The sequence below is a fragment of the Gossypium raimondii genome, chromosome 12, assembly GCF_025698545.1.
Source record: "Gossypium raimondii isolate GPD5lz chromosome 12, ASM2569854v1, whole genome shotgun sequence".
NCBI lineage: Eukaryota > Viridiplantae > Streptophyta > Magnoliopsida > Malvales > Malvaceae > Gossypium > Gossypium raimondii.
This window is the reverse complement of record NC_068576.1, coordinates 21,794,910-21,866,998: the sequence shown is the minus strand read 5'-3', so window position 1 is coordinate 21,866,998 and position 72,089 is coordinate 21,794,910. Positions and strand designations below refer to the sequence as shown.

At 34.6% G+C, this 72,089-nt stretch overlaps 1 long non-coding RNA gene across 4 annotated transcripts; it reads right to left on the bottom strand.

The window, feature by feature from the left end:
• Window positions 1-40,738: 40,738 nt before the first annotated feature.
• Window positions 40,739-47,942, bottom strand: LOC105763535 (uncharacterized). Of its 4 annotated transcripts, none has more exons than XR_008191959.1 (6): window positions 47,688-47,942; window positions 47,240-47,376; window positions 47,060-47,119; window positions 46,615-46,976; window positions 46,402-46,521; window positions 40,739-41,035 (listed from the first exon to the last, which is right to left on the bottom strand). It is a non-coding gene; the product is annotated as an uncharacterized LOC105763535 (long non-coding RNA). The 4 variants fall into 4 exon arrangements; XR_008191957.1 differs by having other exon boundaries at window positions 47,240-47,385; window positions 47,688-47,941; XR_008191958.1 differs by lacking the exon at window positions 47,688-47,942 and having other exon boundaries at window positions 46,392-46,521; window positions 47,240-47,681.
• Window positions 47,943-72,089: the final 24,147 nt, after the last annotated feature.

The following is a 72,089-nucleotide window of genomic DNA, read 5'->3' as shown; positions in this document are numbered from 1 at the left end:
TTGTAAGCATACTTGCACTTGCATAAAGTAATTTTTGCGTTGGTTTTGAAGAGAATGAAGACTCATTCTAATCTGATCTGGTAGTTTAACTGCAACTTATCAGTACAGCGATTTACTACACTGTACCGCATGTATGTCAGCTTTGCTACGTACTACTATCTAATGTGGCAGTTTAAACTACAACACGTCTGTACAGCGGTTAACCACAATGCACTATACTGTATGTATGCCACCTTTGTTGCGTATTATTATTTGAGTGGCTTAGTCCACATACATGGTGTGTAGGGTTGGATGAGCCTTTTGAGGTCCTATGTGGTGTGTTTGGTTGGATGACCTTAAACAGCTCTTTTGAGGTGTGATTGGGTGATGGAGAGGTGTTTTGGTTGGATGGGTGGGTTTCTAATACCTGACTGCATTCATATGCATCTAGATGTGAGCTACTAGTTTGTAATCTATCTGTTTGTCATAATATTTATGACCGATTCTGCATGGATTGAGGTGTTAGCGTAGTGACATTATGAATTGTAATGATAGGTATTATTGTATCAACCTGTTGACAGGTTTATCTGTTGAGTACTCTCTGTGTGATTTGGTGTGCTTTGATTGTTACGTTTGTTTGGGATGTTGGTTTCGAGTTTGCTTTTTGTTTCTGCGTATCTCTCTAAGTAGTTTTCATTATCGAACTACTGTTTGATTTTTTTTATCTATAATTCCGTTGTTAGAAAAGTTTTGAACTCACACTGAGCTCATGTAGCTCACCATAGTGTTTCCCTTTGCAGGTACGTTTCTAAATTCTGATGCTGGACTCGGTATGCGGAGGTCCTAGACAGTCACGGTTAAAAATGGGATTTAATAATATTTTAATAATTTCTAAGTTTATAATTAAACACCCTGAATTGCAAGTACTATTTTAAAAACTGTGGTACGAAAATTTTATGTTTTACGTACGTAAGTGTCATTGGGACTGTATTTTCTTTTGAAGTATCAAGATTTTATAACTGAGAATTTTACGTAACTTAAAAACTGCAATGTTTTTTGGTTTGTTAATCTAATTTTTTTCTACGATCACTTCGGTGATCAATGTGACCTCTGAAATTCGGTCCAAAATTTTGGGCCGATTTTAGAGTTTTACATTTAGTGGTATCAGAGCCAGGTTTGTAAAAACTCGACCTATGTTTTTATGTAACCGTATGTGCATGTGTTCATTTTAAAGAAATTTTTCGAGAAACTATATTACAATATTTTGAAATGACTTGTGTTTGGAAAATAAAACTTCTTGCAAAAATGGGATGCCCGAGACTCTGATGTCGGTCCGTGCAAAACTTAGGAAACTGTAAAATTAGTTCTGTAAGCTTATTAAACATTTATGCTTATGTATGATTTTGGAAATTGTATATTCTTTAAGCTTAGGTATAAGATCGATCTGGATTCTGAAGGTAAGCGAGACCACAAGGAATCAGTTTAGGAGTTGGAGGTCAATGCGATTCTGGCAACTTCGGGTAGTGATAACCCAGAGCTTGGTATTGAGGCATTGACTTGGGTAGTGAGGGAAGTGCTAGAGGAAGTGTTTGAGGCTAGGTTAGAGAGGACTAGAGAAATGCTTCAAGCTAGGTGCCTAGATTGTGGGAAGAAAAGAGATCGCAGTCCTTCGAGGTTGGATCCTCAGTCTGCGAAGCGTGTTAGAACGCATTTGGGTGGCAATAAAGGTTTTGTGGAGAATGCTAGTCATCCAGGTAATTGTTGGAAAAAGGCAGGAGCATGTTTTTGAAGTGTGCAACGGGAGTGTAGTGGAAAGATTAGTATAAGACGACTGCTCTGTTAGTTGGAAATTTCGGGGACAATTTCTTTAAGGAGAGGTGAGTTGTAACACCCTGATTTATAGGGTTAAAATTTTGAGATTCTAAGTAAGGGTCAGTGAGTAGGTCATGCATTTGGGATAGTGTCTACGCTTTAGTGTCAGAATGGGCCTACTGGTCTGATGGTTAGTTGAGTGTCAGTATACCTTTAGGTTCTGGGTTCGATTCCTCATGTTTGCATTTTGGAGAGGTATTTTTATTTGTAACTATTAGATTTGTTTAAGTAAAAAAAAAAGAAATAATTATTTATTTCTTTTAATGTTTATTTTATTTTGATTTTGATTTTTTTCTTTTCTTTTCTTTTCTTTTCTTTTGGCACGTTCTCCATCATTTTTTTCTCTATTTTCTTTCTTCTTTTGGAAAAGAAAAAAAAGAGAACTGTTTTGTTTTTAGTTTTGATAAGCTTCGGGTTCGTATCGAGGTCATCAACGTGTGTCGATTGGTTTCTAAAGGCCTTGATTGCGAATCAGGTGTGGAATTCAAAAACTTTCATTTTCTTTTATGTTTTTTTAGTTCAATTCAGTGTAAGTTGGTACGAGTTTGCTGTGAAAACTTGTCGATCTCTTTGTGTGTGTCCGGTTAATTGAGCATTTGAGATTTTTGTTGTTTGCAATTATATGAAACTGGGTGGGTTATGGATGGGTTCTGAAATACTTTGATTAGGGGTCATTTTAGTGATAAAAAAATGAGACTTTCAGTCAATTTCTGTGTGGTTTCGTGACCACACGGATGGGCACACCAACGTGTGCCCCTACACGGGCGGTTCACACGGCCATATGCAATTGGGATTTAAGGTTTTTAGGCTAATTTGGGTGTCACACGGTCGTTTGGCTAACTTAGGGAAATTAGTCGATTTTCACACGACCGTGTCCCCTTGGCATACAGACGTGTGTGTTTGGGAATTACAATTTTAGTGATTTCGTGCCACACGACCTGGCTACACAGCCGTGTGGCTAATTTGGGGATTTAGGGATCCCACACGAGCGTGTGTTTTGGACACATGGTCATCTCTGCTGGGCACACAGGCGTGTGAGACCTTCACACGGCCATGTCTGCCTTGTACTCTATTTTAGCACAAATTGACAAAAAGTTACACAGCCTGTTCACACGGCCATGTCCCTGGCTCACACTGGCGTGTTGACCCCCACACTGCTTAGGTTTTTCCACACGGCCGTGTGGCCCTAAGCCACCAATTTTAGTTTTGTGTATGTTTTTATCTGAAAATGTGTCTATGTGTTTTGACCTTTGACTAGGCTTTAGTGAGGGTAGTTAAAACTCTGATCTGGGCTTTGGCTTACGTGTTATTTGTGACTGTTGTGCAAGATATCTGATTCTGAACCCGATTTTTTTTGACTGTCTGTCGATGTGTTTATTATTTCTGTGAGGTTGTAAGCATACATGCACTTGGATAAAGTAATTTTTAGGTTGGTTGTGAAGAGAAGGAAGACTGACTCTGATATGATCTGGTAGTTTAACTGCAACTTATCGGTACAGTGATTTACTGCACTGTATCGCATGTACGTCAGCTTTGCTACGTACTATTATCTTATCTGGCAGTTTAAACTACAACATGTCTGTACAGTAGTTTATCACAATGCACTGTACTGCATATACGCTAGCTTTGCTACGTATTATTATCTAAGTGGCTTAGTCCACATACATGGTGTGTAGGGTTGCATAGGCCTTTCGAGGTCCTATGTGGTGTGTTTTGTTGGATAAGCTTAAACAGCTCTTTTGGGGTGTGATTGGGGGACGGAGAGGTGTTTTGGCTGGATGGGTGGGTTTCTAATACTTGATTGCATTCATATGCATCTGGATGTGAGCTACTTGTCTGTAATCTGTCTATTTGTCATAATATTTATGACCGATTCTGCGGGCATTGAGGTGTTAGCGTAGTGACATTTTGGATTGTGATGATAAGTATTATTGTATTGACCCATTGACGGGTTTATCTATTGAGTATTCTATATGTGATTTGGTGTGCTTTGACTATTACGTTTGTTTGGGATGTTGGTTCCGAGTTTGCTTTCTGTTTCTGCTTATCTCTGTAAGTACTTTTCGTTATCGAACTACTGTTTGATTTCTAATCTGTAATTTTGTTGTTAGATACATTTTGAACTCATGTAGCTCACCCCATAGTGTTTCCCCTTGCAGGTACATTTTCGAATTCTAATGTTGGACTTGGTATGCAGGGGTCTCGGACAGTCACGGTTAAAAACAAGCTTTAATAGTATTTTAATAATTTGAGTTTATAATTAAACACCTTGAATTGTAAGTACTTTTTTGAAAACTGTGGTACGGAAATTTTATGTTTTACGCACGTAAGTGTCATTGGGACTGTATTTTCTTTTGAAATATCAAGATTTTATCACTGAGAATTTTACGTAACTTAAATACTACAATGTTTTTCAATTTGTGAAACTAAAATTTTTCTACATCACTTCGGTGATCAATGTGACCTCCGAAATTCGGTCAAACTTATGGCCGATTTTGGGGTGTTACATGTAAACAAGATGACATAGCTTGATTTTGGGAATAAAAGATAAAAAATAAGAAGACAGATGATTGATATAGCAATTAATTTGCTTTTAATTTATAAATTGAAGGTTTTAATAAACCAAATGGTTACGGTTGTAAATAGGCACGAGAGTGAGGGTGGTGCTGCAAAAAATGAGGTATTTTTTGTAAATTTAAAAAGGAAGGGGGTGAGAATAAATTACCTATTTTTGGCACGTATAAATGAAAAAAAAATATTCATTCTTTCATTTTAACCTCACTTTTTTTCATAAAAAAAATCTCTCTCTTTCTCTTCCTCCTTCTATGTAAGCCATGGCTCTACAACCAGAGAGCCTAACAACTCTTCGGCCTCCGGTGGTGGAGCCACCGCATATGGTGGCCAAAAATATATTTGTATTATCTTTTTCTTGCAAAATCAAAGTTTTATTTTAAAAAAATCAATATTTTTCTTAAAAATCAAATCTTTATTTCGAAATAGTTGAAAAAGATCAAAACTTTGTTTTAGAAAATGTAAACTTTCCTTAAAAATGACAAAAAAACAAACTTTTATTTTAAAAATCGAACTTTCTCTTTTTAAAAAACCACTATTTTTTTTCTTAAAAATCATAACTTTTATTTCAAAATAATTAAAAAATCAAAAGTTTATTTTAAAAATTAAACTTTCCTTTGAAATGACTAAAAAAATTTTATTTTTAAAATCTAAACTTTCACTTTTAAAAAAAAATCAAAACTTTTCCCAAGATCAAACCTTTTTTTTTAAAAAAGAAATCTTTATTTAGGAAAGGGGAAGAGAAAAAACATGATTTTTGGGGCTCCTAAGGCGGAGGACCGATGGTCTGATGATGTCCCCTTCATCGTAACCCAAAACCCGATCCCTCATGACATTCCAATGGCCAAAGAAGAAGAAGATAGAAGTAAAGGAAAAAAAAGAAACTAGAATGCTTCTTGTTGTTATTTTTCTTTAAGAACAAAATATGAAAAGACTCTCTCTTTTTTCATTTCATTTCATCTATATATATTGTTTTTTAATCTTGCTTATTGGTAAAAAAAATATAATAATAACATTTAATAGTAATACTAGTAGTAATGATAATAATAATTTGGGCCCAAAAAGGAAAGAAAAAGAAAATAAAAACAAAGGCCTCCATTTGACCAAAATCGGGTGGGCTTCGAACAGACCCAAGAGAGAACAAATATACAAATAGGCCTCCAATTAGGCTAAAAAAAATGGGTGTCTTCAGTTGCCTCTCTTTGTCCGTGGCTTGCATAAAAAGGAACGTACAAAGACGTAAACACCTAACCACTATCAAATCCCACTCAACATCGCAGTAAAAGGAATAATAGATTTTTGCAATTACCAAAATCGAAACAGATCAAAACATATTACGTTATCCAAAACTAGAAAAGTAGGTACCAAACCATCAAAACATGAAGAGTGAAACAAGATAAATTTAGACCTCACAACCAAATATTTGAAATGAGAATGCAGAAGAAATGTAAATAGACCTGACACCTGTGCCTTCATATACAATGCAATGCAAAGTAAATGGACCTCCACACCTGGGCTTCTAAATGCAATGAAAAGTAAATGGGCCTGCACACCTAGGCCTCTAAATACAATAAAAAGTAAATGAATCTCCACACCTGGGCCTTTAAATGCAATGAAAAGTGAATGGACCTCCACACCTGAGCCTTTAAATGCAATGAAAAGTGAATGGACCTCCACACCTAGGACTTTAAATGCAATGAAAAGTAAATGGATCTCCACACCTAGGCCTCTAAATGCAATAAAAAGTAAATAGACCTCTACGCCCGGGCCTCTAAATGTAATGAAAAGTAAATGGCCCTCCACACCTGGGCCTCTAAATGCAATGAATGCTTTCCTTTCTTCCTTTCTTGATTTTTTTCATAAAATTTAATCATTTTGAGAATGACATTTTTATGTTGAAAAAGATCAAATCCACTTGGTACTATGGATTTCAAATTCCATGGGATATCACTTTAACAAATTTCAAAATGATTTTATGACTCGTAAATTAAATTTTCAGATGATAATTCACTTAACACACTTGGTACTATGGATTTCATAAATCCACCCTTGAAACATAAATTTCTTGCATCGGGAATCAACTCGTTGATTCTCGTGAAGCCGAATTTCCTTTTCTTGACTTTGGACTGTTCCGACTGTGAACCTTGCACCATGCTTTTTTGCAAAATTGTGTCTTAAAATAAACATTCTTCAATATATAGCTCATTCTTTTGCTCTCTTTTTATTTTTTTGGTTTCTTTTTTTTTTCTTTTTTTCTTGATTTAAGCAAAATCTTCTTTCTATAGGTTACATTCTCCAAGTAAATTAATTTCCTAATTTAAATTTGCCATGAGTAATCAGAGATGGACTTGTTCCAAGGTTATAGTGTCGACTCGAGTTTGGGTGCCAAAGAAAGGGCTAAAATAGGCTCAAATAGATGACTTCATGGCTCGTAACGATGGATCAATTTTTTTTGGAAATCTTCATTATCCTCCAGGATATCTCATATCTTTTTTTTCTTTTTTCTTTGTTTTTTTAGAAATCTCTCTAGATTGCTTATTTCTGAGTTTTCACCCTAGAGTTCATCTCCCTCTTTTATGCTTTTGAAGACATCATAATTTACCAAGGATTAACTTTTTGATTTGAACAAATATATTCAACCAAAATGGTCTTTTATGGGTTGTAACATGGTCTAAGGTTTAAGGGTCAATCAGAGAAAGGTTTTCCAAGCTAAAATATATATTATGTGAAAGAGTATAAAAACCATGATGAGTTATTTTGAATTTTTGATTGCTCCTTCCATCTCCCAATCACTTTTATTCATTCTTACTCATTCCTATTTCCTTTCTTTTTTTTGTTTCTTATTTGCTTTCCCTATTTCTTTTTTTTCTTTTTTCGGAATGAGATCAAGAATTTAGAATTTTTCTTTCATTTTTCATGATCTTTCTTGTCAATCCATGATGTTCGATGGATGACTTTAATTAGGGTTTAGAAAGAAGATACATTAGGCTTAAATTGGGGTAGCAAGGGATATAATTTTCTCCAAGTGACAGGGAGAACAAAAGAATGCCATTTATCATTTCAAAATATGGTTCATCTTATCACAAAGGTCATTCTTGAGAATGCACCCATGTTTTCAATTTGAATTGTCCATAATCTCATGTTTGCCTCACAATGTTGTAAAATCATCAATCCATTCCCAAAACCTCAAAAATTGTCCTCCAACGTGGAGGGTGATTGTAAAGCCCATATTTTGCCCGGGCCCAAACCAGGATAACAAGCCAAAAAAATAAAAATTATAGTCCATTACAAATGGCCCAACTGACCCAAAAAAATTAAGCCCGATAAGCCCAAAAATTAAACATAATCAGAGAAAACCTAAGGTTTCATTAACCCTCTCGCGCCGTAGCCCCTACTGCCCATGTGCTACTCCCTCGGGCGTACCATCCGCGCCTCGTCCCGAGGCTTACCTGGCACCCCAGCCAAGCCTTGCACCAAAACGGCAAGCCACTCTTCCGCCTTCACCAAAGACCTGCAAACAAACACGAAAGAGGAAACAAGCAGCAAGAACAGAGGAAGAAACAGTAATAGAAATAGAAAAAAGTGTAAAATCGGCTATAAAGGCCGCAAAAAATGAAAAGAGGGGGGACTTTTGTTTCTTTAAAATCGGTATACAAACCGATTGAAACCTTGGATCGGGGGGTTTTTTTCATTTTTCTTTTCCTTTACTATTTGTAACGTTTTTTAGAAATAAGAAACACAAAAATCAAAGGTGATTTCTGGCTCTTTTTGTTTTCATTTTTACATATTCTAACCCCTTTTTTATTTTTTAATTTTTTGTTCATTTATTTATATCGTATAATATATATAAAAAGGAAAAAGAAAAATTACCTTTTTGAAGTTTAGGCCCCGAACACGGTGGCCATGCCTTGGCCGACAGCGATCCCCACGCGGAATCAGGCAATGCCAGTGAAGCTAGAGAGAAAACAAAGTTTTAACCCTCTTTTTTGAAACAAAGCTGCTGAAATGAAAAAAAATAATATTTTTGGGCTTTTATCTTTGTTAGCAAAAGCAGCGTTTTGGGATGGGCTCTCCAAAGCAAAGCGCGCCGCTTAGGAGCTGACCGATTCGCCCTGACCCGCTCGAGCCGGGATCCGCGTGTTTTAAGCGGAAGGGCTAATTGCGCTTTCACCCTTCCGCTTTTAAATAAATTTTGCAATCAAGTTCTTTTCTTTTAAATTACCTGTAATTTATTTGATTTACCATCCGGTCTTTTTAAAACACAGTGTTTTGGAGGAGGAATATTTCCCATTTGGTCCCTCCATATTTACGCATCACATTTAGGCCCGATTTCTTTTTCCTCTTCTTTTCTTTTTAGATTTGGATCGTTAATTTTATTTTTCTTTTATTTTAGTCCCTTTCTATTTTAATACTATTACCATTAAACTAATTAAGTTATTATTCTTGTCATTATTATAATCATAGCTATACGTTAATATACTTTATATTTGGTGCTTTATTATCTACATATGTTCATGTATTTTTACCTATATATTTTAAGACAATTACATATATGTACATATATACATACCTATATTTTATAATCTATATATATATGCATTTTTTATTTATAATTAAAGTGGGAACATGCCCATGTTATCCTAAATACATATTTTATAATATATATATAAATATACATTTATCCATTTACTGTTATTTTAAAACCTATGTACATGTTTACGTATTTATATACTTTCTAATATATATATATAAATATTATATTCTATACCTTATATTATTTATATATTCTTATATATGCATTTTAATTTTCATAAATATATATTTTATATTTTTTATATATCTTTTATATATTTCTAATCTTCATATATACATACATCTTTTTGCAATTTTATAATTACTCTTACTTGTTTACCTATTCACTCTTATCTGCTTGTGTGCTATTAATTCATTTTTTGTTGTTATTGTTTTTCATTTAAACGTTAGTATAATGTTACAATATCGTAATTATTATATCATATGCATATTCACGCGTAGTTTGTCTTTGCATTTTACGACATCATATTTTATTTTATTTCACCCAATATATCAAAATTTGTTTTTGTCATATTTGATTATTCGAAAAATTGTACCCTAACTTACTAAGTATCTATTTTCACAATAAAATCTAAATACGTGAATATTTTCAAATTCAAGTTTTAAATAATCTCGGGAATAAAAAGATCGTGTCCTAACTTACTGGTCGTGATCCTTTTAAATCCGAGATAGCTAAATACCTTTTAAATTTTCGGCATTCCTTCGCGCATCGGGAATTCAAGACATTGTGTCCTAACTTACTGGATATGATTCTCTTTCTCGATTAACGTGAAATATGCCTCATTTTCTCGAAAATTTTCAACTTTTTAATACAAGGATCGTATTTTTAAATTCTTCAAAGTTTTCACTCTTCGACACTAAGACATTAAGTAATCAACTAGGTACCAATTTTGGGCGTATCGAGGGTGCTAATCCTTCCTCGTACGTAACCGACTCCCGAACCCGTTTTTCTAAATTTTGTGGACCAAACTTGTTGTTTTAATAAAATCAAACCGTTTATTAAAAACAACCACTTTTCGAGGTGATCCAATCACACCTCATAAAAAAGGGATTGGTGGCGACTCCCGTTTCTTTTTTTAAAACCCAAGTCGACCCCATTTTCCATCCAAAGAATGGTGTCAACAGCTTGGCGACTCCACTGGGGACTAATACAAGAGTCAAGCCATGTGTTGATTACTTTTTGTCTTTTATCAAAAATTGAAAACTTGACACGATCCTTGTGTTGCATTTCATTCATCTTTATTTCAGTCATTATCATTTTGTTTATAATTACTGCGTTTAGATTTATATTTCTGCACATTGCATTGCATGATCGTTGGTCACACCCTTTTAAGTGGGAGTGAGAAACTACGCCTTCGTGAGGTTTTCACCTCCGCATGGGATAGTGAATCGCTTCCGGGATACATCCGTACCTATGTCTTCGTGAGATTTTCATCTCCGCATGGCCATAGGGAAATGTATTCCCCTGAACCGAACTCAGTCCATATGAGCCTATAATGAGTGAGGATCGAGGAATCTGTTGGTTCAGGTACCCTTACTTTAGAACTGAGCCGCATATAATGAGCCTTAAGAGCCTACCTAGGTAGAACCACAAGAATGCCTAGAGGTCACCCAAAGCTTGGTTCAAATCTCGGTCATTTTGTTGTATGTTTGTCCGTTTTTGTTACGATTATCCTTACTTCAGTTTGTATTTGCTCTATTGGTTTGAATTTTGATATATTTCTGCATATTGCATTACATAATCACTCGATTATTCCCTTTTAAGTGGGAGTGAGAAACTAGTCCTTCGTGAGGTTTTCACCTTCGTGCAGGATAGTGGATCGCTTTTGGGATACATCCGTACCTATGTTTTCGTGAGATTTTCATCTCCGTGCAGCCATAGGGAAATGTATTCCCCTGAACTGAACTCGGTCCGTATGAGCCTATAATGGGTGAGGATCGAGGAATCAGCTGGTTCGGGTACCTTTCTTTTAGAGCCAACCCTCATATAGTAGACTTAGGAACTTAACCTAGGTAGAGCCACTCCAAACCCCTGGTATCTACCTGATTAGGTACTTTTTATTTTCTGTGCTTGCTTATGTTTTGCACTAACCCCTCTTGTTGTGTTTTGATTATGATTACATTGCATTGCATTTGTATCTTAGGAAAGAGATATGGATTCAAGTTCGATTACTAAATTAGAAAGCTTGTCATGGAATACGAATTCCTTGATAAAGTGGAAAATAATACGACTTCTCGAATATATTTTGAGGAACGCAAAAAGGGTGATGGAAGAGTTCATGATCCTGCTTCGTGGCCTGAGGATTCAAGGAGATTGTCTAAGAGCCTTCGACGTTCCAAGAAGCTGACGAGCCTTATGAAGAGGGGCAGATGATGGGATCGTGACCAAGATCAAAAGAAGGAGCTAGCAATGGTATCTATTGGCGAGATTACTTCAAACATGCGGATGAAGAAAAAGACCGATGTTGTTTCTTAGAATATGAAGATGAGGTCGTACATGTATCCATTTTATGTAAGGGAATTTGCTTTCTAGAAAAGTTTCCTAAATGTAATTGAATCAGAATCAACGTCTCTTTAGGCATTCATGCATTTGCATCACATTACATTACATACATTAAAATCCATTGAAAGAGTCTGAACGAGTAAATTTATTTCAGCTAACCTGGAAAACCAACCAACCAAGCACTCTTACGATATCCAAGCAAAGGCTAGAGAAATGGAACGAAGGTTGGAAAAATTAGAGCGAATGCAGATTCAGATGCAGGGACAATTGACTGAATTTCAACAGGAGATGAAAGATCAGATGCTAGAATTACGAAGAACTATGATAAACCAGTTCAACCTATTGCTACCTGGAAAGTCAAAAGAAGTGAAAGACCCAGTGGTTTACTTTGGGGTTGATAATGAGGATATTGTCTATTCCTCAGATTCTACTCCAACAAGTGTCCAGGTCCAGCCAGATGGGCGCCCACAAAGAGCACTTTTTACTATCGGATCCTGATATTATCAGACTGGTACATCGACACCAGTGAATTGCCTGACAGGTTTAGGACCCAATTTGAGGAACAATTTAGCTAATCCTGTTGCTAATCTAGCCGAAATAAAGCAGATGAGGGTAGAGTACCCAGATACTACAAAGTTCCCAAGGAAGAAGCGGAATAAAAGGGATAATGTAGACGGATATAACAAGGGCCACTCAAAACCAATCACTGTGGGCAGGCCAAAGACGAAGACCACCAGCCATCAGAGCCCTTTAAAGCAAGAACCTGGAATGAAACCAGGTACTGAGAAGCTCCAGTTCACACAAATTCCGATGTCATATAAGGAGTTGTATCAAAGCTTGTTCGATGCACATGTTGTTGCTCCTCGTTACTTGACCCCTTTACAACCTCCTTATCCCAAATGGTACGATATGAATGCACAATGCGACTACCATGAGGGAATTACGGGGCATTCAATAGAGAATTGCACTGCCTTTAAAAAGTTGGTCGAAAGGTTTATCAATATGGGCATTGTCAAATTTGATGATTCAATCAGTACAGAAAACCCGCTGCTCAATCATACGGATAATGAAGGGAATGCAATGAATGAAGAAATGTTGGGAAATGTTCACATCAGTGCCGAATATGAAGAAACAACTGGAGAAGAGATCTTATTAGATGTTCGCCCTCCTAAAATTGAGAGTGTTCTGAATAATTAGACTGCAGAAGAGACCCCTATAGTATTTAGAGCTTACTCAGAGTAATATTCAGAATACACTTGTTGCTTTTAGCCTAGAGGCAATAAGAACTCTTTTGTGAAATAGGCTCATGTCTGAAAGTTATTATTCTAATAAAATACATCTTTGCATTCCTTTTTGAGCCAATATTCTTTCATTCTTTTTGAACAATTATTTCTGATTATCTCATTCTTTTGGATTTTCTTCCACATCATTCATTCATTCATAATCATATTGTATAAATAATTATTCATAAATATATGCATTCATTTTGTATATTCTTTGGTGCTTATTATGAGTCCTCAGATATCAATGACATGAATGAAACTGCTGCAAACTCAGATTTTCTTTTTGAGTGGGGCATGTGTTCAGAGGGATCTCAGGGCTTTGAAAATGACAAAGATTGTAGTTTATCTCCTGGCTTGTTAAGGATGGTTGAACAAGAGGATAGACAGATCCTACCTCACAAGGAATCATCAGAAATTGTGAGCTTGGCGAAGATTAGAATTGACCTGACCGCAGAGACGAAGCAACACCTTATTGAGGCACCTCTAGATTTCGAAGATATATTTGTAGGATCATACCAGGATATGCTTAGGTTAAACGCCGATAATGAAATCTGCACAACAGCACGATGTCAGAAATTTGCAGTATGAACGATGTAATTCTTTACCGGGGTAATGCCTTTCTCATGGAGTCAGCATAGTTTTGCCCAATTGAAGTCGAATTTCCATCTCTTCAAGTTGTTGTTGGGTCCATCCTGATTAAAGAGGAAGATCCAAAGTTTTTGTCAAAGTTGCATCCCAAAAGGCTCAGATCAAAAAAGTGAAGAAAAAGAAAAATCAAAATCAAAGTCAAAATAAAAATGAAAATGAAAATGAAAAAAATAAAAAAAAACAAAAAGAAGAAAGAAGAAAAAAATCAAAATCAAGAATAAAATGAAAATGAAAATGAAACTGAGAAAAAGAAAGAAGAATGAAAAAAGAGAAATCTAGATGAAAAAATCAGAATGAAAAAGAAAAAGAAAAATAAAAGGAGAGGCCAAAGCGAAACCCACAAAGGACGCTTTGTGACTATATGAGGTTTTGATTTGAAAACCTGAAAAGGACGACTCAAATTTTGAGCACAATGAGGCATGGACATCACCATTATCGAAGACTTCTAACGGGCATTGCTTCATTTTGAGAGGCTACTTCATGAGCCAAAGTCATCGTATACCGATACAGAATTTCAGAGAAGAGGGTATTGGAGGATGCATTGAGCTTAAACAATAGCACGATCGCTGAGGTCTAAAATTAACTCAGAAGTGGACACCACGATTAAATCACCGAATTGCCTAGAGTTGAACATCGAAAATTGAAGGAAAATGGTGAGACTTACAAGGATTGGCATGAGAAATTACTATTTGCCTTCCTTGCTTGACGAACATCTGTACCGGGGCAATACCTTTCTCTTTGGTTTGCGGGGTTTAGGTAGTTTTACCTATTGAAATCCTTTCTCTCCGGGTATTAGTTGAGCTAGAATTGGATGAAGCAGAATGGGTCCAATCGCGATGTAATCGGTTGAACCTAGGAAAAAGGTTAAAAGCTATTCTTCAGGGTCGGATGTACCGGAAACAAATGATACGAGCCCATAATGAACAGTGTCATCTCAGAGAATTCCACGAGAGGGTTGGATGTCGAAAAAGATCATTCCTCTCCAAAAGGATTCCAGAGGGAAATAAATGCCAAACCACAATGTCCCTACGTTGTAAAGAAGACATTCTTGAGAAGAACACTGACCCTAAGTGAGATTGCTAGTCCTATAAACTCGGATCCAGTCAAGAAATACTTCGTTTAAAGAAGGAGATAGGACCAAGGTGAAAACCCGCAAAGGGCACTTTGAGTCAAAAAGAAAAAAATGAAAAATGAGGATGAAAAATGAAAATGAAAAATGGAGAGGCTAAGGGGAAAACCCGGAAAGGGCGCCTTAGGCCAAAGGGGATTTTAGTTGAAAACCTGAAAAGGGCAGCTCAAATATTGATCAGAATGGGGCATGAAGTGATCAGAGCAATTCAAATCTTGACCAAATTAGGCATGTGGCGATCTTGCTATGCCTGAATCAACAGGAAAGGATAGGCGACATCTTGGGGCATCGACAGAGCACTGTAAATCTCCTAAGCACATGTCCAACTCAAAATGGTCTTCAGAAAATTTGTACAGAGAAGTTCAAGCTGCGATATCTGGAGCACCCAAATCTCATATTATTTGTTGTTCTTGGAATTTTTCTTTCTTTCTTTTCTTTTCATTCCAAGATATACATTCCCAATTAATTTTTTTTTGTCATCCTTCTTTACTATTTTCGATAATTTGTTCTTTCGAGCTATGCTCAGAACCAACTTTATTCTTATCCATTGTTATGACCTTTTTGCAAACAATGTTGCATTGGAATAATGATTAATGGACTAATAAAACTTTCACAAAGGAAGTTTTACATATTACTCTAAAAAGTTTCTAAATAATAAAGGAGCCTGAAACAGGACTATTGTTTAGAACACACCAATTTTAAAGGTCGGAAATTTGAGAAGGAATAGTCTAAATTTGGACTTTCTCTTTGGATTTCGTTGTCAAATACGTTGGTTGAACAAAATGATAAGATGACAGATTAATGACAAAGGTTAAATGAACAAGCAAGCAATGATCATCAAGCAATGGGAAGAGGTTAGCTCGGAGAAGAGAGCCCTCATTTGCGCATAAGTCTTTGGTACGAACAACACCCTGAGAATGGTGTAGGAAACTAGAACGGTTTAGATCCTATATACCCGAATTGTGATAAAAGAGGACTGAGGAAAAGCCACGTATTTCTACCCTTAAATTACTGTGAGAGAATGATGGTACAAATTTTAGCGTCCCAGTGGATATAACTTTGAGGTTTACAGTGGGGACAGCCTAGCTAAATGTTTTTTCAGAAAGCGCCAGTCGAAAAGAAAGGTGTTGTAACATTTTAGTGACAAAACCTTAATAAACTTCAAGTAGTGATAACCTAAGTGGGATCACTCTCGGAAAAATAAAATTCTGCATTCATGCAAACACCATTCACACATGGCTAGTTAGGAGCATTTTATTCATTTTGATCGTGCCATCCTAATCATTAGGTATAGTTAGGTTCATTATACAGGTAATGTCCCCTAGAGAAGAGGTCGGAGAATTTCAGATCTTATCTCCCTGAGATTACAGCAGAGCAGATTGAAGACACAATCCTATCTCCCTGAAGTTACAATGGAGCGGATTAAAATAAAGGATCTTATCTCTCTGAAGTTACAGTAGAGTAGATCGCATCAGGTCTTATCTCCCTGAGATTACAGTGGAGTAGACCGAAGAATTTCAAATCTTATCTCTCTGAAGTTACAGCAGAGCAGGTCGCATAAAGCCTTATCTCCCTGAAGTTACAGTGGGGCAGGTTGAATATGCAAGTCTTATCTCCCTGAGGTTACAGTGGAGTAGATCGAAGAATTTCAGATCTTATCTCCCTGAGATTACAGAGGAGCAGATCGAAGCCACAAACCTTATCTCCCTAAAGTTACAGTGGGACAGGTTGAATATACAAGTCTTATCTCCCTGAGGTTACAGTGGAGTAGACCGAAGAATTTCAGATCTTATCTCCCTGAGGTTACAGTGGAGCAGATTGGAGCTAGTAATCCTATCTCCTTGAAGTTACAGTTGAGCGGATTAAAATAAAGGATCTCATCTCTCTGAAGTTACAGTAGAGTAGATCGCATCAGATCTTATCTCCCTGAGGTTACAGTGGAGCAGATTGAAGCCAGAGATCTTATCTCCCTGAGATTACAGCGGAGTAGATTGAAGCTAGTAATCCTATCTCTCTAAAGTTACAGTGGAGTGGATTAAAATAAAGGTCTTATCTCTCTGAAGTTACAGCAGAGTAGATCGCATCAGGTTTTATCTCCCTGGGGTTACGGTGGAGTAGACCGAAGAATGTAAGATCTTATCTCCCTGAGGTTACAGTGGAGCAGATTGAAGCCAGAGATCTTATCTCCCTGAGATTACAGCGGAGCAGATTGAAGACACTATCCTATCTCCCTGAAGTTATAGTGGAGCGGATTAAAACCGATCTTATCTCCCTGAGGTTACAGTGGAGCAGATTGGAGCTAGTAATCCTATCTCCCTGAAGTTACAGTGGAGCGGATTAAAATAAAGGATCTCATCTCTCTAAAGTTACAGTAGAGTAGATCGCATCAGGTCTTATCTCCCTGAGGTTATAGTGGAGTAGACCGAAGAATTTCAAATCTTATCTCCCTAAGATTACAGCGGAGCAGATCGAAGACACTATCCTATCTCCCTGAAGTTATAGTGGAGCGGATTAAAATCGGTCTTATCTCCCTGAGGTTACAGTGGAGCAGATTGGAGCTAGTAATCATATCTCCACAGAGTTACTGATGGAGCGGATTAAAATAAAGGATCTCATCTCTCTGAAATTACTGAGAGTAGATCGCATCGGTCTTATCTCCACGAGGTTACAGTGGAGTAAACCGAAGAATTTCAGATCTTATCTCCCGAGGTTACAGATGGAGCGGTCGAAGATGGTAGATCTTACCTCCTAGCGATAGTGGAGCAGATTGAAAATGGCGAATCTTATTTTCCTAAGCAGTGGTGAAACAGATTTAAGCCACCAGTCCTATCTCCGTAAGCAGTAGTGGAGCAGGTCAAAGATGTTAGATCCTATCTCTCTAAGCAGTAGTGGAGCAGATCGAAAATGGCGAATCTTTCTAAACAGTAGTGAAGCAGATTTAAGCCACCAGTCCTTTCTCCCTAAGCAGTAGTGGAGCAGATCGCATCAAGTCTTATCTCCCTAAGCAGTAGCGGAGTAGACAGAAAAAACACAAACATCGTCCCCCTGATGTTGCTACAAAGAAGATTGAAGCTACAAGTTAGAACTCTCTGAAGTGCAGTGGAGTGGATCGAAGTAACAAGACACAGTGGACTGGAACGAAGTTATTTGAAGAAGAGAAGCACCAAGAAGTCAAGACTCGGTGAGACCGGGCAAAATTGGTCTTTCTTAGTCTTTGCTCTGTTCTCGTTACACGACAACGAGCAAAGAGGGGCAGCTGTAAAGCCCATATTTTGCCCGGGCCCAAACTAGGATAACAAGCCAAAAAAATAAAAATTATAGTCCATTACAAATGGCCCAACTGACCCAAAAAAATAAAGCCCGATAAGCCCAAAAATTAAACATAATCAGAGAAAACCTAGGGTTTCATTAACCCTCTCGCGCCGTAGCCCCTACTGCCCATGTGCTACTCCCTCGGGCGTACCATCCGCGCCTCGTCCCGAGGCTTACCTGGCACCCCAGCCAAGCCTTGCACCAAAACGGCAAGCCACTCTTCCGCCTTCACCAAAGACCTGCAAACAAACACGAAAGAAGAAACAAGTAGCAAGAACAGAGGAAGAAACAATAATAGAAATAGAAAAAACTGTAAAATCGGCTATAAAGGCCGCAAAAAATGAAAAGAGGGGGGACTTTTGTTTCTTTAAAATCGGCATACAAACCGATTGAAACCTTGGATCGGGGAGTTTTTTCATTTTCTTTTCCTTTACTATTTGTAACGTTTTTAGAAATAAAAACACAAAAATCAAAGGTGATTTCGCTCTTTTGTTTTCATTTTACATATTCTAACCCCTTTTTATTTTTTATTTTTTGTTCATTTATTTATATCGTATAATATATATAAAAAGGAAAAAGAAAAATTACCTTTTTGAAGTTTCCGCCACCCAAGATGATGGCGTGGCGGCCGACGGTGATCCCCACGCCGGAATCTGGGCAATGCCCAGTGAAGCTAGAGAGAAAACAAAGTTTTTAACCTTCTTTTTTTTGAAACAAAACTGCTGAAATGAAAAAAAAATAATATTTTTTGGGCTTTTATACTGTTAGCAAAACGGCAGCGTTTTGGGATGGGCTCTCCAGGCGCAAAACGACGCCGTTTAGGAGCTGACCCGATTCGCCCGACCCGCTCCAGGCCAGGATCCGCGTGTTTTAAACGGAAGGGCTAATTGCGCTTTCAGCCCTTCCGCTTTTAAATAAATTTTGCAATCAAGTTCTTTTTCTTTTTAAATTCGCCCTGTAATTTATTTCGATTTACCATCTGGTCTTTTTCTGAAACACAGTGTTTTGGAGGGAGGGAATATTTCCCATTTTGGTCCCTCCATATTTACGCGCATCACATTTAGGCCCCGATTTCTTTTTTCCTCTTCTTTTCTTTTTAGATTTGGATCGTTAATTTTATTTTTCTTTTATTTTAGTCCCTTTCTATTTTAATACTATTACCATTAAACTAATTAAGTTATTATTACTGTCATTATTATAATCATAGCTATACGTTAATATACTTTATATTTGGTGCTTTATTATCTACATATGTTCATGTATTTTTACCTATATATTTTAAGACAATTACATATATGTACATATATACATACCTATATTTTATAATCTATATATATATGCATTTTTTTATTTATAATTAAAGTAGGAACATGCCCATGTTATCCTAAATACATATTTTATAATATATATATAAATATACATTTATCCATTTACTGTTATTTTAAAACCTATGTACATGTTTACGTATTTATATACTTTCTAATATATATATATAAATATTATATTCTATACCTTATATTATTTATATATTCTTATATATGTATTTTAATTTTCATAAATATATATTTTATATTTTTTATATATCTTTTATATATTTCTAATCTTCATATATACATACATCTTTTGCAATTTTATAATTACTCTTACTTGTTTACCTATTCACTCTTATCTGCTTGTGTGCTATTAATTCATTTTTTGTTGTTATTGTTTTTCATTTAAACGTTCGTATAATGTTACAATATCGTAATTATTATATCATATGCATATTCACCGCGTAGTTTGTCTTTGCATTTTTACGACATCATATTTTATTTTATTTCACCCAATATATCAAAATTTGTTTTTTGTATTTCGATTATTCGAAAAATTGTACCCTAACTTACTGGGTATCTATTTTCACAATAAAATCTAAATACGTGAATATTTTCAAATTCAAGTTTTAAATAATCTCGGGAATAAAAAGATCGTGTCCTAACTTACTGGTCGTGATCCTTTTTAAATCCGAGATAGCTAAATACCTTTTAAATTTTCGGCATTCATTCGCGCATCGGGAATTCAAGACATTGTGTCCTAACTTACTGGATATGATTCTCTTTCTCGATTAACGTGAAATATGCCTCATTTTCTCAAAAATTTTCAACTTTTTAATACAAGGATCGTATTTTTAAATTCTTCAAAGTTTTCACTCTTCGACACTAAGACATTAAGTAATCAACTAGGTACCAATTTTGGGCGTATCGAGGGTGCTAATCCTTCCTCGTACGTAACCGACTCCCGAACCCGTTTTTCTGAATTTTGTGGACCAAACTTGTTGTTTTAATAAAATCAAACCGTTTATTAAAAACAACCACTTTTCGAGGTGATCCAATCACACCTCATAAAAAAGTGATTGGTGGCGACTCCCGTTTCTTTTTTTAAAACCCAAGTCGACCCCATTTTCCATCCAAAAAATGGTGTCAACAGTGATCATTCGGCAAGGGTCAATTTTCTTCAAGTGAAGGATATTTCAAAAAAAATGTCATTCGTCACTTTGAACATGGCCAACCTATTAAGTAATCAACCTTAAGGAGAATGCAAGATTCCAAAGTAAAACGTAACCTCAAACGTGATGCACAAAGAAAAGCAAAACAGAAAAAGCCAATATTACATAATGTGATAACTTTTTAAGAACAATCAAGCTTAGATTTTAAGCAAAGTATTTTTTTACTGCATTAGAATTTACAGGGTTTGACATCTTGTCTTCGTCCATTTCAGTAATAATCAATGCTTCACCAGATAAAGCTTTCTTCACCACATACGGTCCCCCTCATTTTGGCGTCCATTTTCCCCGATGATCATGAACATATGGTAAAATCTTCTTCAGTACCAGATCCCCTTCTCTAAACTACCTTGGTCGTACCTTCTTGTTATAGGCCTTCATCATTCTTTACTGATACAACTGGCCATGACATAAACCTGCAAACCTTTTTTACTCAATTAAATCCAACTACTCATATTGCTCTTGCACCCTTTTAGCCTCATCTAGTCGCACCTCACTTAACACTCGTAAAGATGGGATTTTCACCTCGATAGGTAAAACAACCTCCGTGCCATACACTAATGAAAATGGAGTAGCTCCAGTCAAAGTACTCATTGATGTACGGTATGCATGGAGAGCAAAAGGGAGTTTCTCATGCCAATCCCTATATGTTTCCGTTGTCTTGGAAATATCTTCTTGATATTCTTATTTGCAGCCTCGACTACCCCATTTATTTTTGGACGATTTGGCGCAGAATTATGATGCTTGATCTTGAATTGTGTACAAACCTCTTCTATCAATCATTGTTCAAGTTCTTGGCATTGTCTAAGACGATTCTTTCTGGTAAACTATACCGACAAATGACCTTTTTTTTCAAAAATTTACAGATCACTGATCGAGTTGCATTGACATATGAAGCGGCTTCGACCTACTGAGTGAAATAATCAATCACTACAAAGACGAAACAGTGCTCGTTTGATGCTTTCAGTGTGATGGGACCAATGACATCTATGCCCCACATTGAGAACGGCTAAGGAGGAACTAAGACATGAAGATAGGTACGAGAAGCGTTAATATTGTCTGCATAAATCTGGCATTTCTGACATTTTCGAGCATAATTTAAACAATCACATTCCAACGTTAACAAGAAATATCCACCCTTATGATTTGCCTTCCCATCATATGTCAATTACTATGTGCTCCACATACTCCATCATGGATTTCCTTCATTATCTGATTCGCCTCTTCTGTGTCGACACATCTCAATAGGGTTTGGTCACGTCCTCTTTTGTATGAAAACTCCAAAAAGAAACCCATAGTCAACCTCTTAATTATTTGTTTATCATTTTTTGAGGTGCAATCCATGTATTACTGGTATTGCAAATACCGCTTAATGTCAACATACCATGGTTTCCCATCTATTCCCGATTCTACTCTCGTGCAGTGGGCCAACAAATCCTTAACCCTTAGCTGTATAGGTTCCACTTCTATTTCGGATCCTACTTTGAACATGGCAGCTGGAGTAGTTAATGCATCTACTAACTGGTTTTCTTCTATTGGAAATGAAAAAATTGGGCATCATCAAACTCTTTGATCAACCCATACACATATGTTTGATAGTGAATCAGCTTGGAATCCCTTGTTTACCATTCTCCTCTTAATTGGTTAACAACTAACACTGAGTCACCAAAAATTTTTGAAACCCTGACCTTTTTCTCAATGGCGATTTGAAGTGCCAAAATGCATGCCTTGTATTCAACTACATTGTTCATAGAGGTGAACATCAGTTTAGCTGTAGCAGAAAAATATCGGTCAGGTGGGGAGATTAGTACTGCCCCAATTCCATGCCCCATCATGTTAGATGCTCTATCAAAATACACCCTCCAAATCTCTTTTTGTACTTTGAAATTGACATGATCTTTTTGTCTGGGAAATCAAAACTCATGGGCTTGTATTCCTCTTTCAGACGATTTGCCAGAAATTTCGCGATATTACTTCCTTTTATATCCTTTTGAGACACACAGATGACATCATACTCGGACAATACCACTTGCCAACGAGCAACTCTCCCTTACAATGATGGCTTCTCGAAAATGTACTTCAAAGGGTCTAACTTTGCGATGAGGATGGTGGTGTGATACATGTATTGCCTTAGCCGACGCGCGGTCTATGCTAAACCGCAACACATCTTTTCCAGATGGGAATACTCGACTTCATATTCCATGAACTTCTTGCTTAGATAATAGATTGCCTGCTCTTTCTTACTTGAACCATCTCGTTGCCCTAGAATACAACCTATAGAATTATCCAGTAGTACTAAATACAAAATCAAAGGTCTTTCTGGCACCAAGGGAATCAAAATTGGTGACTTAGCCAAATACTCTTTTACTTTCTCAAACATTTTTTGACAATCTTCAATCCATTCACCAACTCTATCCTTACATAAGAGCTTGAAGATGGGATCACATTTATTCATCAACTGTGAGATGAAACGAGACACGTAATTTAACAATCCAAAAATACCTCTTACCTCTTTTTGATTTTTAGGGGGTGTCAAATATTAAATTGCTTGAACCCATTCCGGATCTACTTTAATTCCCCATTCACTCACTATGAAACCTAACAGTTTCCTCGACTTTACCTCGACATTACATTTTGCTGATTCAATCTTAATTTATATTTCCTCAATCTTTCAAATAGCTTGTAGAGGTTTTCCATATGACTTTCCTCCCTAGCAGACTTTGCTATCATATCGTCAATATCAACTTCAATCTCTTAGTGCATTATGTCATGAAACAGTGTCACCATTGCTCATTGATACATGGCCCCGACATTTTTTAAACCAAATGGCATGACCATGTAACAAAAAGTTCCCTAGGTCATGATGAATGTGGTCTTTTCCATGTCTTCCTTTGCCATTTTGATTTGGTTATACCTCGAGAATCCATCCATGAAAGAGAAAACACAATGTTTAGAAGTGTTATCTACTAGTATATCTATATGAGGTAACATAAAATTATCCTTGGGGCTGGCTCGGTGATACGATCTCGGTTTAGTAGTTGAACCCGAGTCATTTAGTTCCCGATCGTAAACGTAGAAGTGTATTAGAAAAGAAGAAGAGAAAATATAATTAAGTTCAAAGAGGTAAGGTAGGTTCGTTCAAAGTAGGTTGTGGAATTTGGTTTAAGTCTAAATGGTATGATTAGGTTGGTTGAGTTCGGTTTAGGAATAATTCAAGAATGGTCTTTAGTTTTGGTGCGATTTGGTATTCGAAAATGGTGCAAACGGTATGGGATTTGGTGCGAAATGGTAATGGTTCAAAAGGTCAAGAAAGAACCAACACTAAAAAGAGTGTCGACCCGAAACTTATAGGACCTAAATGAATTGGAATTGGGGTGATAAGGACCTTGACCCAATACTTAGGAAAGTATGAACCAAAGGTATCAATGGTGAACGCCACACTCGGGTTGGGGAGTGATAAGTTCGAAAGAAAGCCTCGGAAGGATGCCACTAGAAGCTAGATAAGTCTTACGGGTCTCGAACGAAATTTGAGAGAAAATACCTCACAAATTTGGCAGCAATTCGTTACTTAAAATGTCAAAAGTCCTTTACAAAGTGAAGTTTTCAGCTATTTATAGGTAGCAATTAAACTAGACGAATAGTCACATACAACCCTTAAGAATTAAGCAAAATGAACCAATTAATTGAGTGATCGATTCTGCTGAATGGGAGCTCAATGGTCGGTTTCTAGATGGATAATTGAACCTTGAACAACTTGGATGGTGCATGGATGAGCTAGGTTCGCCAATGAGCATAAATAGGCTCATTTAAGTTGAATCTTTTGGTGAAAAGTGACCAGCAATAAAGGTGAACGTGAATAGCCAAAATAAGTGTGAAAAGTCACTTTGAAGAGTCCTTGAGTGTGAACATTATGAACCGAACAGCCAAGAGTGTGAACTTCATGTGTGAACGGCATTATCTGGTTCTTGAATCATTTAAAATCAATGAACATTCTTCATGCATGTAACGCCATATTCATTGAACCTATGGTTCATGCACCTAACAAATGCTTCCATCCACATTCGCCAACCTACACAACATGAACAAATGAATTTAGTTAATCATTATTCAATTGAATCATATTAGAAACATAATTTAGACAACATTAATCCATATAATTAAAACAAGACACAATTAATTAAACTAAGCCTAATTAATTCGGTTTGAACAAGACAAATTAAAAACATGTATTAAGACATATTTATAAGCTGTAGGAAATTAATTTGACTTAATAACATGTAAGAAAAACACAACTAATCATGCATAATTAGATCCGACCAGATTTGAGACAAATTAAATAGCAAAAATTATTTGAGCTGAATTTGCAAGTTTTGAGCTAAATTGATCTGATTTGAGCTCATTGAGCTGAATTGGAAGTTAATTCAGCTCGTAGTAAAATGCATGGAGTGTTCTTCGAGTTGGTCCAAGCTTCTTCGATGTGCCTAACCAAAGTCTCGCCCCAATCTTTGTTAATTAAAGTCGAAGCAGCCTCCTTGAATTGTTTGGCTCGTGATCGGGTAATGGGACCTTGAGGCAGCTCCAAAGGCTCCTTGCTCGAGCTAGATTGGACTTGAGGCGTGGCCGTATCACTCGGTTCAAATATCTATAATCGATGCACATTTTGACTTTCTTATCCTTTTTAGGCACTGGTACAATATTCGTCACCCACTCTGGGTATTTAGCTACTTCCAGAAATCTCACATCGAATTATTTCTTAACTTCTTCTTCAATCTTCAACAGCATCTCAGGTTTCATCCTTCTCAACTTCTGGTATATGGGCTTGCAATTTGATTTCAACGGTACCTTGTGTTCCACGATATTGGTGTCCAAACCCGACATATCTTGGTATGACCATGCAAGCACATCTAAGAACTCAATAAGTAGATCCTTCAACAATTGACTTTGCTCTGGCATGAGAGTGGTTCCAATCCTAATTTCCTTTCTTACCTCATCATCATCCAGATTGATTAAATTTGTTCCCCCCAAGTGGGGTTCTATAAGCTTCTTTTCTTGTTCAACTAGCCTAAAAAACTCCTCTTGTACGACTTTCTCCTCTTCCATCCCATGATTGTTATAGTGAACATAATTATGAGAATTTGACTCAAAGATGTCATTTGGATCATTTATCAATTCATGAGGTATATCCCTGAAATAATTATGAGTATGTATATTGGTATATGAATGAAAACAATTGAATGAATAAAAGTAACTAAGGACATGATCCAAATCTGATTTCATTAAAGAGAACAATTTTACATGGATTTTTGAAGGAAACTAAATTAACTGATCGATATTAAACTTTGATATAAAAACTCTTAAAAACGATTACATCTCAGAGGACTCAAGGGTAGCAGGTAACAGTATGAGCTGCCAGTTGTCCAAGGCGGGTGTAAGACAGGTGAGTTATCCTTGGTCATTTTTCAAATGGCATTTATTTCCAAAGTTACAAAATTATTTGGATTTTTCATAAAAAATGTTCTTTTATTTTTTTAAATAATTTTTATGAATAAACAAATGAGCGAATGAGTGAATGGATGGATGAATGAGTGATTGAAATTGGGGCACATTGTCGTAAATATACTCGAATATAAACATTTTCTTTCATGGAAGGTTTGAAAACTGTTCGGCTTATAATTTGTTTTTCATTTTTCATTCACACCTAAAGAAAATGCTAATTGATCCTATTTCCATAGGGCAAATCTCTACTCGTCTTTCATTTTCTTCATCCTCATGAGCTTGATAAACTTTTGGTAATGTGTTTGAGCCACCTCCAGAAGTTTCATTGCAGGCTCATTCCTAGTCGCAAAAGGGGTAGATTCTTTTTTGAGTTCTTCAATCTAATCACATATGTCTTCGACTTTTTAAGTAAAAACCTCTTGTCGGCTTATTGCCGTTTGTTCCACCATGATAAAATGCTTCACAAGCTCCATATATTCTTTCGTGACCTCTTTGTTTTGCTCTTCTTTTGTCTTTAATTCTTTAGTCAGATGAAAAATTTCCTCCTTCAGCACCTCCATTTCAATAGTTTTCTCATTAAACACCCTCCTCCAAGTTCGCTTTTGTTCTTGCACTTTCCAGAGTTCATTAGTTCATAGACTCGGATCCATCTCCAACCGATGAATCTGAGCAAACAAGTCAGATCTCTCTCGTTGACGTCATTCTAACTATATTTTTAGTTCTTCCTCTCTTCCCTTCATGTTTGACTGATGTTGTTGTTGTTGCCTTATGATTTCTTAGTTCTAACTATATTCTTAGTTCTTCCTCTCTTCCCTTTACATATGCCTAATGCTGCTCTCGTTGTCATCTGACCTCTTCATCTCTCCCCCACACACGCATAGTTAAATTCAATATCTTTTCTATTAGCTCAGCGATATCATTTGGGACCTTTCTCTTTCCCTTGAATTGCGCTGACACATAGATTTTGCTTCTTTTTAGACTCCATTGGATATACGTTTCTGAGGGGGAATGGTTAAAAAAGGTTCCTGATTGCAAGCTTAAGGTTTGACCCTACCTGATTCGTATATCTTCCAAAACCCCTGGTGCTGAATTGAAGCTTCCACCCTGTTTAAACCAGCTGTAGCAGGTACGTATTGATCATACCCGTATTGGCTTAGAACCATCAACGAGGAATAATTAATGGCTCCCTATATGCCAATTAAGGGAACCAACAAATGACCACCACACTCGATGAGTACCGTGCTCCGAATCATCCATGGATCCCTCCATTCTATTTCTTGGTATGTCAATGTACTAAGGTTTTGAACCCACTCCTAAATTGATTGATTTGGAGGCCACTCACTTTCTAGAAATTCATTTATATGCCTGGTCGAAGGAACAAACACCTGACGAGAGCGCTTATAGAGGCACCTAAAATGGCTTTTCATCTATAAGAACAACAACTGTGTGCATCCTATGAAATGCCTATCTCATTTTCCTTCTGATGAAATTGAGTGAAATGATGGTTTTAGCTAAAGACTGCTGGAGCAGGATTCATCCCTTTTTCAATTTGAAATAGAAAATCAACTAGCTCCACACTCACATATCCCAGAGCTTTTGGGATCACATTCAACCTATATATGGCAAGTGTCTATCACTGTTGGCCTTTCCCATAACATCCTTAATGTCAGACCAGGAAATGCAGGGACCATTTTTATCTTTTAACCTTACTTTCACTGCATCTACAGGTAATACCATCAGATTGGCTAAGGGTCCCGAAAATCAATGTTCCACTTCCAATATATCCTAAGTGGATCTCCAAAGTCATAGTGGAGAAGGGTAGAATATTCCTCAATAGTCGATACCTTATCCACTTCATTAAATGTAAAACATCTATAAGTGGGATCCCAAAAACATACCATACATGAACATCTATGTCCATATTAACTATGGAGTATTCCTTAAACTTATGCGGTGACATATAGCCACAGGAAAGCCTAAGGCTACTCCTCCTAAATGGGATGGGTCCGGGCATAGGACTGAAAGCAAGATGCAATCATGAATGACCATTATAGCCACCCCACGACAGTAGAGTCGACATACACATTAATCAATTTCATCGATAAAAGAATAAACAAACTTATTGGCATACATATCAACATAGGATAAGTAAATGAAATGAACAAATAAATCGAATATGCACAAATACTAAAAAACCTAGCTCTCAAACCTAAGTAAGTCGACACACTAATGTCCCCAGTGGAGTCGCCAAGCTAATAACGTTGCCTACATAAGAGTACAGGGGCCTAATAAGCAAAGCTAGACACAGAAGGCCTAAATTAACGTAGAGTCACCACTAACCAAATAGGGCTAGGTTGGTTAGCCACCTACCGTAAAAAATTTTAGAATTAATATTATGGAAAAATCCTAAAAGTCTAGACTCGATGTAATCACCAAATTTCAAGTTCGGGAGTGTGGTTACGTGTGGGGAAGGTTATAGCACCCCCACAACGCCTATCCGGGGATAGTCCTACAAGGTCTTAGGAGTTAGTTTTTTTTATTTAAGCATTTTTATGTCTTAATCTAGGCTAAAATCTTATGGAAATCTTAAATAAAAACTCTAAATACAATGTTTCTGGTTTGCTTGTAACTCAATTAAGATGTGTTCACTAAACTTATCTAATTTGGAACTTAAATTAGAGATTTTTACTTTTAACGGAACCCAAAAGGGTACCTAAATAATTCTAGTAAAATACCTTCAATTCCTAAAATTAATTCTATTTTAGAATTCTTAAAAACCAAGAAATTACCAATGAATTAAGAGAAATATTAAAATCCATCTACAACTTATTTGATCTTTTATTATTATTTTAAAGATTTAATTAATAATGTTGAACCTATCAAGATCTTACGAAAGTATCCTATGTTGGGTTTATGATTTATCTTACTTTAAAATTCTTGATCTAAGGTTTAAATTAGTCAAAATCCTAAAATAATATATCTTAAATAATATTTATTAGCTTTCTTCAAAGGTTTATAAAATAAAATACTTAGAAAGACCTACTCATAAGTACAATTCACCTACAAAAATTTTTAGTTTTAATCTTGAATAAAGTCCTAAAGAATATTTACATATTAATTTAAGATTCTACAGAGGAATCCTATAAGATATTTAAAATTAGTTTAAAACCCTAAAAAAAATATCCTACATATTATTTATAATTTTTCTAGGGTAAATGGTAGACAAGATCTTAAAGACTAACCTAAATCCAAATGCAAAAACCTTATGGTTTCATTAAAATGTACACCTACTTAAATAACTTCATGCCAATTGTAATATCCCGTTTTTCAGTGGTGTCTAGAATAGTGATTTTGGGGCCACCAAATCTAACGAGTAAGTTCATAAATATTATTAATTAATATTTATGAGTCAAATATTGTTTTAAAAAGGTTTTTGATTTGATAATTTATGTTATATAAGTGAGTTATTAAGTTCAAGTGGAATGGCCTTAAGGTCAAGTGGTTTTAGAAACGAAGGTATCGGGACCTCGTTTCTATAAACCAAACAATAAATATTTTATAAGTATTTACAGAGTGTCATTAAGGTGGTATTAAAGTTTTGTTAAAAATTTTAACGTTTGATAGTTAATTAATTAAAAGGACTAAATCATAAAAGATGTCAATTTTGATCACTATTTGATTTTAGTGATTAAATGATTATTTGAATAAAGGAAAAGGGACTTAAAAGGTAATTAGACCATTCAAGGTGTTAGTGGACAATAATGGACAGTAATTTGATGTTTTATTTACTTATTAACTAAGGTTAATATGGTAATTTGATAATTATATTAAAATAAATAAAACAAAAGTTTTATCATCTTTTTCAAAGCTTCATCACCGATTGTAAATGGGGGAAGAAGCCATTTTTTTCTTAGAGGTTTTGGCAACTTCACAAGCCAAAATTGTATGTGATTTTAACCTTGTTTCTTGTAATTTTTATGTTTTTGAGATCGTTGCAACTAGGTCCAGCTAGCCCGTACCTTCGATTTTTAATCTGTTAAAGATTTTGAATGTTGCCATTGATGAATCTTGTGTTTTTATATGTTAAATGATGAATTTGAGATATTATTTGTTATTTAAAAGTATTTTATTAAGTGATTTGTGATGAATTTTTTGATTAGGACTAAATTGTTAAAATAGTAAAAGTACAAGGATTTAATGTAAAATTAATACAAATGTGGGCTATGTTGAGTGCCATGAACATTCAGATAAGCTTAAATTTAGAAAAAATGGTTAATTTGCATGTTTTAGGCTCAGGGACTAAATTGAATAAAAGTAAAACTTTAGGGGCAATTTTGTAAAAATATAAAAAATGACTAAATTTCATAAAAATACATTTTTTTTACTGTCTAAATTAATATATTGAATGAAATTATTAATTTTGATCAAGATCAGGTTGAAAATCGAGGAGAATGGAAAATTACCAAAATGCTCCTGTACTTTAACATTTCTGCAATTTAGCCAGGTAAGTTCGTATGAACTATAAATACTTAAATGTGAGTTAAATTGATTGTTTAAAGTGCTATCCTATTGTACATGAATTAATATATAGATGTTATTATGTTTTTTTTATTATGTCATGAAACGATAGAAATTCAACGACATACAACGACTATCAAGTCCGGTTTGAACCATAGGAATTCATAGGATACAAATGACATGTCATTAGGGTTTAAATGATTCGAGTGTTGGCCTTGAATTTCCTACCGATGGTTGAGGTCCAACATGTGTTGTGGTGGATACTCCACAACTCGTGTGAGCAGCATCATGTAGCTACATTCCAACCCACAGCTCATGTGAGTACACTTATTCATAGCTCGTGTGAGCATATATGTAAATGAATTGATGGATTATGGTTATATGAATTAGCTCACTTTGTGTAAGTTATCCCGGGTATCCAGCGACATTCTATTCGGTTCAACGAGTATGAATTGGAAAGGAAACAGTAAATGTTCAATATGAGGAAATACATGTATAAATGAAATATATTGAAATGATGAGATACATGGTAACCATCTTATGTTATGAAGGATGTTATAACCAATTGAATCATATTCAATTATAATGGTTATCCATGTTGAATTCATGTGAAATATGTTCAAGTATGCTAAGATGTGTTGTTGTTTGATGCTTAGGCATGTGCCAAGTTATTGGTTGGATTGTATTATGTTTACTTATAAGTTATGCATTAAAATGGTAAGTGCCCAAATGGAAATATGCTTGTGTTCATGAAACAATGGTAAGGTTTAAATTATGTAATTTCTTATGAAATGGTTTATCATGAGGTTAATTCCAAAAAAGCTAGTTTAAATGCACTATCTTATGGCTATGGTTGATGATATGCTTATGTCTTGTGTGTTGTGCATATGAAATGGGTGTGGAAAGGTAATGAAATAGTAAGTTAATACTTGAAGTGTAAAATGATGAAAAATGGAAAGATGAGTTGAACTGATGTTGTTATTTAAGCTAAAGAAAGTAAATACAATGGAAAGTAATGAAATGAAAATGAAAATAAGAAAATTTGAAAGGGTTTAAGTTTTATAAAATCCTGCTATGCTAGGGATGATATGTATATAATGGCATGTATAGGTGGACTATGTCTAATGTTTAATTGGTGACTTTGGTATATATATATATGTCATTTTGGTTGTTGATTATGGCATGAAATGTTGTCTTGGATTTGAGGTACTTAAGGCACTATTGATAGCTTGTTGGTTGTGGTTAATATGGTCAAATTGGTGTATGTTTTGAAATGACCAAAATTGGTATGGATGTTATGTATCAATTATGTTATGTTTTGGCATGAAAACAAGTTAAGTGATAATTGATTAAATATGCACATGTATAGGTGTTTTGGTTGATGTTATAGCCTTTGTGTTTTGGCTTGTAATTATGGTATATATATGTGACCTTATGATGGTTGCTTTTATAGTCTTTATGATGCTTAAATGATGGAAGCTGAAATGGTATTTAAAATTTATGTAATGTAATGTTCTTTAACATGGTTGAATATGGTCATTTTGGTATTTGGAATATACTGGACATAAACGGCTAATGATGTTAAATGTCAAATGGCCAATTTGGTATTTTTGGTGTGAATTTAATAGGTAAATAAAGTGGTAAGTTTTGGCATAAACTTAGTTATAAGTTTATTGAACTTTTGGCTAAACTATGCATATGGTTATACATGTTTAATTGTTTTGATTGAGGTACCTTTTGGGCATATTGGTTGTATGCACATATGTCTTATTGGTTTAGCTTGTGGATGCATTATTTGGAACATTTTGAATGCTTGTTGCATGTGGAAAATTGGTTGTAGGTGTGTGCATGATTGGGTGAGAAAAATGGCTTGGAAATGACCTTTTTTTTGTCCACACGACTAGGGACACAGACGTGTGTTTCAGTCGTGTGTGACACACAGCCATGCGACACGGCCGTGTGTCCCTTGTAGCTTTCAAAGGGTTGCAAGTCAAGTAGTTATATGGCCTAGTACATGGCCTGGAACTAGCGTGTGAGGCCACTTTGAAGAGTACACGGCCTGAGACATGGGCGTGTGACCCAAGTCAAAAAGTTGCACAAGCATGGACACGGGCTGGGACACGGCTGTGTGTCCCTACTTCGAATGCCTACACGGCCTGAGACACGAGCGTGTGTCTCAATCGTGTGACCCCTGCAGTTTGAAAATTTTCATCTTTTTTCTAAAAATTTTATATGTTTCTAATTTAGTTCCAACTTGTTTCTAATGTGTTTTTAGGGTCTCGAGGGCTTTTATAAGGGACAATATGTATGTCATTGATTGGTTTTGCTATGATTGATGTTGTGAATTAAAATGTCTAAAATTTTGTTTGTTTTGAAACGTAAACTCTTGTAATGCTCTATAACCCTATTCTGACAACGGATACGTGTTAAGGGTGTTACACCAACAATTATAGGATGGAAAAATGACCTAAAGACAAATAGTAATAAAATACGAAAATTAATTAAATTGACTAAAGTTAAATGAAAAGTTAAAACTCTTTCAAAATGGCAATAATAAAAAGAAAACTTAAATAAATGAAATAAATAAGACATTGACATAATGATGATAATAATAACAATAATACACATTATTCGTAATACAATAAAAGAATCAAAGTAACATAAATAAATAATATTAAAATGTATGTAAGGAGAATGTGTAAAAACCATAAATATAAATAGACATGAAAATAAATAAAGACGAAATAAGAATAAATAAAATTATATAAGTGTGAATAAATATAAAACATTAAAATAAAGTGCATAATTGACATTAAATATATAAGGTATAAATGCAAATTAAAGGGAATGTATAAGTGTAAATAATTTATTAAAGATGGAAACAAAATGAATTTTGGGACGAAAAGATAAAAAAATGTGGAAGACAGAGGACTGATGTAGTGACTAATTTGCTTTTAATTTATAAATTTCGGATTAAATCAAAGGTTTGAATAAATAAAAGGGTTATAGGTGTAAATAGGCCAGAGACTGAGGGCGGTGCTGCAAAAAAGGGGTATTTTTGTTAATTTAAAAAGTAAGGGGGTGAGAATAAATTACCCATTTTTGGCACCTATAATGGAAAAATAACTATTCATTATTTCATTTTAACCTCATTTTTTTTTGAAAAAAAAAACCTCTTCCTCTTTCTCTTCCTCCTTCTAAGTTGGCCATGGCTCCACCACCGAAGAGCCCAATGACTCTCCGCCTCCGATGGTGGAGTCGCCGCGTACAGTGGCTGAAATTTTTTTTTATTTTTTACAAAATCAAAATTTTATTTTTTAAAAATCACTACTTTTCTTAAAAATCAAAGCTCTATTTCGAAATAGTTGAAAAAGATCAAAACTTCTTTTAAAAATATTTAGACTTTTCCTTAAAATGACTAAAAATAGATTTTTATTTTAAAAATATAAACTTTCTCTTTTAAAAAATCACTATTTTCTTAAAAATCAAAACTTTTATTTCTAAATAGTTAAAAATCAAAACTTTGTTTTAAAATTAAACTTTCCTTTGAAATGATTAAAACAATAGATTTTTATTTTTAAAATCTAAACTTTCTCTTTTAAAAAAGAAACTAGAATGCTTGTTGTTGTTGTTTTTTTTACCTTTTTCTAAGAACATAATATGAAAAGCCTCCTTTTTTCTTTTCATTTCATCTATATATATATATTTTAATCTTGCTTATTTGTAAAAAATAATAAGAACATTTAATAATAGTAGTAGTAGTAATGATAATAATAATTTGGGCCCTTGATAGGCCCAAAAAAGAAAGAAAAAGAAAATAAAAACAAAGGCCTCCATTTGATCAAAATCGGGTGGGCTTCGAACGAACCCAAGAGAGAACAAATATACAATGGGCCTCCAATTGGGCTCAGACAAAAATGGGTATCTACAACCCGTTCTCAGTGAAATTAAAATAGTTAAGAAATTATTTGATTGAATCTTAGTTAAGAAATTAAAATAGTTCAGAAATTAAAATGGGTATCTACAACCCGTTCTCAGTTAAATTAAAATGGGTATCTACAACCCGTTCATCCTTGAATCTTATCTTTGATTGAATCTTAGTTTGATCTACTTGACCTTTGACATTTTTGTTGGCCCTTGAGGTAGTGTGAGCCCATTACATCCATGGGTCTAAAATTGGGCCTTGAGACTCGCATCATTTTCCCCTTCCTCAAAAAGATTCATCCCCGAATCTTTAGCTGCATAAAAAGAAAAAGGGATTAGAATTAATAACAATAAAATGGAAACAATACTTACTTAAGTATTCTTGTGCACCAAAACTATTTCCAGGATCAAAGATATGATTTCAATCTCACAAATGAGCATGAATTAAGTATCTCTCTTTCAAAAATGAACCATCAATACTAAACAGAGAAATATTAGGCACATGAGTGTTCAAGCAAAAAATAACTTGTAACTTTCTTTGAATATACATGGTCATCCATAAGAATTTCCAATGATGAGTCAAGAATTTCACATGGCTATAAAAATCAAGGATGTTAAGATTATGTAAAAATTCATCATTAAAGGTCAAGATAGAAAATTTTGTTGTAAGAGAAAATATATAAAATGCTTTAATAAACCTATCTAGTGCAACAAAAAAACTATCTTTAACCTTTACTAATCTAGATAAACCCATAAAATCAATTGAACTTTCAGACAAAGGTTTAATGAAATTTGACTAACGAGAAAGCATGTTGTAAGGAAAAACAAAATCAGTATCATACTTATCAAAAAACATTTATTGTACACCTTTTTAAATCAATTTCTAATGTTTCCTTACCTTTCTTACCTTGTACCATTTGTGGCGAAATATCAATGTTCAACTTACCTCTCTCCCATAAGTAAAATTTTCTATCGATGGTAGAGTAATATAATTGGAAGTCCATCAATGGATCATTGAAATCCTGTAATAAAAAAACACCAGTAAACAAATTTGAGTTAGAGTTAGTTAAAACATAATCATTCCTCACTTTTGTATGGGTATTTTCTTGCTTTTTATTTTTTCCACTTGAGAACTCTTCAATTTTACCTCATATGGATTTTTACTCACCATATTTGGACCATCAAGTAGACTTTTATCACTCAGGGTCTCTTTTCTCTCTTTCTTATCACATGATTCTTCCTCACTTCCCATATTTCCCTCATAAGTATTGTGAATATTCAATTCAGTATAATATATCTCAATAGGAAAACCTGATGTTTGTACATCATCTAACTCTATAGATTGAAGGAAAAAATTCTCATTATCATCCTTCTCCGGTTCAAAAAGTTCGTCATCACAAATCGCTTTTCCACTGAGTAAGAGTCAATAAAAGGCACGAAGTCATACTTACTTTCTTCTCTAGTTGGATATTTAATTGGACATTGCAAACCCTCATAATCTTTTGAACTACACCAATAACATTTCACAATAGGTGAGAGATCAATTCTACTCCTCGTTTCATTTGGTCATCTCTTCTTGAAGTACTCATCAGTTGATCGATTAACTTGAACTTGGTGTCGACATTTCGTTTTGACCTCTCTGTAGTAATGAGAAAGAGTGTAACGCTTTCACATCACTTGCTTTAACTCGTCCCATGTTTTAATTACCCTTTCATAGTTTCTTTGACGATTAATTCCAAGTTGAATCCACCAACTCAACGCATAATCTGAAAATCCATGGGTCACCAATGAGACTTTTTCCTTTTCCTAACATTTATAGTAATGGGACATAAGTTCAACGCTTGATTCCCACTCATAATATGCTTTGGGGTCATACTTCCCTTGGAATGGTGGAATGTTGAACTTTGGTTTAGCTACAGAAGGTTGGCGTTGATCAGGAATAGTCAAAGTTTCATCAGTGTGACGATATCCTAGTTTACCATTATTAGAACAAATACGAAGCTATTCATTGTCCCCATCATCACCATTATCATGAGCATGAGACCGTCGGCTCGAAAAAGTATCCAAATGAGCAACAGCTTAAGTTAGCATTTGAATTTTATGGGAAAGCTGATTGGCAAGCTGATTAATGTTCTCTTTTTGTTCCATTCGAAACTTAGTCAAATTGGCCTCAGTTGTATCATGTAACTAGTTCAATTGTTGTTGTTGAAGTTTTAGCATCCCCACAATATTCTCCAATGTAACATATTGTTCTTTGTCATCAGATTGTATCTCATCATGGTTTTTACAAGTACGAGTGTCACTAATCATAGTGAAAGCCTATAAAAGCACAACACTTCAAAAGAAAAAATTAAGTAAACCTCACCTTTCTGCACTAAAAAAATCTCAATGAGGTAAGAAATAATTTTGTGATTCCTTTAAAAAGTGTCTATAAAAATCAATCATAATGTAATAGAATCAACTAACAAAGAAAACCTAAGAGTATTATGAGTCTGAAATCGGCTAGACACCAAAGAATTTTGTTGCACGGAGGAAGGAATATGTAACATGCTTTAACCTACTAACAAAGGAAACAAGAAAGTGTTAGAATGCGTAAAGGAAAATAAAAATAAAAATCAAATGAAAACCTAAGGCTAAGAGTCAATGAAAATTACTGAAATTTGAAAACTCAAAAAATTGTGAAGCAACTTAACAAACTTTGTTCGAGGTGTTCCCGATTTTCAAAAATCACAAAATTTAAATTGGAGCCTCCTCAAATAATATAGATCTGATCTAGAAATTTTCGATACAGAATTCAACCCACAGAACATTTTTTCTTTTTTTCATATTTTCTTTTTTTTTCTGTACATTTTCGATCACCTTCTTTGTGGGAAATATTTTTTTTACAATCTAATATGGTGCCAAGAAATCGTATGTAAAATTTTAGATCGTTTGAAAAACATTTACCCACTGAAAAATATTTTTTCCAAAAATTGTCATGGTAAAAAAATTATTTTTGAGGCTGTTTGTTAGAAATCAGTTTATAAAAACAAAAAGAACACCTAAAACGCCCAAATTTGATACCAAATGATAAAAAATGAGACGGATGAATGCGGAAGCAGATCGTAAAGTTTGTCAAAGTTGTGGCTTTGACTTAGGGCTCTAGACGTTCGAAAAGAAACTTGGATTTGTGACACAACCTGAAACACAATCAAATCCAAGTTAGATAAAACACTTAAAATAAATAACTAAGATAATTAAAATATAATAATAAATCTATGATTAGAACAATAATGAATATATTAAAGATGATAGATGGAAAGATAAAACATGGTATGTAGAAGTCCTAAGAAGCCTTGGAAACACGAAGAATCAACAACCCCTTTCAAGCGGCTTTAATTTCCCCTCCAAGAAAGAAAACTTGGCAAGAAAAGGTTTAAAGATGATCCCCACAATCTGAAAAGATTGTTAAAACTTTTCTAAAAGAAACTCAAGAGAAATTCTTGAAAAGAAAACTCAAAAAGAAGTTATTAATTCGAGAGAGAAGTTGAATAATAATGAATTGTCTAAATTATGTACAATGCAAATGACTACATATAGGCTAGCTAAATAAATCTAAATAAAAATCTTAAGTGTACTAGAATTCTAATTAATCTAAACAAGAATTAGTTTTAAACTAAACTTTCTTGTTGACATAAAACTCCTAAATAACTTAAACTACTTCATAATTATTAAAAATTCGGAATACTAAAATAATAAAATAATAAGAGTTGATAAATACAATATTAGACTCATATATAATAAAAATTAAGTCTAAAACCTGAACCCAATATGATTTAAACTCGAATTAAAAGCCCGAAACTCGTAATTCCCGTCATAATCCCGTCTAGAAATTATGCTCGTGTAGTCCTCACTAAAACGGTCATAACTTGAGCTCCCAAACTCAAAATCGAATGATACTGTTTTGAAGCTAAGAGATAGGTCTTCAAACAACATGAGACATCTTAACCCAAAAAAGTCAGGATGCCATCCAAAAAGTCATCGCAAGTCTATTGATTTCCCAAGCTTGAAATTTGGCAACTTCGGTGAATGGAATTGAATAAATTTCAGCCCATCCATAGTTGTTTCTTATATTTTGTATATTATTGAAAAGCTCGACTGGTTGGAATCTTGTCGGAGTATCGTCACAGTATCCATTCATCATATTGGTAGTTTTGGTTAATGGTTATAAATAGGGTTAAAAGGTTTTTAAGTGTATTTGCTTGTTTTGAGTTGTGCTAAGCTTTTTGTGGTTAATGATGTTAAATAATGGCATGTAAATAATAGGTGCAAATGTGAGTGGATGAACCCTTAGGCATATTCTATAGATTGTAGATATTACATGGTATGATGGCATGTTTTGGGAATAGTTATTTTGGCATGGTTGGCATAGGTTCTGATTAGGACTTTGAGATGTTGAATGGAACTAAGTTTGGAGTATGAAATGTGGTGCCTTTGAATGGAAAATTGATTAGACATAGGATGAATGAATTCTTGACATGTTTTAGGTGATTTTGAATGTAATTTAAGCATGTGAAAGTAGCTATTGATGGTATGGCTCGATGGTTAAGAAATGGTATTTGAAACCGCTTGTTTTAGGGGTAATTTGGGTTGTATATAGCTTGGGACACGGGCTGTCACATGGTAGTGTGCCAAATACGGTCACCCCACACGGTCGTGTGTCATTTTAATTGTAGATGCAGGTTCTACACAGTCTGGCACATGGCCTACGACACAGCCATGTGACCATGGTTCGAATACACACACGGTCTGGCACACGGCCTACGACACGACTGTGTAACCCAAGTCAGTATGTTACAGGGGTAGGCACACGGGCTGGGACATGACCGTGTTTCCCATAATTCAAATGTCCACACGGCCTGGGCAATGTCACATGGCCTGGCTACATGGGCGTGTGAATCTTGTTTCCCCAAATTCTCAACTATTCCCAAAACTTTCTGATTTGTTTCGAATTGATACCTGAATGTTTCCAAACTATTTTTAAGGCCCCCTTAGGCTCAATTAAAGACCCAAGGATGTATTTTTGCTATGATTGTATTGTGTTATTAGAAGTTAATATAAAATTGTATTACTGTTCTATTTTGAAGTTAAAGGTTCTGTTTTATACTGTAATGCTCCGTAACCCTAATCTAATAACATAGATGGGTTAAAGGTGTTACACAAATACCTAGTAAAGTAGCTTTCATAATGGTATATAGTGAGGAGAGCTCGGTCATGATACTTTTGTAGAATGACTTCATGACTAGATAATGCTGTAATTAATAGATGAAGTGGGAAACTTAATTGCAATATTTGATCTCTAATTATATATGTCTGATCATTCCCTTTGCTAACTAGGTATAACATTGATGGCTTGCATTAATTGATGAAATGGAAAATGTGAAACGACAAACTAGAGAAATAGATCGCAAGCATCACTATCCATAGTGAATGTGTTTTCTTGCCGTGAACAAGAGATGACTCGAAAATTAATTTATATCTTTGAATTACTATTCGATTAATATGAGATTAAATAATTGAATTTTGAAGTAGAAATTAAATTCATTAAGTAATCATAATTTCTTGAGAACAAGCTAATTAAATTAATTAGCTCATATATACTAATACATTAAAGTCATGATGACTTTAACAAAATTAGAATTGGGCTGAAAAATTAATTTAATTAGTATAATTAATTATTTTAATTAATTAAAAGAATAAAAAATATTTTGGGTGTAAAAAATATATTTATTAAGTTTGGATAAATTGTATGAGCTGATCTAAAGATAAATAAAACATATAAGTAACCTAATACACAACAAGGCCCAACATGCCCGATTTAATAATAAGGGCCAACAAACCCTAAACCCGAAGAAGGGTTGTGTTGTCGCAAATTTATATTAAATTTAACATCCTTTGGATGCAATTTTAATCCTACTCTTAATTTCATATGCTTTAATATTATTTTTTCTTCATTAATAATATGAATGTTACACAATCTAATTTTATATTATTAATTAAATGATTGATCGTTGATATCCAGAAGAAAAATATAGCATATTAGTATGAGTATATAAGTAATTAAATTTTGTCTTAAATTAAAACTTGTCTTTTTCCCAAGCCACTCTCATGCAATTTTTACTGTATTTTCCTTTTAGTTTGTTATTAGAACTTCTTTTATTTTTATTTCTTCGTTAATTATTAGGTCAATAATTTTATCTTTTCTCATTATATTTATATACTTATGATTTTTAAAATTTTTCTTGACTTGTATAGAGTGATGGTTAAAGTTTTTGTTAGACACCCATATGATATGGCTTAAATCTTGTCACCCCATCCCTACCCCAATAAAGTATCAAAAAAATATTCAACTTTCTCCCAGAGAAATAATATTTTTTAGAAAATACTAAAAAATTTATCACACTCGTATACGTGAAAACCATGTATTTAGAATATAGGTATGCATTTAAAAATAACATACAATAAATAAGTTCGAAGTTTGCCCTCTCTGGCACGTCTCTAGTCTGCCCTGTCTGGCACGTTTATTTTTCTTGGTCTTTGTTCTTATTGAAAGTGGAATGGTGGCGACGCAACCCTAAATTGTAGGATTTCTTAACTAGCATAGCATTAACGTGGTTTGGAATCTACGCCTGAAATCAATGGAAGACGAGTTAGCAAGGTTAACAATTAATGAAGAAGAAGATGCAATCCTACAAGTCCAATTAGATCCCAATACAGAAAGATGAGAAGAGATGTTTAGGTTAGTAGGATGTTTTCTAACTGCTAGTACTATTCATTTTCCTGCAATGAAAAATACCATGGCAACTCTTTGGATCCAGTTAAGGGAGTTCATATAAGGGATTTAGGAGAAAAAAGATTTTTGTTCCAATTCTCCCATGTCATGGATTTGGATAAGGTGTTGAAGGGATCTCCATGGACATTCAATAACCATTTTCTAGTGTTACATAAGTTACAGTGGGGAGAAGATCCTCTCAAAATCCCATTGTTCATGGTGCCTTTTTGGGTCCAGATACATGACGTCCCGATTGGCCTTTTCTCAGAAAATTTGTCAGTTCAGTTGGGAAACTCTGTAGGTGAATTTATTGAATATGATGGATTGAATCTGGGGAAAGAAAATAGGAATTATATACGAGTAAGAGTTAAGATTGATGTGCGATGACTGTTAAAAAGGAGGAAACAAATTTTGTTCTGTGGGAATTGCACCTATGTAAAGTTCAAGTATGAACGGTTGTCCTTTTTTTATTTTTATTGTGGTTGATTGGGACATAATGATTCCTTTTGTGAAGAAAAAATGGCGCTAGGGGTGGAAGTAGCTAAGATGGGTTGGGATCTATCATTCCGAGCCCAATCATAGAGAGCTGCAACAATGAATAGTGTGTGGTTAAAGGAGGAAGGGGAGGGGAAACTGAAAGAAGATGGTGAAGGTGTCTATATAACTGGGAACAATCTGTGGACTGGTGAAAATAAAATAGCAGGGTATGGAAAGGCTTTAGACCCAGTTTTAAGTTTCAGCTTGGAAGGCGAAAGAATTTTAGAAATCATAGGGGGGAAAATTTAATGTCAGATCGAGCGTTAATTGATATGGAGCATGATCTGGAGGATGATGTTATAATTGGCGAAGAAGGGAAAAAAAGGAATAGAGGGGAGATGGAGGGAGTGATAGTTTTGGGAAATGAGAATTCTCTAGCGGGCAGGAATAGGATAGTGCTGGAGGTTAATAACTTTGTATCGGCGACTTCCAAGAGTCAAGCCGATCAGACGCAATGAAATTGCTAAGCTGGAATGTTTGTGGATTGGGGAGTCCACGGATAGTTCGGAGACTTTGGTATATGCTGAAGTTATAGAATCCCCAAATGGTCTTCTTCATGGAGACAGAGATATGTAAAAATCAAATGGAAAGGATCCGTTAGGTGCGGGTATGTTAATGGAATAGAAGTTGATCCAGAAGGTATTAGAGGAAGATTATGTTTGGCATGGAAATCTAAGGTGTGTGTTACGTTACGGCAGTACTCAAAAAGACATATTGATGTGGTGATAGATGACAATGATATTAGAGGAAAATGGAGGTTTACTGGTTCTATGGATCCCCATATGTACATGATAGAAATAATTCTTGAGCTGCGCTGAGAAATTTATATTCTGGAGAAAGATTCCCATGGTTTGTTTGTGGTGATTTCAATGAAATATTGTATGGGTATGAAAAGAAGGGTGGAGTTATTTCGCAATGTTCTAACAGATTGTAGCCTAGTGGATGTGGGGTTCTCTAGGAGATGGTTTACATGGGAGAGGGGAAATTTACCCGAGACAAATATACACAAGAGGGTTGATAAAGGTGTTGCAAATGAAGAATGGATGACCATGTTTCCTGAGGTAACTATCCAACATCTTACTCTGATGTGACCACGCCCCAAGGCCCTCCAAGTCCTAGCTTTGATCCCATCAAGCTACCAAAAGGACCAATGACCCAAGCTCGGTCTAAGCGCCGTCAAGAAGCTGTTTTAGCTTTATTCATTCAACTTTGGAGTGAAACCAACTCAATGTTGATGGAGAAGCTTGACCAGCAACTGAAAGATCGCTTGGACCTTAGTGCAAGTTGATTCCAGCTCATCTTCAGCTCCTCGAGCTCCATTCAGCTCGAATCAGCTCACTTAAGCTCATTTAAGCTCGTTTAAGCTCAATTTAGCTTCTTATCAGCTCGTTAACTTTATCATTTAAATAAATTGAGTATTAGTTTTATTTTAATTATTTTCCTACAGCTCATGACCGAATTCTCTAGCTCAATTCAGCTCATTAAAAATTTCATCTATGATTAAGCTAGCCGAATTTATTATTTGTTATGTTTTATTTATGTGTTTTTAATTTGTAAATTTAATATGTCTTGTTATTATTTAGTCTAAGATCAGCCGAATATACCTTGAATCTAATTTTCTTATGGCTTTTGTAGGTACAGCCGAATGTGGGAACACAATTAATGCTGATTCATGAACATGTTGGTTCTATGTATGTACGAGTGCATGAATGACTACTTTCAATGAATGAATGCTTTAAGAATGGTGCATGAATGATTCATTACAATGAATGGAAGAGTGCATGAATGTTCACATAAATGCATCGGTTGCTATCCAATTATCTCTTATGTACTTATTCGGCCAAGAAGCATCTTTTGGAGTGACCATTCGAACTTTGGCCGAACCTAGACATGCCCGTTGGTCTCCCATACATTCACAAGATACCAAATTCATTTCTTTGGCTTTGAAACTGATCCTTAAATTCCCCATCAGCTGAATTTAGACTTAGCTAAAAGGAAATACATTTCTAGATTAATTCACATCATTAAAGTCGAATTGCTTAGTCCTTAAGTCTGTCTATTCGGCTCTCATATGTAATCTATAAATATTTTATTTCTCTTTGTAAAAAGGCTAGACATTTTTTAATTATTAAAACTTGATTGTGAGGTTGCCTCCTCTCTTTTTTCGTTCGAGTCTCGAAGCGACTTATCAAGCTAGCTAGTGGCGTCAATCCGAACTCAATTGAACTTATCACTAAACTGGTGTGGCGTTCAACCATCGTTTTATACCTTTGGTTCTTGCCTCATTATAGGTAACGGGTCAAGGTCCGCCTTCTACTTTTCATCTAATTCACCTTAAGCAATATAAGACTCGAAGCAATACTATAATAGTATTGAATCATTCTTGAAGCTTGAGTTCGCTTCTCCATTCCCTTAATCTATCAACTTACAATTCTATTTTCTTTGTTAAGCCGAACCTATCCATCATCAATCCAAACCATCTTTTGAACCTATTTTGACTACTTCCGCTTATAAACCAACCTAACTCCATCTATCTACAAATTTGAACGAACTTCTCGTCGACGATCGGCATCTTAAGTGGACTCGACTCAATCAATCAAGCTGGATCACGTCATACTCATTCTTTCTCTAATCACTGCCCCTTTTAGTTAATACAAAGAAGGCAACACAAGGGGTGACGGAGAAAGCTTTTAAATTTGAAGCCTGGTGGACAATGGAGGATTCATTCGAGGAAGAGGTTAAAAACATCTGGGGGACATCATTAGGTAATTTGATGCAGAAATTAGATAAGCTTAAAGATGGTTTGAGGAGTTGGGCTGTTCGGACCCAAGTTGATCGGAAGAAACGAAAGACATTTCTCACAGATAGGGTATCAAAACTCTTAGCAGCTGAAAAAGACAATCCTAATTTTGCTGAGTTAATTTACACAAAGATTCAACTAAATCTTGAAATTGATAAGGATGAATGCTACTGGGAACAGAGAGCGCGTATAAACTGGCTAAAATATGGAGACGGGAATATTGCTTTCTTTCATGGTCAAGCCACACAACGGAGACGGAGGAAGCTGATACACAAATTACAGGACGAGGAAGGAAGAGAAGCGAAGATCATCCAAGTTATTGAAGGCATTGCACGATCCTATTTCCAGAATTTATTTACGACAAAAAGAAAGGGAAGTTGTGATCATTTGCTATCTGGAATTCATAGACGTATTTCTGAGGAGGATAATCAATTTCTTATAGATTTCTATACAAAAGAAGAGATTAAAGAAGCAGTATTTGAGATGGGAACTTTAAAAGCCCCAGAGGAAGATGGATTACCAGCTTTATTTTATCAAAAATGTTGGCACATTGTTGGAGATGATGTTATCAAATTTTGCTTACAAGTACTGAATAAGGATAAAGTTCTGAAATAGGTAAACTCTACACACATTGTACTCATCCCAAAAGTTGCTAATCCTGTTAATATGAAACAATTTAGACCAATCAGCCTATGTAATGTGATTTATAAAGTTATGGCGAAAGCTATTACCAACAGGCTTAGAGGAGTTATTGAGAAATGTATTGATGTGGCTCAAAGAACTTTTGTACCAGAGAAACTGATTTCAGATAATGTTTTTCTTGCTTATGAAATTCTACACACATTGAAACAGAAGAGAGTGGAGTAAAAAGGCTTTATGGCAGTGAAGCTTGACATGAGTAAAGCATACGGTAGAGTTGAGTGGGAATTTTTAAAAGAAATAGTGACTCGAATGGGCTTTGCTTGCAATTGAATTGAAACTATTATGGAATGTATAACTTCTGTGTCCTATTCGGTTTTGGTAAATGGATTCAAAGGGGAGAATTTTCAACCGACAAGGGGGCTACGTCAAGGGGATCCGCTTAGCCCTTTTATGTTTCTTTTATGTGTGGAAGGCTTATCTAGTCTTATGCGTCTTGCAATGAGCGCAAGAATGTTGAGAGGAGCAAAAGCTAGTAGGAGTGGTCCGCAGGTATCGCACTTATTATTTGCAGATGATTGCATTTTATTTAGTAAAGCAACTAGTAGAGGAGCTAATATCTTAAAAGAAATTCTCAGAAAGTACAGAATTTGTTCAGGGCAGAGTGTTAATTTTGACAAATCAACTGTCTTTTTTAGCACAAATACATCTAAAGTTGAAAGAAGAGGGGTGGTGAATATATTGAGAGTTAGAAGTTCGAATGACCCGGAGCGTTACCTAGGGTTGCCTAATATGATAGGAAGGAAGAAAAAGGAGGCGTTCTAGAATTTAAAAGATCGAATCAAGAAGCGAATTGATCACTAGAGTACAAGACATCTATCGCAAGGAGGGAAAGAAGTATTTATTAAGTCTATTTTACAAGCGATCCCAACTTACACTATGGCCTGCCTCCTTTTACCTAAAACGTTATGTGTCGAGATGGAGAATATTATTGCTAAGTTTTGGTGGCAAAAGGGACACGGGAAAAGGGGTATACATTGGTGTGTATGGAGGAACCTTTGTAGTTTGAAGGAAAATAGAGGTCTCGAATTTCGAAACTTTAGCCAGTTTAATATCGCGTTATTAGCTAAGCAAGGTTGGCGCCTTATTGCTTATCCAAATTCCTTACTGAAAAGAGTTCTTAAAGCCAAGTATTATTCACATTCAGACTTTCTTAATGCACAATTAGGTAACTTACCTTCACTTACCTGGAAGAGTGTCTGGGCTGCAAAAGATTTGCTACAAAGAGGGTTGGGTTGGAGAGTAGGAAGGGGAATTGGAATCTCAGTTTGGGACAATCATCGGATACCAGGAAAAGATATAGATGGCTGGAATCACAGAAACGATAGTGAAGTTAAGTTAGTCTCTGATTTAATCGATGCTACGAATAATTTGTGGAAGACAGATCTAGTGAAAAGTACCTTTTCAGCAGATATTGCTCAAAAGATTTTGCAAGTCCCTCTGGCGGAAAAGCCAAGTGTCGACTTTTAGGTGTGGAAGGGAGAGCTGTCTATTGAGTTTTTGGTCAGGAGCGCCTACAAACTATTACAAAATGCTAGCTTGAATCCTAATAATTTATTAATACAGGCCGATGTGAAAATTTTCTACAAATAGCTATGGAATCTACAGCTACCCTCTAAGATTATAGTTACAATCTGGAGAGTTTCCTGGAACTATTTGCCTACTTTAGTCAATCTGAGATCTAAACGAGTTGCTGATGATAATGTATGCCCTCGTTGCAGATCTGGGGAAGAGGATGTACCCCACGTCTTTTAGTTTTGTCCTGCAGTAGTAGATTTATGGAAAATGTTAGATCTTTTGATGGGTTAACAACTCTATGATCCAAAGTTTTTGGGATTGGCTAACCTAGATTTTCAAGAGGAGCACTCACAAACAATGCCGAGTGTTCTGTTATGGAATGTGGTTCTTGTAGGGGTCGAGAAACAAATTCATACGTGAAAGGAAAATGGTGTCAGGAAGAGAGTTATCAATGAAAGTTTTAAGATATTTGGCTGAAATAGATGGAATAACAGAGAGGAGAAATACCTTGAACACAGTCAAAAGCCCCAATCAAAGAGTTACAAATCCCAGGATGACGATTCATTTTGACGAAGCATTCAACAGTAGAGATTTCAAATCAATGGCGGGTATGGCGGCTTGGGATCAGAAGGGAGTACTCCTAACTACAAAGACTGTTTTAAACTCAAATGTCTCATCTTCTTTTGTAGCAGAAGCTTATGTCATACTTCATGTGGTTAAGCTAGGTATCTCCATGGTATTACACTCAGTTACAATAAAGGGGGATTCACGCACAATCATAAAGAAATGTCAAACAAAGGCGCAAGATAAGTCAGTTATAGGAGCAATCATCAGTGATATTTAAAGACAGTCGGAGTATTTTCAAGAAATTGGTTTTTAATTCATTAACAGAACAGAGAATAGCTTGGCTCATAGAATTGCAAAAGAAGCTCTTAGAAGGGAAGAGGAAACACACCTGGAAGGAGAGGCACTGCACTGCCCGCAGATGAGCCCGAAGGGTAGATGGAGAAGATTTCCGGACTGAAAGTAGCCATGTGAAGGAAGAAGGGGATCGGATAGTACTTAATTGAATAAATGAAACGGCTACCAAAATGAAGCAAATGGGACATTTGGATATGAAAAGACGATGGAAATGGAGTCAGCTGCTATTCCTGAATCGACTAGGAATTACTACCCTAGGTTTCCTATTTTCATAGCTTTTATTGTTGTGTCTTTCCCTAGGTTTATTGTTTTATTTTTCTAATGGCTCGGTCGAAAACATATTCAGCAAGCCCATTTTCAAACGTAGCCCAATTTTATTTTAATAATAAATTACTAGTCGATTTTCTTCCAAAAAACATACAATAAATAATTTAATAGGTAAATACATTATACTAAAAATAATAAATGCACCCCAATTGTTTATCATCGTATTGCCATTTTTTAACACATTAAAAAGTTATCATGTTCGTGAAAGAAAAATTTAATGTTAAAAATTTAATTATAAAAATTAAAATCAATTTGACTTGTGACACTCAATCAATGACATTATATATATATAAATATAAGATGTGAGTGAAAGAAAACATTTTATGTAAAATGTTTTCTATATTTACTCAATAATTATTATTTGTTCAATTGTAAAAAAACTTGTTTTATAAATCCATTGAGTATGTGTTTGATCATATGTTAATTTTACTTTTTATTTAAAATTGTATAGAAATATGAAAAGACAAAAAAATGCATCAAAATAATAATAGTAATTACTTAATAGAAAGGATAAATTAGTCTTTTTCTAATTTAGTTGGTACCCAGTTAACCTGTGACACCAACTCAGTCGAAGGTTTAAATAAGGAATAAAATAATTATTAACCCCTAAACTTGGAAACTAGGTCCACTTTGTTACTAATACTTTTTTTGTCCACTTTGGCCCTTAAATTTGACAGCTAGATCCATTTTTATCCCTAAACTTGGATTATGTTAAGATTTAATGATGTGAGCAGTTTTACTAGAACAGGACCGGATCAAACAAGCCGTGAACTAATCGATATAATGGTCCAAACAAAAGGGTTGAACCGATAGACTCGAAAACTACTTGAAATTGCTAAAAATTGAAAACTAAGACAAAAATCAACAGTTGAATAGGTTGAACCAGTTTAGTATATTTTATTTTAATTTTATTAGTTTTTATGAATTTTTAATTATTTATTTTAATTATTGTTGGTATGCTCGTTGAACCGATAGAACTTGTTGAAGTGTCATCACTTGAAACTTTATATATAGTTTTTTTAATTTTCAAGTAATGATGTGACACAATCTTAGAGTGTTTAACTATCAAACTTTAATATTTTGTCAAGTTCAAAGATCAAAATGGATCTAGTTGTCAAATTTAAATATTGGAATAGACCCAAAAATATATAAGTATCAAAATAAACCTAATTGCTAAGTTTAAAGACAAAAAATAATATTATCCCTTTTAAATAATAATATAAATTAACAAATATTAATTTAAAAGGGGAAGACATCCCCAATCCTACATAATGAGCAGAGATAGATGGGATTGGACCCAATTTTTGAAACGTCGAAGTCCCTTTGGGCACGTGAGGCAAAGAACAGCTAAACCGACAACCTGTCCTTAACATTTTAATCAGCATCTACTATGATCCAACGGTGATGAACTCGACATTGACCCCTCACATACATATACACAAAGAAAAGCCAACAACTCGAAAAACTTGATGACAGAAAGAAAAGGAGTGATTATGGGGTTCCTTGAAACAGAGGATGGATGCAAGATTCACCCTTTTCACCACCAAAAGCAAGGGGTCTGCCCTTCATGTCTTAGAGAAAGACTATCTGGTCTTTGTTCAACTTCATACGACGAAGCTTCAAGACTTTCTCCTTATTATTATTATTATTGTTCTCCATCTGCCGATACTCTTCTGCATCATCGGGTGTTTCCAACGATTATGGCTTGAAGAAGAGTAGATCGATTGCTTGTGTGCCAAGAAAGGTAGATGATGAAGAAAAGGGGTTTTGGTCAAAGTTGCTTGGTTTGAAAGGGAAGAAGGATATTGTGATGCATTCAAATAGTATGAGATTGTGATGGATTTCATTGAAACCAAATGGAGGGAATCAATTTTTAATGTTTCATTGTCTTTCCCTTCATCTTTTGCAAGATTATTATGGGGTTGGAATGTTTTTATGTTTTCATGTTATTATCTTCTTTTTCTTCTTTCATCTTATGGAACACGCAGACGATTACATCAAGTCTTCCCACCTTTTTTATTCCTTTGAAATGATGAAGAGTGGGAAATATTATTGAAAATCATCATCACACGCCCCCATATACATTTTTATTTTATTTATTTATCACGTTTGTTTACCAAGGAGCAAGTTACCCATTCATGTTTGAATTATGAAATCATTCTGAATTTAACACTAATATGTAAATTTAAATGGAAAACAAATCAATTCATATAACTGTTTCACACTTAAAAATTCTAAGTTTTTAATAAAATAAAATTTATTCAAACACAAATGGAGAGGTTCATTTAAGGGGTTGACAAGCACTTGACTCCTTAAATTTTTATAAAATTTCATAAAATTTCCTTTAAGACAATCTAGATTTTAATTTTTTTATTTTAATATAATAATTAGTGTTTAGAAAAAGGAGCAATTTGTTTTCCCAAGTTTTTCAAAGGTTTTTAATTTGATTTATCTTACGAAATTTATAATTTTAATGATAAATTTAGTGACATTTCTAATTTAATTTAGTAAACCAATACAAAATAGTATCCAAATACTATTTTGGTAAAAATAAAGTTTAATAATTGCAATATCTAAGTATAAATGATATCGAAATATTAATTAGGTAAAAATAAAATTAAATAATTATAATATCTAATATAATCTGAGCATTTAACTTATTGTTTTTCTTAAATTTTGATAAACAAGATTATCTCAATTTAAAATATCTTGTTAAATTGTTTACATTCTATTTAGGCCAATTGAAGTTTTATTTTTTCTATTTCAGTCTTTATACTATTCAAAATCTATAACACCCCAAAAATATCAATACGATACGTGACATAATTCTAGGCTCGAATATCGAGGAATTATGATAAAATTTATGGAATGACTCGAATAAGAGATTCTATGAAAGGAATTCGATATTGGAGATGGAATCTATGAAAAGAGTTGTAAAGTGATAATATGACAAAAAAAGACCAAATCACAAATTTTAAAAAGTATCAGCACAATGTGCAAAATTATCCGAATATGAAAACTTGTAACTGTTATGGATTAATTAACATTAAAGGGATTGGAATGTGATTGATGAAAATAAATTTTAAACTAAATTGGAAAAATTGAATAGTAAAGGGACTAAATTGTAATTTCTCATTTTATTGGGAAAAGAGTCAAAAGTGTGATTTTCATTACTCATGGAGTTTGTAACACCTAGATTTTTAATAACACGAAAATTTAGAATAAGAAATTGCTTCTAGTCTATTATACCTATTAACTAAGTGAACTAATTAATCTACAATTAAGAGTAAGAAATTATTTAGTATCATTCAAATTTTACAAGTTTGGCAATTCTATATACTCATTTCATATGTACAACTATTAACTTATTGTCTACATTCAGTCCAAGCACTATGCAAAAGAAAAGAAATATTTTTAGATTTTTGGAAGATTAAAAACAAAAACATTTTTTTTGAATTTTTTTTTAAAAATGCATAAAAACTGAAATAAACACACAAATAAACATAAAAACAAGAGAAATAAACGCACCTAAAGCTTATGTGCACCCCCTCCCACACACAGACTTCACATTGTCCCTAATGTGTTCAAAAGAAAAGTTAGGAGGTTACCAAACTTCCCTAGAACGGAGCATCAAACTAGCTCGGGCATCCACCTCCTCATTAAAGCTCTATACGTAGTGTAGTCTTTCAGGTTACTTGCTGCACATAAGACAAACAGAAAAAGAAAAATAAAGAACAACAAACAATACCCACAATACTAAACACAAAATAAAAATATGCAAAACAAATCCAAATTTTGTTTAATAGTTTACATGTCGCATAAAAAAATAAAAAATAAATGTAAAAGCATGTAACTAGGCATTGGACGTGTCGTTCCCCAATCTGTTTCGTCAACTCTCGGTATGTTCCTTCTGTTAAGCACTATTTTATTCACACGCATCCGACGGATGGGCATGCTTTGCTCTCTGGGATCAACATCCCCGATCATAGGGCATGTATCCGAAATTTGTTTAATATTTTACATGTCGCATAAAAAATAAATAATAAATGTAAAAGCATGTAACTATGCATTGGACGTGTCATCCCCTAAGTCGTTTCGTCAACTTTCTGTATGTTCCTTCTGTTAAGCACTATTTTCTTCACATGCATCCGATGGATGGGCATGCTTTGCTCTCTGGGATCAACATCCCTGATCATAGGGCATGTAGGTGTAGCTACGTCGTCCATAGTCTCATCTCGAGGTGACGTTTCACGACCCTTAGATGCCTCATCATCTGCTGCCTTACCTTTCCCATTTCCAATTGTAGTTGCATCCTCCTCTCTGTCATCCTCACCCTCAGATGAGTCATTTAGTCGGGCGAGCCATTGTATGGCTTTTGCTCCCTGACTTGCCATGAATTTGCTCATAAAATGGCACCATCATCTCAAGCCTCCAAGTGTTGTAGCGTATATCACGCCCTAGCCTACGTTGCTACCGTGTAACCTCACTGACAATTTTCTTTTCGACACTCAGCTTTTTCATAGGTCGAGGTATTTCCCTTTCTTGTGTGACCTCATTGATTCCACTGCTGAATTTGCTTCCTATAAATCTCTTGAAATTTTTGGAGCAACGAATCACCGATGATGCGACAGGTTGGACGCTAAGTGTAACAGCAATTTTTCAGTACTATTGGAAATTATGGTTTCGGGGCCACAAATCTGACGAGTGAGTCCGTAAATATTATTATTTAATATTTACGAATCAAATATAGTATTATTGTAATGTCCCAAATTTAAGGTTATCGAAATAGTGGTTTCGTAACCACAAATCCAATTTTAAGAGAAAATTATTATTAATTTTTATGATTTATCGAGTGATTAGATATAAGTATTAGAGTATTGATAAGAAATTTTATTGATTGAATGCCTAAATTGCCTATTAGGACTTAATTGTAAAAGTGGGTAAATATGAGTTTTAGATGATAAAGGATTTATTTGAAGTGCATAATCAAAGTAGAGGTCCTTAAATAGTAATTAGACCATAAAATTTCCATGGAAAAAAATAGGCATGCATAGATAAAAATAACTAAAGTGTTAATGAAGGGTATTTTAGTAAATGAATAATAAAAAGAATAAAAGGGGGAAAAGATGGCAAAAATATCATCTTCTCCATAGCTTGCTGCCGAATTTGGAAAGACAAAATAGCTAGGGTTTTCACACTTTTTCAAGCTCATAGTAAGTGATTCTAAGCACTGTTTTTAATGCTTTTCACGTTTTTGAGATCCCGGTAGCTTAATTTAGCTTATTCTAGCAATAATTTAACCTAGGGTTTATATTTGGAAAAATACTCATAGGTGAAAAGTGTTTATTTTGATGTTTTATGATAGAATATAAAGCTAGAAATTATGTTAAACAACTTTTGCTAGCCGATTTTAAGCAAAAATGAGTAAGTTGACATAATCGATAAAAATCCCTAATGTACATAAGTGTTAGAGTGAGAATTTGATGTTGTCATAGAAGGTAAAAATGTTCAGCATGTTATATAACATAAGAATATGAGATGAAGTTTAATTTCTGAACTTTGGGGTAAAAGCGTAATTATGTAAAAGTTTAGGGGCAAAATTATAATTTTTCCAAAGTTAGATTCGAGGGATGTTTTAATGAATGAGAGTATTAAATAAGTTAAATTTGTTATTATAGATCAAGAAGAACGTAATTTGAGGTTAGATCGAGGAAAGAATAAAGTTGAAGACTAAATTGATAAGTTTGGCTATATTTGCTATCGAGGTAAGTTTACGGTAAATAAATACAATATTTTAATAATTATTATTAATGCTGCTATTTTCCAGCAATTATGTATTTATTTCATGAAATTATTTAATGTTGACTTAAGTATGAGATGACAGAGAATCAGTGATAAAAGCCCCTTTGAAACATTAGGAGTGTATTGGATACAAATGTCATGACATTTGGGTAAAGAGGTCCCATGTAAGACCATATCTGGGACATGGCGTTGGCACCGAGATGAGAGGTCCCCCGTAAGACCATGTCTGGGACATGGCATAGGCACCGATATGAGAACTCCCATGTAAGACCATATCTGGGATATGGCATTGGCAGTACATGAAACATCCCATGTAAGACCATGTCTGGGACATGGCTTTTGCATGTTATTATCAGAAAGAGACCCAAGTATCCTTATTATTCCAATGTGGTTCAATAGGCTAGTAAATAACTTATGTCCATGAAAGTTCAGTTAAAAGCATAAATGACAAGTTCAAGTGAGTTATAAGAGTTAAGAGTATATTACGTTACCCATTGAGAATCAACATTTCAGCAAGAGAAAAGTAAGTCATAATTATGAGTTATCTAAGTAAACAAGTAAGTGAATGAGTAAGAGATCAAGTAAAGAGGAAATTAAAGATTATGTTACTTGGTTATTATTATTTGTGTTTAATGTTGCTATTTATTTACTTGTAAACTTACTAAGCATTATTAATCAAAGTCTAGGATCCTTAAGACGTCGGAGATCGTCCACACTATCAACCACAACAACTCGGTATTTTATGATGAACTATGTTTGAACTATGGCATGTATAGGGACTTACTTATTTTGAATGTTGTATTATGATTTTGCTAAAGAATGATGTGTAAATATCTAATGATGAATGGTTTTCAAAATGGCTAAGTATGAAGGTGTTTGTTGTTATACATGTCTATGTGATAAATTATGCATAGAAACCATGAAAGAGTAATAATTTGCAAAGAAACAGATTTCGAACAGCAGTAGTGATGTGATTTTGAAAAATCACTTAGGATATTATAAAATGAATTATAGGGTGTATGATATATATATATAATGAAATCTTATTGAGTCTATTTTCATGGAAAAATAACGGTTTAGCAAAAGGAATTTTATATTTTGAGATATGTGAATTTTGGTGAGACAGGGTCAGAACTATTTTTGGAGTCCCCTATTCTGAGTTTAGAAAATCACTAAAAATTGTACAAAAATATTTAGGAGTTGTAATTTATATTTCTAGATTCCTTATTGAGTCTAGTTTTTGTAGAAACAAGTTAGAACACCATATGAAACTCCTACAATGAGAAAACTTATTTTTAGTAGCAAGAGGTCAGGATAGTCGAGTGGTGAAACAGGGGAGAATTTAACTAATAAAATATACTAATTGGCTGAACCAAAAATTCTGAAAATTTTATGGTAAGAAGATATATCAGTCTAGTTTCAGGGAAAATTTACAGATTTAAATTTTTAGTTCAGTAGCTTGAGTTATAAATGATTTAGTGATTGATGCGCGAGTGGACAGCTTTATCATAAATAGTGAGAAATTTTAAAAGCAATTTTTTATGCCCCGACTTAATAAGTTAAGTAATGCCTCGAGCTCAGCTCCGAAAACGGTCTTGGGTAAGGGGTGTTACAATTATAATAAATTTGTATTTGATAACTTATGTTATTTAAATGAATAGTTAAGTTCAAGTAGTATGTTCCAAAAGTCAAGTGGTTTTAGAAGAAAGACGTATCGGGACCTCATTTCTATAAACTGATCCATAAATATTTTATTAAATATTTACGTGTGTTATTAGGGTCATATTAAAATTTTTTAAGAAATCTTGACATTTAAGTAGCTAATTAATTAATAATGACTAATTTGTAAAAAATGTAAAATCTAGTCACTATTGAATTACAATGATTAGATGGTTTAATTATTAAATGGTGGAGGTTTTATATTGCAATTATACCATGTTATAATTAGTGGACAGTTATAGGTTTGAGATTAGTTAAAATGTAAGTTTAAATAAGGGGTAAATTAGTAAATTAGTAAATAAGTAAATAAGCTGAAGTAAAAGATGATAAAATAATATCATCATCTTCTCCCTTTTATTTTTGTTGCAAAAATCGAATAGCCATGGTTAAGGGAGAAGCAAGTTTCGGCCAAGTTTCAATCCATTGCATGGTATTTTTTTAGTCTCGTTTTTAATAATTTTATATTTTTGTGATCGATGTAGCTTAATCTAGCTAACCGGGGATCAATTTGTAAAATTGTAAAAAGTCTAGGGACTTTCCATGAATGAGTTCAAGGTGTTTTTTATCTTAATTGATAGATTATTAACCTTCGTAGTTAAATATAAGTATTCATTAAGTTATTTTTATGATTTTAATGTTTAAGGATTAAATTATTGAAATAGTAAATTTAAAGGTAAATTGTGTGAAATGAGGAAAAATGTTGGCTAATATGGAACCCTAGGAAAATCGGCTCACATTGGATTTTATTAATTGTGGTTAAATTGCAACTTTAAATATTAGGGGTAATTTTGTAAATTTACCATTGATAAGGGTTATAATTTGAATTAATTATTTTCAGTTATTTCAAAGGTTTAATTGAGTGGAAAATTATTATTTAGATCAAAAAAATGAATCAAACGGATCTAAATCGAGGAAAAAATAATGTGTCGGATTAGTCGTTTAATTACTTGTGCAAGTAATCTCACAAAGGCCAGGTTATGAGTTGATAATAAACACACATTTGACCATCTAGTAGATGCATCTATCAAAACCATAAAATATCTAAATGATTCAATGGTATATAAATGGACCCATATATATATCACCTTGAATATGTTATAGAAATGCATGGGGCTCTATCCCAATCTTAATTGGTGATGCTCTAGTAATTAATTTACCCTGAAAACAAGTAGCACATTAGAAGTCCTTAAATTGAAGAATCCTCTGGTTCTTCAATCTTCAATCGGTGACTATGTGAATTCTCAATTAGTTTTTGTATCATTGATGATCTAGGATGACCTAATTGGTCATTCCAAATACTAAATGTATTTGAATTTGGTAAAATTTTGATATAATATAACATGTGTTTCAATTGTACGAATAATAGGATAGTACAAGTTTAAAGACAAGGCATATGATTTCTCTAAAACAAGTTTCTTTCTTGATATAACTGTTATGGTTTGCGGATAATCCATATTTTCGCATTTGTAATCTCATTATAATATTCATTTCGGCAAATATCTTTGAATCTTAACAAATTTCTTTGGGACTTTGATGAAAATAGTGCGTCATCTATAATAGACTTTATCCCTTGGGTGATAATATTGTAGCTCTTCCGATGCATTTGATTAATTTTGCAATATCAGATATAGTGTTGACATTTTCATCACTTGCAATTATATGAGTAACATTTTCTATATTTAAGTATAGTATGCATTGTATCACTTGTTTGCAAGACATGTGTCTTCATTATTGGTCTTGCTTTAAATCAATGATCCATATTCTTCATTAAAACAAATATTTCATAATAGATACGCACTCAATAACATAACAAAACATACTAAAAGCATATTAAAGCCACACAAACATGAATAACAAAAAGTATAAAATCATCAAAGAAATATGGAATATTATTTTATATATTTTAAAATTCTTGATTTTTAGTCACAAAGAAATCCTCTACATCAAGATGGGTCATATCAGCAAAGTCTTTCTTTGAAATTATTCCACAATTCAAGTGGAGCTTTTATGGTTAAAAATTATGTTTTTAATCGCTTATAAAGATGATGGCAAATGAAAATTATAATGTGGGCTTTATCCAGTTTAGATGCTTCAGTAACTTGCATAATTGTATTCCTAATATCTTTAACGTCTAATGAACTTTGGCATGTAACACTCATAATAAATATTTCTTACATAATATGTAAAAAGTTGCAAATTCAAATTTTGTAAGATTTGACATTATGTAAGCTAATATACAACAATAATAATTAGTATATAAAACATCACATAACCGGTAGTATTTTATAAACTTAATAGCATGCACATTTAAAGAACTATATCATACCAAGAATATTAAAGAAAATAAATTTTAGTTAAGTGAATTTAAATTCACAATAATGACATATGTATATAAAAATTCATGAATAATCGTAAACAAAAGAAATTAATAGAGACAATACACTATTTTTATAAATCTTTGACATTTTAAAACATATACCAAATAAATCATAATTAATAAGATGATCAAATATAATATAGCAATTTAAGGATAAAACAAATATATATATATATATATAAGATTAAAGTGAGAAATGATTCTTAAAAGATTGATAAGCTTTGTTCATTTCCAATCATTCCACAAACTTGTTGGTGGTTTATAGGTTTTAATAGTTAAGAGGACAATTCAAATTTGTTGATAATCATATGAAGGATGAAGGTTTACTTTTTATTTCAGATAATCTTACTAATAACATGTAAAATAATTGTAACACCCCTAACCTGTATCCGTAGCCGAAACAAGATTACGAAGTATTACTAGAGTTTACAGTACAAACAAACAGAATTTCGAACTTTTCTTAACATATCAATATTCATATCAAACACCAATCAAAATCATTCATGTTGTCCCATGTACCCTTCGAAGTAACCTCACACGCCCGTGTGGCTCGTGTCTTATGCCGTGTGCTAGACCGTGTAACAGCCTAACTTGCAACCCTTTCAAAGCTACAGGGGACACACAGCCGTGTCACCTGGCCGTGTGTCACACACGGCTAAGACACACGCCCGTGTCTCTACCCGTGTGGACAAAATTAAGTCATTTTACAAGCCATATTTCTTACCCAATTTGACATAAACCTACATCTAACATTTTGCATATAAGCAAGCCATAATAAGGTACCAAAACCATGCATTTTCTAGCCTTATGCAAATGGTATGATCACATACAACCAATATGCCCTTAGGCGCCTCAAATGTCAATTTATAAACATGACTAAACATGTGTTCAATATAACCAATTGATCAACTAACATATTTGCATATTTGCACCAAAACTTACCATGTAGATCAATTATCAAAACATACCATTTGGTACCAATTATATCTCTTAATCACTAGCATCAAATGGTCATATAATTCACATATAACTTGTACACTAAAAACACCAAATAAGTCATTCAAACAAGTACCAACTCACAACAATTCTATCCAGCTTCAAAGCTTATACAAAATGCATATTCAAAACACCATTCTACCTTCCATCATTCTACCATATCAAGCCACACATAAACTTGATAAAGCTACCTATATACATACCAAAATACACCAAGGTACAAGCCAAATCATGTGGCCACAATCACAACAACACATATAGGCCAACATTAGCCAAAATAACCTATATATGCCAAACCATGCTCATTCACTATCAACATTAATGGGTTAAATACCATATAAGAACCTCCACTTTAAAATCCTATAACTATTTAATACCATTAGTTATTAGAACTCCACTTTTGCACTTTACGCGATTTAGTCCTTTATACCAAATTAAGCATGTAAACGGTAAAATTTCTTAATGAAATTTTTATATGGTAATACTATCATACTATAGACCATAAAATAATAATAAAATAAATTTTTTGACTTTGGATTTGTGGTCCCGAACCCACTATTCTGATTTCACTAAAAACGGGTTATTACAACTCTCCCCTAAAGGGATTTTTAACCACGAAAATCTTACCAGAAAAAGAGGTTTGATTATTGCTTTCTCATAGCTTCCTCAGGTTCCCAAGTGGCTTCTTCTATTCTGTGTCACTACCAGAGAAATTTTACTAAAGCTATGTTTTTATTTCTCAATTCTTTCATCTCTCGTGCCAGAATTCTAATCGGTTTTTCACTATACGACATATCAGGGTGAATCTAGACATCCGTCAGGGAAATAATATGTGAAGGATCAGATTGGCACTGTCATAACATAGACATGTGAAAAACATTATGAATCTTTTCTAGTGCTGATGGTAAAGTTAATCAGTATGCAACAAGTCTGATTCTTTCAGTAGTCTCGTACGGCCCGATAAATCACGGACTCAGCTTTCCTTTCTGACCAAATCGAAGAAATTTCTTCCAAGGAGAAACTTTCAAGAATACTCTATCACCGGCTTGGAACTTTATGTCTTTATATTTAAGATCAGCATATGATTTCTGACGATCTAAAGCTACTTTCAATGTATCTCGAATGACTTTCACTTATTCCTCAGTCTCACGAAACAAATCAACCTCGTGTATCTTTTTCTCGCTGAGCTCAATCCAGTATTATAGAGTCCGACATTTACGACCATAAAGAGCCTCATACAGTGCCATTTTTATGCTTGACTAAAAACTGTTGTTATACGCAAATTCAACCAACGGTAAATACTTTTCCTAGTTTTCTTCAAACTCTAATACATTGCAACAAAGCATATCCTCAAGAATCTGAATCACACGCTCAGATTGGCCGTCGGACTGAGGGTGAAATGCAGTGCTAAAATGAAACCGTGTACTAAGAGCTTCCTGTAACTTTTTCCAAAATTGTGATGTAAACTGTGGATCCCTATCCGAAATAATGGAGACTAGCACTCCATGTAATCTGGCAATCTCAGAGACATATGATGTGATCCCGGCTGCATCATGTTTTGATACAACTCAACGACCTTAGAATTGGCCAAAGCTCGAGGGGCCCAAGTGCAAAAAGAAGCTTAATTTCAGCTTAATGAGCTCAATCCTAGCTTCTTGAAGCTCGTCTAGTTCAACTACAAGCTCATTTAGCTTAAATTCAACCCATTTTTAATTTGCTGGAATAAGTATTTAGTTGCTGGAATAAATTACTCATCTTAGTTAATTAAGTTGCTGGAATAAATTACTCATCTTAGTTAATTAAGTTCATCTTAGTTAATTTAGTTGCTTAAATCATTAGTTTAATGAATTAAGTTGTTTTTAATTTTAGTCACTTAAATAATTTCAGCATTTAATATGTTACAGCTTAATTAATTTGCTACATCCATTTAACTTGTTTAATTGTGCTTATAGGTAAATTAATCATTTAAATCAGCTGTTACATGGATTGGCATTAAAGGGAGGAATGAATTTAATTGTTATAAAGTTGAATTAAACACCAACAAATTGAATTAAAGGCCAGCAGCTGTTATGAGCTTATTCAAGTAACCGTTTGAAGGTTTTAATAGACAAGGAGTTGATTACACAAGCCATTCAGCTTCCAAACGTTTTTTATGTGTTAATGGTTGTTCCAATTCATCCATTTACTCCTTGAATCAGTTTTCTTCAAAGCATTCATGCAAAGAGGCTGTTCGTGTGCCAAATTTAAGCCAATTGATGTTGTTGTCCATTCGGCTGCCCAAGAAGAAATAAAAGGCTGTTATAAGCTTTTTTTAGCTGATCAAGCATTGAATCAAATTCATTCAGCTCATTAGAGCTAATTATCAGCTGATTAGGAAGATTAAATAAGTTGTTCATAGTCGTTACATATGTTAGAGTTTCTCAACGATCTTTTAGTTTTAATTAGCTTAATGAAGTTCATCAATAACTCATTTAAGTTGATTAGCTTGTGTCCATTCGGCTAGAACATGTTTAGCCTATAAATAGTTTTTTTTTGTAATTATTTGATAGACTTTTTGCGAATTTTTTAAATGAAACTTTGTTTCTGTGAGGTTAACTTCCTCTCCAATTTCATACGAGTCTCGAGTGACTTATCTAGCGTGCTAGTGGTGTCAACCTGAACTTGTTTCTGAACTTATCACTAGTGTTTGGTGTGGCATTCAAATACCTTCTTTCGAACCATTTTCCCACCTTAAACAATATAAGAACCGGGGTGACACTCGTTATAGTGTCGAATCGTTCTTAACGTTTAAGTTCGCTTGTTTCCATTTCCATTTACTATTTCTATCTCACTATCTTGTTTGTTAAACTGAGCCATCCACTTATCATCCCTATCTTCATTTTTGAAAGTCATCCATACCTTATTGTTCTATATCCATTTTGAGTCTTATTCCAACATATATCATAGACTTAGTCAAATCTACAATTATCTTAAAAATCGAACTATACTTTTTCGAGATGATCAGGCAACTTAGGTGACTCGACTCAACATCACTGAGTCGGTTCACATCATTTGGTATCAGAGCTACCTATAATGAGGAGTACGAACGTTCGTAGCTATCCCGAAGGAGGTTTGTAAAAAAATTTCAAAAAAAATTTAAAAAAAATCCGTGCACAAGAGCCTTCATTTGTATTTAGTATATTGTAAATTTAAAAAAAAATCAATGCTATTAAAAGAAGAAGAAGAAGAAGTGTTGCAAAGCTAGAATTCAATATTTGTAGTTCCCGATCAACAAATTCCCTTCTACTATCATCCACCCCTTTTCACGCCACACTTAATAACCAAATATCTTTCTTTTCAGCCTACCCACACCTATTTTATCATTACCATTAAAACCCCTTTGAAACTAACCTCAAAGCCGCAATATAGGTCTAACGAGACAAAATACGAAGTTACGAGAGAAAGAGCGAGCGGTAAAAGGCAACGAGTGAGTGAGTGCAAAAGAGTGTTGAAAAAGCCAAAATAGCGTGAGTAAACACAAGTGAGAGTGAAAATCATTTAATCTTTCTTTTTGAGTGAACTATGAGAATTTGTGGTAAGGTTATTAAATTCATATGTTTAGAAGCCCTAAAAGAAATATGGCAGAAAGGCAACCTGTTCAGAATGTGCCAGATTTGAACATGCAAGTTTTATTACGCGAGGTTGAACGCTTATTTGACCAAAAATTAGTGTCGATCCAAGAGAGACTTGATCACGTGGAAGGAAGAGCCCATCGAGAAAGGACTCCTCTAAGTCCACCAAGAAATTGTAGCCGACGACAAGTTATCCGAACTGAGTGAGGCCGAAAGTAACCAAGGCTCTGATATAAGTAACCGGAGGAGAGGCCAACATCACCGTGGCTAACGAGATCGAGATAGGTACGATGACGATCTCAAAAGCATCAAGTTAACTATTCCTCCATTCAAAGGCCATTTGGACCCGAAGGCATATCTAGAGTGGGAGAAGAAAATCAAACTTGTGTTTCGAATGCCATAATTATTTTGAGGCCAAGAAAGTCAAGTTGGCAGCAATCGAATTTTTAGACTATGCCATGATATGGTGGGACCAACTCACCACGAGTCAGAGGCGGAATGGCGAGTGTCCTATTAACACTTGGGCTGAGATGAAGGTTGTGATGCGCCGAAGGTTTATCCCTTCATATTATCACCGAGAGCTTTACCAAAAGCTCTAAAATCTCTCCCAATGGATGAAAAGTGTGGAGGAATTTTACAAGGGGATGGAAGCCGCCATGATACGAGCAGATGTACAAGAAGATTGAGAGGCGACTATGGCTCGATTTTTGGCCAGTCTTAACCGCGAGATAGCCAACATCATGGAATTGCAATATTATGTGGAGATTGTTGATATGGTGCATATGGCAAACAAGGTCATCAAGCAACTCAAAAAGAAAGGCATTGTTCAAGAATATTCGACTTCCAATGCATCCAAATGGAGCCAAGGCGCAAATAAGAATGCTTTGGCGAGCTAAGCAAAAAACCCTATGGTACCGATGAAATCAACCAAGCCCATGGTCGAAACCAGCAAAGGTAAGGCCGTTGAAGGGTCCTAAAATCGATCAAGAGACATAAGTGCTTAAAGTGTCTTGAAAGAGGTCACATCGCAAGCTAATGTCCAAATCAGAGTGCAATGGTGGTTCGAGCCAATGGCGACACTGAATCGGAGAAGGAGATTGAAAAGGATGAAAATGAAATTGACACACCTTCCGATGAAGAGAAAAATTTAGAATACGCGGTTGAAAGTGAGATGCTCGCTGTAAACAGAAGTTTAAGTACACAAAGCACCGAAAGTGAACCGCAACAAGAAAATCTGTTCCATACCCGTTGTCATATCCAATGGATGGTATGTAGTTTAGTTATTGATGGAGGAAGTTGTACTAATGTTGCAAGCACACTCTTGGTTGAAAAGCTTGTTTCGCCAACTATTAAACACCCGTGCCCCTACAAGCTGCAATGGCTCAATGAAGGTGTTGAGTTGAAGGTAACTAAACAAGCCCTTGTTGCGTTTTCGATTGGGAAGTACCATGAAGAAGTTTTATGTGATGTGGTACCCATGCACGCGGGGCACTTACTTCTTTGAAGGCCGTGGCAGTTTGATCGAAGAGCCAAACATGATGGATTTGTTAACCAATATACTTTCAAGCATAAGGGCAAAAACATTACATTGGCACCTCTGTCACCATAACAAGTCTTGGAAGACCAGCAATGATTAAAGCGATCTATGTAGCAAATGAGAGAAAAAGAAGAAAATGAAAATGAAAAAGAAAGAAAAGAAGAAAAATTAAGAGAAAAGAAATCGATTTGTGAGGAAAATGAGAGCCTAGAAAAAGAAAAAGAAAGTAAAAAAAAAAGTGAGTGAGAAAAAGAAAAGTGTTTTGATTAATCGTTGTCTTCATGTTTCTTCACCATCTCAGGTTAATCGAAATAAAAAGTTTGTTTTTCACTACATTTTTGAGGACAGAAGGTTTGCATTGATTGAACAAGGTAAAAGTGATCCTCATTTTCCCACCTCTGACGGTAAGCAAGGTGAGATTTCTTTATTCCATAAATAACTCCATTCAACTCATATTGATGACTTTGCTCATGACTTGAATTTTGAAAAGGTACTGTATTTTGTTATTGATACTTGCCATCCTTTGCTTGATGATGATATATTTGTTTTGGTTGATGATAAGAAGATTCTTGTTTTTGGAAAATGTGATGTCTTTGTGAAAATAAAATTTTTGTTGGTTGCAGAACGACCGATCAAAATTGTGTTTCTAAACCTTGAGCATGTATTCCTAAGTTAATGTCAAGCGAAGGTGACAAGCCAAAATGGTATCATCCTAAAGAGGGAGGGTATGCAAATAACCTGCTTCCTTTTCAAACCATTTGTGGTTCTCGGGTTTTTGGAAACGATTTTGTTAGACTTATGAACAAAAAGGTTTGTGATTTTGAGAGTTTTTTCGCGAGCAAATGGCCCAATTTAAGGACAAATCATCTTCAAGAGGGATGGTATGATGCGACCTCAGCCGCATCATGTTTCGATACAACTTGACGACCTCAAAATTGGCCTAAGCTCGAGGGGCTCAAGTGCAGAATGAAGCTTAATTTCAACTCATTGAGCGCAATTCTAGCTTCTTCAAGCTCGTCTAGTTCAACCCCAAGCTCATTTAGCTTAACTTCAACCCATTTTTAATTTGTTGGAATAAGTATTTAGTTGCTGGAATAAATTACTCATCTTAGTTAATTGAGTTCATCTTAGTTAATTAAGTTGCTGGAATAAATTACTCATCTTAGTTAATTAAGTTCATCTTAGTTAATTTAGTTGCTTAAATCATTAGTTTAATGAATTAAGTTGTTTTTAATTTTAATCGTTTAAATAATTTCAGCATTTAATATGTTACAGCTTAATTAATTTGCTACAGCCATTTAACTTGTTTAATTATGCTTATAGGTAAATTAATCATTTAAATCAGTTGTTACATGGATTGGTATTAAATGGAGGAATGAATTCAGCTGTTATGAAGTTGAATTAAAGGCCAACAAGTTGAATTAAAGGCTAGCAGTTGTTATGAGCTTATTCAAGTAACCGTTTGAAGGTTTTAATGGACAAGGAGTTAATTACACAAGTCATTCAGCTTCTAAACATTTTTATGTGTTAATGGATGTTCCAATTTATCCATTTACTCCTTGAATCAGTTTTCTTGAAAGCATTCATGCAAAGAGGCTGTTCGCGTGCCAAATTTAAGCCAATTGATGTTGTTATCCATTTGGCTGCCTAAGAAGAAATAAAGGGTTGTTATAAGCCTGTTTTTAGCTAATCAACCATTGAATCAAATTCATTCAGCTCATTAGAGCTAATTATCAGCTGATTGGGAAGATTAAATAAGTTGTTCATAGCTGTTACATATGTTAGAGTTTCTCAAAGGTCTTTTAGTTTTAATTAGCTTAATTAAGTTCATCAATAACTTATTTAAGCTAATTAGTTTGTGTCCATTCGGCTGGAACATGTTCAGCCTATAAATAGTTTGTTTTTTTAATTATTTGATAGACTTTTTGCCAATTTGTTAAATGAAACTTTGTTTCTATGAAGTTAACTTCGTCCAATTTCGTACGAGTCTCGAGTGAATTATCTAGCGTGCTAGTGGCGTCAAACCGAACTTGTTTCTGAACTTATCACCAGCGTTTGGTGTGGCATTCAACTACCTTCTACCGAACCATTTTTCCAACTTAAATAATATAAGAACTGGGGTGACACTCGTTATAGTGTCAAATCGTTCTTGACGTTTAAGTTCTCTTGTTTCCATTTCCATTTCCATTTCCATTTACTATTTCTATCTCACTATCTTGTTTGTTAAACCGAGCCATCCACTTATCATCCCTATCTTCATTTTTGAAAGTCGTTCGTACCTTATTGTTCTATATCTATTTTGATTCTTATTCCATCGTATATCATAGACTTAGTCAAATCTACAATTATCTTAAAAATTGAACGATACTTTCTCGAGATGATCGGGCAACTTAGGTGACTCGACTCAACATCACTGAGCCGGTTCACATCCTATAACATAGCCAATCTATCAAGGGAGTACTCCGATGTACCGAAACAAACTGTGTAAACTTCGTGAAATGATCAACGATAACCCAAAGAGCATCTTTTTTCCTCGGAGATAGGGGTAACCCCGATACGAAGCCCATAATAACTCTATTCCATTTCCTCTCTAGTATCATCACTGGCTGTAAGAGTCCTGAAGGTACTTGATGTTCAGCTTTAACTTCCTGATATATCAAACATCTTGATACAAAATCAGAAATCTCACATTTCATTCCCGGCCACCAATACATCTGTCTCAAGTCACCATACATTTTATTACTTCCCAGATGAACAGATAAGTTACCACTATGAGCTTCGTTTAAGATTATTTGAATAAACTTTGGATTCTTTGGTACACAAACTCTACCTTTGAACAATAAACAATCATCAAGTCCTATCTAAAATTCTGAATTAGAAGTCAACTCACATTGTGCTTGTTTAGCTAGCAATTCAATATCACATTTCTGAGCTTCACAAATCTATTGAAAAAAAAAAGTCTAGCTTTCAACTCAGCTAAGATCGAACAATCATCAGATAATGTCAGTCGTGTATTCATCGCTCGCAAAGCAAATAAAGATTTTCTATTCAGAGCGTCAGCAACTACATTCACTTTTCCCGAATGATAATCAATGATCAACTCATAATCTTTCAACAATTCGAGCCATCTGCACTGTCTCAGATTTAGATCTTTCAGTGACATTAAATACTTTAAACTCTTGTGATCGGTAAATATGTAACATTTTTCACCGAACAAATGGTGTCGCCAAATTTTCAACTCAAACACAATAGTTGCCAACTCTAGGTTATGTGTCAGATAGTTCTTTTCATGCAGCTTTAACTATCTGGAAGCATAAGCTATAACTTTGCCTTCCTGCATCAAAACATAGCCTAAATCCTTTAAAGATGCATCGCTAAAAATCACAAATTCTTTACCTGATTCAGGTTAAACTAGAACTGGTGCCGCGGTCAACAGTGCTTTCAACTGATTGAAACTTTGCTGACATTTCTCAGACCATTCAAATTTCACATATTTTTGTAAAATTCGTGTCATCAGTGTAGCTATCATTGAAAACCCTTTAACAAGTCTTCGGTAATAACCATCTAATCCTAAAAAACTTCTGACTTTAGAAATGTTTCTCGATGGTTTCTAGTCAACAACTGTAGAAATTTTACTCGGATCAACTCTGATGCCTTCAGCCTACACTATATGTCCCAAAAAATCAACTTCTCAGAGCTAGAACTCGCATTTGCTAAACTTAGCAAACAGTTGTTTATCTCGCAGAGTTTGTAAAACAATTCTCAATTGCTTAGCATGCTCAGATTCATCTCGGGAATATATTAGAATATCATAAAATCCATAAATATCGCAGGTGCATTAGTTAAACCAAATGGCATCATAAGAAATTCATAGTGTTCGTACCTAGTTCTAAATGTAGTTTTCAGCATATCTGAATCTTTCACTCGTAGCTGATAATAACCGAAATGAAAATCAATCTTCGAGAATACTATGGCACCATTCTGCTGATCGAATAGATCGTCAATATGAGGCAATGGATATTTATTCTTGATTGTAACCTTATTGAGCTAACGATAGTCAATACATAATCTCATCGATCCGTCCTTTTTCTTAACAAACAGAATCAGTGAACCCCAAGGTGAAAAAATAGGTCAAGCAAAACCCCTATTTATCAACTCTTGCAGCTGTGCTTTCAACTCTTTTAACTCAGTAGGAGCCATTCTGTAAGGTGCTATCGATATCGATGATGTTCCCGGTACAATTTCTATAGCAAACTCAACCTCTCTGACCGACGGTAATCCAAGTAACTCCTCTAGAAACACATCGGGATACTCGCAAACCACTGGCATTGATTCAAGCTTTCGATTCAGACAGTTTAGTATCCAATACATAAGCAATGTAAGCATTACAACCTTTTCTCACATATATCTGTGCCGACATAGCTGATATCACAATAGGCAACCCACTCGGATTATCTGATTCAATATGAAACGTCTCACTATTCTGACATTTTAATAAGATAAGCTTTCATCTACAGTTTACAATAGCATCATGCAGAGTTAGCCAATCTATACCCAGAATCACATCAAATTCATCAAACGATAGTAACATCAAATCAGCTGAAAAATTGTAACCCCGAGTCATCAAAGGACAATTCATGCAAACTTTATCAACTAGCACATACTGACCTAGAGGGTTCGATACTTTAACCACAAATTTAGTGGATTCAACAGGTAAATTCTTACTAGACACTAAATTCATGCAAACATATGAATGAGTTGATCCCGGATCAATCAAAGCAGTAACATCAGAATCATAAATAGAGAAAGTATTGGTAATAACATCTAGTACAAAAGCATCCTCGCGAGCGCGAATAGCATAAGCCCTAGCTGTTGCTCATGCCTCGAATCTCACGGTAGAGTTTTTCGTCACATTACGGCTAACACTCACATTTTTGGGATTACGAGGTGGTTTACCTTTCGCAGCTGTGTTGCTTGATCTCGTAGTTTGAGCTTTCTCTTTCTAAGATTTCTCTAGGCAATCTCTAATATAGTGGACGAAGGAACCACACCTGAAACACACTCCGCTCTTCACTCAACACTCACCATAATTTGGCCTTTTACAGTGCTTACACTCGGGTCTGGCATCTCAGACACTACCCACACTCGCTACAGATGTATCCTGAGGTTTAGGACTAGAGCATCGGGTACCTCTGTCTCTACTAGAATAACCCACAGAAGCAGTAGAACGGTTTTGATGTTCTTTTGATTTCTTTGATACTGACTGATAGGACTTCCTAGTCGATTTCTTTCTCGAGTCTCTAGTTTCAAAATCAACATATTTTTTCTCTTTACTCAGTTCTTCGGCTTTATGTGCCCGATCAACCAATACAACGAACTCTTTCAGCTCAAGAATTCCAACCAAAAGCTTAATGTCCTCGTTTAACCCTTCTTCGAATCTTTTATACATAGCGGTCTTGGTCGAAATACACTCTCAAGCATATTTTGTCAATCTGACAAATTCCCACTCGTACTCTGATGCAGTCATATGGTCTTGTTTGAGCTCTAGAAATTCTTTACGTTTTTGATCCAGAAACCTCTGACTGATATATTTCTTTTGGAACTCAGTCTGAAAGAATTCCCAAATGATCCACTCTCTCGGCACAATAGAAATCAACATGTTCCACCTCTGGTAAGTCGAATCTTTCAATAACGACACCGCGCATTTAACGCATGCGGATGGTGAACAGGATAGCTCATCAAAAACCCTGATTGTATTCTCTAATCATAATTCAGCTCTCTCGGGATCATCCTCAGTAGTAGCTTGGAATTCTTCAGCCCTGTACTTACGTATCTTATCAACAAACGGCTTACTAACTCAGACTGATTCCATACCTTGAAGAATAATGGGAACTGGTTAGGGAACAATAAGGGGTGGAGGTTGTTGAGCAGTCGGGTTCGTCCGTACAAACTCGATAAATCATTCATTCATCATCTGGAAGAAGGCTTCTTTAGCCTCTCCTTCCCGACCCTCAAATATGGGCCTTGCACCACTCGATGCTACTCCATAAACAGAGGCTCGAGCTTTACTCTCTACTTCATCAGAGTCAACTCAGTTAGACGTCATTGCTATATAAAAACATGTTTCAAATAGTTAAGAGATATCACACTATCACAGGTTATATAATGGCATGTATAGCTAGACTCGTATACGTTACGTTCAGTTTAAGAATCGACTAAACTATAGCTCTGATACCAATAAATGTAACACCCCTAACCCATATCTGTCGCCGGCACAAGATTATGGAGTATTACCTGAGTTTACAGTACAAACAAACAGAATTTTGGAATTTTCATAACATATCAATATTCATATAAAAACCAATCAAAATCATTCATATTGTCCCATATACGAGTCCTCTAGGCCCAAAATATGCATTAGAAACAAGTCGGGACTAAACCGGAAACTCAGAGAATTTTTAGAAAACATTGAAAAATTTCAGAGCTACAGGGATCACACAACCGTGTGGCCATGCCGTGTGGGCATTCGAACTACGGACAACCAACCATGTCCTAGCATGTGTTTGTGCCCATGTAACTCACTGACTTGGGCCACACAGTCAAGCCACAAGCCGATGTGCTGGGTCGTGTACCCTTCGAAGTAACCTCATACGCCCGTGTGCCAGGCTATGTCACAGCCTGATTTGCAACCCTTTCAAAGCTGCAGGGGACACACGGCCGTGTCACCTAGCCGTGTGTGACACACGGCTGAGACACATGCCCGTGTGGACGAAATTACGTCATTTTACAAGCCATATTTCTCACCCAATTTGACATAAACCTATACCCAACATTATGCATATAAGCAAGCCATAATAAGGTACCAAAACCATGCATTTTCTAGCCTTATACAAATGGCATGATCACATACAACCAATATTCTCTTAAGCACCTCAAATGACAATTTATAAACATTACTAACCATGTGTTCCATATAACCAATTGATCAACTAACATATTTGCATATTTGCACCAAAACTTACCTTGTAGATCAATTATCAAAACATACCATTTGGTACCAATTATATCACTTAATCACTAGCATCAAATGGTCATATAATTCACATATAACTTGTACACTAAAAACACCAAATAAGCCATTCAAACAAGTACCAACTCATAACAATTCTATCCAGCTTTAAAGCTTATACAAAATGCATATTCAAAACACCATTCTACCTTCCATCACTCTACCATATCAAACCACACATTAACATGATAAAGCTACCTATATACATACCAAATTATACCAAGATACAAGCCAAATCATGTAGCCACAATCACAACAACACATATAGGCCAACATTAGCCAAAATAACCTATACATGCCAAACCATGCTCATCCACTATCAACATTAATGGGTTAAATACCATATAAGGACCTCCACTTTAAAGTCCTATAACTATTTAATACCATTAGCTATTAGAACTCAATTTTTACACTTTACGCGATTTAGTCTTTTATATCAAATTAAGCATGTAAACAGTAAAATTTCTTAACGAAATTTTTATATGATAATATTATCATGTCAGAGACCATAAAATAATAATAAAATGAATTTTTGACTTGATTTATGATCCCGAACCCACTATTCTAATTTTATGAAAACGAGTTGTCGATTTATAATAATTTTAATATGGATATTATTATTGGCAAATATATATATATATGGATATTGTTAAAGATCCGAGTTGAATTTTATTAGATTCGTGAAATGATAAATAATTAAAAGGGATAAAATAATATTTAGACTTTGGACATGGTTTTTTTTTGTAATTTGCTCTTTGAATTTTTTTTCTATTCACATTAATCCTAAAATTTCTCATTCTTTTTCAATTTTGTTCATGAACTTGAATTCGTTTTAGGTATAATGAAATATCATGTTATCACCTAAAATTTTTATATAAAATCTAAAATACAAAAAAATAATAAAATTGTAAAAGATTTTACTTGAGTTGGTGGTCTTACTTCAATTGTATCCATGTTTAAGAATCAAATTTTAAAAATTTACCAAATTCTAAGACGAT